The sequence below is a fragment of the Nelumbo lutea genome, chromosome 4 (genome assembly GCF_056320005.1).
Source record: "Nelumbo lutea isolate HS-2025 chromosome 4, American lotus-T2T, whole genome shotgun sequence".
Lineage (NCBI taxonomy): Eukaryota > Viridiplantae > Streptophyta > Magnoliopsida > Proteales > Nelumbonaceae > Nelumbo > Nelumbo lutea.
Genome location: NC_142687.1, coordinates 35,607,901 through 35,679,989, shown reverse-complemented (window position 1 = coordinate 35,679,989; position 72,089 = coordinate 35,607,901). Strand labels below are relative to the sequence as shown.

Here is a 72,089-nt window from a genome sequence, read left to right as displayed (position 1 = left end):
GGATTAGCCACTTCTTGAATGGGCATGGGCATAATCCAGCAAAGTAATCCCAATTATTGACTGCTTCAGACCAGATAATTGAAATTGTTGAGCAATAGGTTCATGGATTGCATTATTTAGTGCTTCATTCTGGTATTATATATGATCTGAACTTGGGTGGAGCAGAGCATGTGCAACCAGGCCAAGTTTCAATATGCCTAACGTTTTGGTTTCTAAGTTCTAAGTACCCTTGACAACATAAGGGGTAATACTCTCTCTCTCTCTCTCTCTCTCTCCAACAGTCTGTTTGTAATACCTTTCCTGCCCCATTAAACCCACTTTTAACCCTTTCATCAAACAAGGGTATAAATTATTGGTTGGATAAGGTTAAGGGCCAACCCTAAACAAAGACCTTGGCTTGGACCCAAACTAATCAATCTTCTATTCAACCCATGCATTGTATGGATTTATTACTTGCTAGTGTAATAGAAAACAAAATTATGAAGAAACATGAGATGGAATAGGCCTAATCTCACATCTAATCTCACGCATAAACTAAATTTTATAAATAAAAAAAAAATAACATTCTCGTTATGCAAAGTATCAACATCAGATGCTGCAGCAGTAAATAAATAAATAAGCTGACAAAAGAAATAAAGAGATACAGGCCATTTTAAATGTATTTATCATGAAAAGAAGATTGCAACGACACGCGGAGCCTCAAATAAAAGGACACATGCTCAATCACTCTCCTCTTATTTCTCTTATTTCAAGAAGACTAGCATATGTACGCGTAGCAATTTTAGATGACAATGATAGTAATAATATGTCAACAAAAATTTTCTACATTTTTGTATTTTTATGAATATAAACAATTCTTATTTATCACATTTATTTTTGCTGTATATGATGAATATGTAATATTAGAGATGTTCTATATGTTTTCCAAAAAAATTATGTATTTTTTTGTCAATTTTGTTATATTTTTTAGTTTTTCTATTTTATTATTTAATTATGACATCATTGGTTGACCCATTTGAATCATATGGTTGAATTGCTTACCCATCGCCTGAAGGTCGGTTTAGTTTTTGAGTTAATTATAAAAAACCTAGGTTTTATATTGTTAAAAATGTTTGATACTTGATATAGTTCGATCTAATTAAAAAAATTATTGATACAAAAAATACCTTAAATATATGATTTAATGAGAGATAATGGGAATTAATTCCTTAAACATAAGCTTAATGAGAGGGAATTGAACGGAGTGAACATGTAGTAGTTCAAATTATATTTTTACCCTCCCAATTAATGAGGGGCTAAATTCAAAAATAGGGATATTTTAGTAAAAAAAGTTTTACTACCTCATTTATATTTTTAATAAAAGTATGGATATAGATATAGATAAACATGGGAAATTTCTTGAACTAATTAGCATGGGTAATTTCATGGTCATTGTCTTAGCTGCTTACATGTGGAGAAATTCTCCTTCACATCTGGACAGATCACTAGAGGTTGACTAGGTTTGCCTACTAGTCCTCTTGTTTTGATTGCTATCATGCTATGCATTAAGGAGACCAAACTATAACATACCCTCTCCCTATCTTCTATAGTAGTTAGGATTTCCAACGTCCAATCTCCTTCATACAACATTCATGTAGCACCAGATATATAGTTGTGGTTCTAATTTGGTTGCATTATTGTGAATAAGTAATTAGTCGATTTTGAGTCAAATTGAGATGAGCCAATATCTAGAGGTGTAAACGGATCGAATTCGAATCAGATCAGTCAATATCCGAATTCGAATCCGATTAATTAGAAAATCAGATATCCGAATTTGATTCAATATCCAACAGATATTAAAAATTAATATCTAAATTCAAATTCGATTAAATATTTGAATATGCGATTCGATTCTAATTCGATTAATTAATTATTTTAGATCATTAATAAATATATAAAATAAATATTTTATCGATATAAAATATATAAATATATAAATTATTTATATAGCTTAATTATTATATATAAATTATATAAAATATTTTATATATTATATATAACAATTAAATAATTGGTCGAATTCGAATATTTATCAAATCAAATCAGGTCATATCCGAATTTGAATCCGATTAAATATTTGGTAAGAATAGGATATCCGAATTTGACTGATTAGATATTCGAATTATCTGAATTAGAGTTGATTATGTCGAATATCGAATTCAAAATCAGAATTTCGAATACCGTTGACACCCCTACCAATATCTGGTGGTACACCATGCTTGCTGTACAACGAGAACATCTTCCATGAATGACAACATACAAATACAAAAGATGTTCCCAATGTGCATCTTTAGCATCCTATGAGTAGGAGATCTAGGCATTAATTATAACAAGTCATATGGGAGTCTATATTGGCTCCCCACTCCATCCTCACAACACATTGCAGTTGCACATTAGGAACATCTCCTATGCTATATTGTCATTCATGAGGAGATGTTCCTAATGCACAATACAATGTGCTATGGGGTTAGTATTAGGAGCACTTTGTGGGAAGCCAATTTAAACTTGTCATATGATTACTACTTTTGAGCAAGGTAGGTCTAATAATTATTCCTTATTGTATTAAAAATATTCCTTACTCTCTCTTTATGATTTTCAAAACTAGATCGGACTGGATAGTCAGACCAAAAAAATCGGGAACCGATCACCTGACTGGTTTTGTTTTACCCCAGAACCGTTATTTTGGCAAAAAATCATTGATTTGGTTAGCAAATTGCTGATTCGGGTGGTCAAACTGTTTGAACTGTTCAACGGTTTTTTATCATTATTTATTTATTTTTTTAATTTTTTGTCAAAACGGGCCATCCATTTAATTCGAATAGTAGGACCATTCGACCCAAGAACCGGACCTTGAATAGTTCATTGTCTGGTTCAGTTTTAAAAACCTTGCTCTATTTGTCCCTGTTTGTTTGCTCTTAATGCCTCTTACCTTGTATCTCTTAATACCTCCAAGAGGTGTAAGAGTATTTGGTATATAATAATAATAATAATAATAATAATAATAATAATAATAATAATAATATCTACCAAATTCTCTAATTATATAATTATTAATGAAGTAATATATAAAAATTATTATTATATTAAGTATCTACGTATCATTTGATTACATATTTAATTATTTATTCAATTATTTAATAACTGATTGTTTTGATTAATGAATTGATTAATACGTAATTAAATAATAATATTAATTATTTATGAAAATCAATTATCATTCTAATTATTGATTAATAATATTAATTATTACTAATAATTAAATTAATTACTTAATCAATAATTATGCAATTTATTAATCTTAAGTACGAATTGACTAATAAATGCTTAATTCCTAAAAGTATTTAAAAATTATATTTTTATTAATTCCACTATTTATTAATTATTTTATATTCATTTAGTTAATTGTCAATTAGTTTGTTAAGTAGTTAAACAAAATATCTCATACCCATCTTTGGTTAAAAAGGTTAATTGTCATTGGGGGATGAGAGATGAGAGAACAAAGATGGTTGTACATTACTTTTCATATAGTTGGCCCAAGTACATACTCATAACCCAACCTTCCAATCTTTTTGTTTGAACCGTTGGGTGACTCAATCCATATCTTAAATAGGCTTTGACGAATTGAGTGGCTCAGTTGGTAAGTTCTTTGGCAAAGAAAAAACTACTTTACCTTGCAATGATCACTCAGTTAGAAAAATTACTGAGGTATTGTGCTAAATTGAAGAATAAGATGAATCCTACCAATCCCCAAACTCTTATATTGGTAGGATTCATCTTATTCTTCAATTTAGCACAATACTTCAGTAATTTTTCATAGGTGGAGGAATTAATCTTGGTAGGATTCATCTTATTCTTCATTTTAGCACAATACCTCAGCAATTTTTCATAGGTGGAGGAATTAATCTATCAAAATGCAAGGGGTACAATATCATATATAGGTGGGGTTTTGATAAATAAAACCAGAAAACCAATAAAATTTATAAGGTGGGGAAAACCATAAATTTCCTTTTTTTTTAGAATTGAAACTATCATTTAACTGAATAAAAAGATTAAACACACACATATATATATATATATATATATATATGATTCCACCCAATAATAAATATATAGCTGGGTTATTCATGATTGGAGTAACTTTCTAATAACAAACAAATACACTTTAATTTGGGTTGAAAGTTCAATTGGCTACTTCCTATTTTCTAGATAACCTCTAGAAATAGTATTCAGTTCAGAAGAACTACTACATCTTGAATTCTGACAAAAACTAAAGAAACAAAGACAGCAAGGAACCCAGGTCCACTGGAAAGAGAGATCCCAGATGCTGAACTTTCTGTTGCCGGAGTGGAACTGCTTGAAGAAGAATCTGAAAATGGAAAACATACACTGTAAGCATATTGTATGACATTTTCTTTTATCATTTGGATACAAAAAAAAAAAAAAAAAAAAAAAACAAATTACTTTTTTTTGCTGGGCTAGGAAAAGGAAACTTCAAATTTCTAATTCAACCATCCAAAATATATATCAAGAACATCACAACTAATAATGAAAAAGAAAAAAATGACTGGATGATAAAGACCCAAATTGTGAGATAAAGAAAAGAGGGAGAAAAAGCACCATATTCTATTGATTGCTAAAAGCATGTCAATAAAAAAAGATTAAAATAATCCAAAAAATAGAAGAAAGTTTTCGAAGTTCACCATGAGCTTCTGGTGTTGAAGTTGTTGCAGCAGGAAAATTTGTTGAAGATGTAGTTACTGCAGCACAAAAAATGAAAAAAAAAAGTAAATATCAGTAATGCATGATTTATTATCTAAACATAAATTTGTGAATTGAAAACTGATTTCATGCAGTTTGTAAGGACAAAGTAACTCTCAATCAATCTTCCGTTGCTGCCCCTCTGAATAGAAGATAATAATCGTTTATATACGTGGAACTATATGGCGTTGAGCTCCAGAAATCAGTTTTTTTCCCACCATGCTTATCTGCTATTGATTTATTTCTAACACAGAATTACCAATGGTCACAGGCCAAAAGAATCCTTGTCTGGACAAAATCAGTTTGCATGTGTCCAACCCTAGAATCCAAGTTCCTTCCAACAGAATCATGACCAAACTTGGAAAGAATTTTGCTAAAAGAAACCAGTCCATTATTCAAAATCCAATTCTGATCAAGTTCCTGTAAATATACTACCTCAATTAATTATATTTACATACCCACCTACACGATTATAATGGAACAAGAAGGTTTGCTTCAGAATGGATTGAGAAGGGCATGCAAGCTAGTCATCAAAGAAGATTGACAAAACCAGAAACTGAGAATTAAAACTCAGAATAAGAAAGAATAATCAATCATCACCTTTGCTGCATGCACTTGTGTCAACCTCGAGTTGGCATGCCGTCGGGAGCTTCAGAATATCACTCTGGTTCATATTGAGACTTTTCAAAAGCAGTACGTCGTTCAAGACAGAACACAGGCAGTGCTGCTGGTCACCGATGGCCTCCTTCAACGGAGCGCAACACGATTCCGGTGGTTTCTCTTCAGACGCCAAGTAGGTTTGACAAGGCAGGAGTTTCTCCACGCAAATCATTGAATTACCAGGAACAGGAAGACTTGCTCCGGCTCCTTGATCAGAGTAAACCACGACGACCCATGAAGAAGAGAGCAAGAGAATGAACGACAGAAAGAGCTTTGTTTGCATGGCTTCAAAGAAAACCACTAGTTTCAGACTTTGGAGAAGATTAAAGCTGAGAGGGAGAGGTGAGAGGAGAGAACCCAGAACACAATGAAGCTTCGAATCTCTTCTCTTCTTCTTTTAAATGGGGGGAAATGGTTGGTGATGGTTATGGTTTTCTATACATAGAGAGGTAATCTGGGGTGGAGTTTGGACTATGAGCCAACCGGGAAACCGTCTTCTCCGGCCAATATTTTCTTTTCTTCGAACAGGTGATTGGTTTTATCTCTGTTTGGAAGGGCCACCTTCAACTTTTTGGAATTACAAAAGAAGAGACGTTTAGGAAATTTATTACAACATAGAACATACCTCATTGACATTGACCCTTAACTCCCCACACGTTCACTTTCCTATATATATATATACTTCCTTGCTTCCGCAAGAAAACTTTCGGAGTTTCGGAAAACCCAACCCGATTAATCCACCCGAATTTGCCCACGTGGGTCTGGTTATGGGTTCCATTTAAGCTCGGGGGAGGCAATTGAGACCCGTTTTACTAAAACGAGTTTAATTAAAACCTGTTTGGGTTTAATCCAACCCATATGTGTTTGGTTTCATTTATATTTATTGAGTAAACATTTTGTACTTGTGTGGCTGCAAAAATGAGAAAAGCAATTAATGAGGATGTTTATAACACAGGCATCATTAGGCACCATATCAACAAAGGTGCCAATAAACACTTACCCGTTGGGAGAAGCTCCAAAATAAAGCTTTTTGAAATGAGAGAGGTGCACAGAAATCGACGTTTACTTTTGCAAACATTAATACGTACAGATGCACATAATGAGGCCTTTGCTGATGGGGCGCCTATGTGGCAGCATTTAATGAATAAACGTAAACGGAACCAAACACCCTCTATATAAGAGATGGTGTTGGGTATGGGAGGCAATTGAGACCTATTTTACTATTACGAGTTTAATTAAAACCAGTTATAGTATAATCCAATCCATTATATTATAAGTCCAGATTGGCTGGAGACAAAATCATGCACGTCAGGTATGTATTTGGTTCCGTTTACATATATTGAGTAAACGCTGTCACATAGGCGCCCCGTCAGTAAAGGCCTCATTAATTGCATCCGTACGTATCGATGTTTGCATTGCAAAAGCAAACATCGATTTCTATGCGCCTCTCCTGTTTCAGGAAGCTTCTTTTTGGAGCAGGGGCAAAACTAGGATTTTCTTTTGAGGAGGGCCAAAAAGTAATAAACATGGATAAGGGGGCCAAAAGTTAGTAAATATAGGTAGGGGGACCAAAATATAAGTAAGGTTAAAATGGGTATTGTATGGATTTTCAAGGCAAAGGGGGGGGGGGGGGGACGGCCCCCTCTACTACCCCTGGCTCCGCCCAGCCGCCCCTATTTTGGAGTTTCATGAAATGGGTAGACGTTTATTAGCACTTTGCTGATTGTGGTGTCTAATGGTGCCTATATATCATAAATGCCCTCATTAATTGCTTTTCTCAATTTTGTAGCCACATAAGTACAAAACATTTAATGAAAACAAACACCCTATCCAATCCCAAGACATGGATCTAGGCCCAGGCTTGGCCCAACCTTAGGTTAAAGTTTGTATTTGCTAATCTAAGCTAAACCTAACATTACTAAGGTTGAGTTGTGCAGGGTCCTATCACCTTAATTATTGCATGGACCTCTCTTTCTATCCAAGTAGTATAGTATTAATCTCTTTCAAAAAGTTAAAAGTATTAATCATGCATGACCTTATCTCTCTCTTCTCTCAACTAGACCTATTCATGGCCGGGTTCGGGCTGGACTTTTACTATTCATTAACATAAATATGTTAGGCTCGAGCCCGAGCCCGGCCCGACCAACGGGCCTACAACTTGGGCCCAAGCCCAGCCCTAATAAATAGTCTGAAGCTCGAGCCCGAGCTCGAAGTTTGACCTAATAAAAAAATTAGAAAATTTCCCTATTCAATAATCAATATAAATCAGAATTTATTTACATTAAAAAACATATAAATTCAAAATTTATTTATATTAAAAAAATATATAAAGAAGGGAAAGAGGATGTGGAGAAGAAGAATTTGGTTGGAAAAAGAAGGGAAAGAGGTAAAAAAAAGAGGGGTATTCAACTAGGTTTTCTAGGTTTGTTTATAGGTCGGGCCGGGCTATTTTGACAAATCCCGAGCCCGGCTTGAATTTATTGTGGGCCGGGCTTTTTGGCCCAAGGTTAAGCCTGCGGGCCTATATACCTGTTCAAGCCCGTCTAGGGACCGGGCCGGCCCGTTGGGCCATCCGGCCCATGAACAGGTCTGCTCTCAACCTTTTTATAATTAAACTTGGGATACAAGTTGGGTGGGTCAGGCTAGTTATAGGGAGAATCCAAGTCTAACCAATAAATATAAACTTGGTGCTGGGTCCAACCCAAAGTGAGATCCACGTTTGAGTATACCAACCCAGGCGTAGCCCAAAATAAACCTAATACAACTAGGAATTTGCTCAAACTTATGTGACTTGGTTGGCCCTAGCCCCTAGGAAGGTTGCTTGGTTTTGAAAGCTTTCTAATTCTCATTTTGCACTTTTATCTTTCATTTAATTTGAGCATTATAGTCCAATGTAAGGCAGTGGTGGTGATGGTCTTGGCTCTGAAGTTGAGAAAGAAATGAGAGTGATGAAGAGATTGGGGTTTGGTCAGGGAAACTTGGTGGAGAAGAAGGATCCTTAATTTATAGAGGAACAACAAGATTCATATGTGTATGGAACGAGGGATTCCTGGAATTTACTAAAATGATTGTTTATTCAGGTATTTGAGCTGATTTGATTAGGACACACATCAGATTGTAGAGTTGGATTGTTGTCAACTGCCCTTCTTCTAGGATCTTACCACATGTCGCACATAGAGCGCTTTTGCAGAATTCGCACGCTTGTATGATGCTTTTTCTTTTATCTGCACGCTTTGACAGTCATGCTTCTGTATATCACAGTCAAATCTTTATTTGCATGGCTACAGTCAGCCTTTGATATACGGGTCCATCCTTTTACTCATGAACTACCAGAGGTCTCAATCCAAGTGCAGTTAGAAAGCCCATTTGGGCGGGCTTTTGCGTTGATTGAGTAGCTTGAGAGAACCTTCCAAAACTAACTTCATTGGAAAGTCGATTTCTCGGCTCAATGATAGTATTTTTTGGCTTTTCAGGCTTTTCACCAATGACTTTTCTTATGGGGCCAACACCGGCCAGAAGCCACGTCAGGAAAGCCCTCCCGAACGGACACTGAGTTTATGCTAAGCCCGAGTTTTTAAACCCAGGTCCAACATTTTCAAACATTTTGGGATTGCTCAGTGAAGCTAGCTTGGACGTGGACCTTCCCAAATTGCAACCCTCCTATGGTTTATGATTAAAAATCAATAGGATTTTGGTTCCTATTGATCAAAATGTCCATGTTCTTTTTTCAGATTTATGTAGGGTATACGAAAAATTTATTCTTCCATGTAAGTGATATCTATCTCTTAGGTGAATAAATAATTTTTTCACCTGGCAACACTTGGATGAGACAAAATTGTCTCTTTTAATAATAAATTTTTATGGTTAAAACAGTGATTGTCTTATTTACCTGAGAAATAAAGGCTCAGTTTGAAAGGAGTACAAATACATAGAATGCAAAACCTTATATTTTGTATTATTTTGTATGTATTTATATTATACATATTTGTATTTATACTCTTTCCAAACCGAGCCAAAAAAACATAAAAGTGAACAGGGCCTTTTTGTTTTTCTTTCCATTCCAATCAAAATTCAGATACTACAATGACCAGCATTAGATGAAGCTCATGGTAGGATTCTTAGCTTCTTTTTTTTTTTTAATTCTAATTTGTTATAAAGGAAGACTCCTACCATAATTAACAAAGTAAAACTATCTGTATAAACTGTATAGTTGTTTTTATTTTCCTCAACATTATATATGGTAGTCCAACACTTCTTATTAGTTGATATTGGTAAGCACTTAAAAGTCATTGCTACAAAAAGGCAGCATAAACTTTGAACTCTGAATCTAAATCGTTTTCGTGATTAAAAGAAATCATATAAGTTTTAGTTTTTTTTTTTTTTTTTCTACTTTTCTGCAACTGTAATGGTCTTTAGGGAAGCTTGACTTGTCGTGAGGAAAGAAACATGGATCTTAGACTTCTTACTTATAATGCATCATTAGGCATCTTCTTTAATAAGCTAATTCAAAAACAAATTACCGCACATGTTATATGTATGATGTATCTATTGTGATGTGCACTAATATATATTGTAAAAGAAACTGATACACAACCCTGACTTGTCACCTCAGATTGATCACAAATCACAATCCTAGTGGAAATTTTTACAACAAATCCCTTGATATAAAGTTTAAACCATCTTTATCTGTACTACTAATAGAAGAATGAATTAGTTTGTAGAAATTTTTGTCTTAACTGAAATCCCTACAAACATGTTTAAAAGATGAATGCGGCAAAAATTAGAATGCTGAGATGGATGAGTGAAAAAAACTAGAAAGGAATCCAAAGATTGGGTCAGATGTGAAATCATTTTATGGAACTTAGGCCGTGTTTGGTTGCAGTACAGTTTTATTTGCACTATTACAAATGCATAGGAGTGCAAATGAATAGAATGCAAATTCTGGTTTAATTTTGTTTTAGTTTTTATTTTATTCTACATCATGTCTTATTTTACTTCAACTGTATCAGAATTAAACAATATAAGGTAAAATTTGAAACAAAAATAAATCAAAATTTGCATTCAAATCATTTGCACCGCCATAGTTTTGCATCAGTGCAAACACAGCCTTAGGAATAATTCTAATAGGTGATAAAATGAAAGAAAGTAAAATAAGATATTTTAGTCATATGTAAGGTTCAAAATTGAACACAAAAATTATTTCTAGTGTTCCTTTTCCTATGTATATTAATACAACTATACAAGTCCCCTTCTCTCTCATTAATTTCATTAAATTATATTTAGGGCCGAATTACCTCTCATTAATTTTATATTTACTCCTATATTTAAGTGCAATTTCTCTCTCATTAATTAGTTATTTACTCCTATAATTTTAAATTTTAATTTCAATTTTAGTGCCTAATTAGAATTCTCTTCTCATTAATTTCGTTAATTAATAACCCTCTTTCTCGTTAAATTTGTTTTGTTAGTATAAAACTACAAACTTAGCAATAGAAAGATTTTAACCCTAGCCATTAGGCTTTAACAACTAGAGGTTCACCACTAAGACATGTCCATTTGCTTGCTATAGGTTTATGAATTTTATTGTTAAGTAAATTCACTTAGTGTATGCTTATCAATAAATGTTAGAATTAATTATTAAAGTTTATGTATTAATAAATAGTTACTATGTGTCCCGATATCTCAAATTTTATATAGAGCATTAAATTATAGTTTTTTTACTTTTAAATAACTTATTTATAACCATATAAAACTTGTAATTATCGTTATTAATATATTTTTTTAGGATTTATTTGAGTTTTTTAGCATATTTATGTATATCTTATTTTTTTGTCCGTATCCATATATATCCAAAGTATATCCCGATACGTCTCTTAAAATTATCATTCCGATACATCTTATGTTTCCAATACTTTAAACCTTGGTCATATGAATAACAACCATTTTCATTCATCAAAAAAATAAAGAGACCATTTTCCATGATTGTAATAAAAAACAATCAGTTGCAAGTTGAAGGGAATGGTGAAACCGGATTCATGTATGAAGGTGCAACAAGATTCGGTAGGTGAAGCCATATGGTTGAGATAAGGATTAGCGTGTCCATGCGATCATCATCATCTAAACCTTATCCCAATCATATATGGTTAGCTACATTCATGAATCATGATTATGACAGTATAAGTTGTATAACAAAATTTTTAGTGCGGACGCTGTAAGACCCAATAGCCATTCGTATCAAAAAGGTTTTGATAAGAAACTTTTAGGTTATGCTTGATTTGATGGAAAATAACAAGAAAGATTTAAAGACAGCAATGAGTCATAAGATTAGAAGAATTCTTGGTAAATAAGTTTGGGGTTTGCTACAGGTTCAACCAAAAAAATAATTAATTGGGACAGCCAGAATTTATGGCATATTTTGGATGTAGCCAACGCAAAACCTTTAACAGGGTTGAGCAGCGGATCGGGTCAAGAATCAACACCCCATATTCCTGCATCTGAAATAAACTTACTAGTTAGGATTTGAATCAATACTAGTCTATGCTCCTCATCCTATACACAGAAATACAGGATAGATTGATGGCCTTGAACATCTCGTAAGAGGAAAATATCAAACATCCACATCACAAGAAAATACAAAATGTGCATATGCATATCCTTCCTTGATTAGCGAATGGCTCATATATACATGATGTAAATTATAATGATTTGTACAGAGAAAATATGGCCTTTTAAGCTTAAACAGAAGCTAGTTTGAGCAGCAACTAAAACTTTGTAGCGACTGCAATCAGATCCGAGAAGCCTGTCAACCCTGAAGGCCAATTTGTGGTCAACTGCTCAAGCATATTGTTACCCACAAATTCCAATTTCAGAAAAAAAATCAGGTGGCACAAACTGGCACCTCATAAGTACAGTTAGATGGGACAAGTTCAAGAAGGATTCACATTCAACTCAACCACTGACTCCCCAACTCGATAACACCTGCTCGTATCCAAATTTGAAAGGCCAATTGAAAGCCTCCTCAAGCAAGGGGAATATTACTTGTCAGCGGGTATTTACAAGCTAGGAAGAGAGAATGCAAGTTAATGCTCCAATTTACTCATCAAAAAAATTAAAGCTCCAATTTGATTTGTGGGTATTCAATAGTTTGTGTGCTTTGTGCGTCACTGTATCCTATCATTTGTGTATTTTGAATGCCCTTGTACCCTATGACCTTTTTGGGGAGATTAGTCAACACAATGTTCCCCCCATTATAGCCATTCATCAGCAATTTCCCAATTTTTGACCTCCATTCTGAACCATCTTTCTCATTTTTCCTGTCATGATAGACTCGGTCACAGTAGTTGAGCATAGAACCTAATCCAGTGTTTGGTGTCCAACCGTATTCTTCTAAAACCTTTGCTTCATTCTCAGCCAGATCTTCTCCAACCTTAAACCAAAGAAATGAAACAGAAATAAAATGAAATGTTTAACAAAAAAATGACAGTTTGATAGATATTTGTAATATCTAAGGAAAGCAGTAGCTAAACAGGGTAATCTACAAGGTACTAAAGTGGCAGATATCATACATGTACAAGGAACAAACATACAAAGCACACAATGCATGCTTGCAAACATTTTTTTTTTTTTGGGGAAAATGCAAATCTCAGTTTTCAATGATGACATTACAACAGGATAACCAAAAACAGATTAACTGGTGAAAGAAATCCTTAATCTTGCAATGAAGGTATTTGGAAAACAATAGTAAAAGAATGATTGCAAAGAGATTGAGCTGCAAGGGCATTTTTGTACTACTCACATTTTATTAATAAATGAGCATTTTTTCATTCATGTCTTTTGATAAAGGTGGTTTTAAAAACCGACCTGGAACTGGAACCGTTCTGGCCACCAGTTTCCGGGTCAGCGGTTAAACTGTCCAGTTCAAATGGGCAACCCATTCCAACGAAAAAAAGAAAAAAACCGGCCAAAACCGTTGAACACAAATGTGTGGGTGCTTGTTAGAGAACATTAATAGAACGTGTTTAAAGTTGTCTTTTGTCAATAATTGATTCTATCATCACAGTTGTGTAGATAATCCTTCGGCTTGAGGCATCATGGATACCTTGTGCATGGGCCTCCATAGTTTGGCAGTGTAAGCACCTATACCCTAATCAGGGGTATAAGCATGCACAGGCTCTGGTAACTTATACATGGAGGGATGTGAATGCACAATGTTGGATCTATCACCCTCCATAAGGATAGAGAATGTTTGTGGAAAGAGATTATCACCATATGAGTCATCATCAATCCAGTGGGACATATAATTGAGCCAATAGGATTTGACATAATCACCATGACTCTCTGCTCTTTTGGGACATTGTATGACAATGGATTTTACTGCATGGTAACTATAGATGGAAAGGTTCAATCTGCTGAATTCAAGCTATAAGGGTAGTCATGACATACTGTTCCCTTGTGAATAGTGGCCTATTATTCACATTCAAGGGAGAATTAAAAGAGTTTTAATTCAGTTCAGCTAGAAGTTGTTCCATTTGGGATGCTAAAGGAGTTTGGCATCATTTGCCACCACTTAATAGTGTTGAACCTAAGAGGTTGCACACATAGGAATAAAACACAAACAAAGAATGAGGAAAGGGTGTAATCACTAAGAGGGGTCTAATTGCAATAATGAGAAACCTTATGAGACAAGTACTCCTAATTGCAAATGGGAGCTTAAATCTATTTAAACAATACATGGGGCAGCTCTAGGGTTTAGCTAAGACTCTCCCATTTCTCCCTAAACCCTAATCACTGTAGGATTGCTAGCACAACTCCTAGTGTGCCCCAACCCTTTTCTCTTTTGGATTGCCATCTACTTTGTGAAAGGAAGATTTTGTCTATTGCAGCTTCGTGTGGACTGATTTAGGGGCCAAACACTTGTGAGGTTGCAGATTTGAATCAAGACAATCTTCCAGACCATCATTAGCACAACTACAGAACTGCCACCATCATAAGAAAATTCAGTAACTCCTAAACTATTTAACCAATGACTATGAAATCTTAAACACAGCTAATGACTAGACAAATCAAACTACTAGACTAAACCCCATAGACATGTAAGATTACCATAATACCTCTGTTGACCAAAAAAATGTAGAAAAACCCAGAAATTCCAATTTTTAAATCATTAGCTCTTTCATCACTGCCTTTTTCACCTTGCACTTTTTTCTTGCATTTACCATATACAAGATTAATTGACTTCACCCAGATGCTTTTGCCACCTTGACCTTGTACACATGCTATTTTTTGCTTATAATTACTTGTATAAAGAAAATCAATAAAATTAGCATTATAGTACTTGCATGATATTACACAAAAGGTTATAAAAGGAAAGATGTTAAGAAAGTATTACCAGCAGTGATTTGTTCTCAATAAGGGTAATCCTGCTAAAGTTAGCAAGCTTCATGGTAGTCACCAACCGTTTAATCTGCCAGTCAATGGGCAATGACTTTACTAGCTCAAAGAAATATGTTGCATAACCATATTCAGGGCGCTCCAGAACTATTCTGTAATCGAAGGAGAAAAAAAGTAATGAAAAATCTCTTACACATCCAAAGAAGAAACAATGAACAAGGAGCAATCTTAACAACTAATTCTATAAAAAACAAAATATACCTGTTGTGTCTTTCAAAAACAAAAATAAAAGATTGGAGGTCCCTGCACCATCCCCATTCAACAGGCCATTTTCTGAACTGTAAATAACGTGTCTATTGATAAAACAGACACAGAAGATGAAAACATTCTGTTGGTAATGGTGAAGGAAATGTTAAATAGTTGGAAGTAAAAAGACTGATTGAGCATAATGAACAAATATTTCATGAAATTAATAGAAAGATCAGTGACATTTAATGTGGTCAGTTTGAACACATCAATATGTCTGAAGAAACCTCTTGCCTGCTCCACGAGTGATACTAAACAGGCCAAACAATAACTAACTTTGGATCCCTTTGTGCAACGCATTGGAGCAAACTTCAATAGAGAGGAGCGCTCAGAAAAAATCTGAAAGATCCAGAATGTATGAAGATTACCAAAGGCCAAGATATATCACAACAATTAAGTCTAGAACATAAAAACCGCAGATGGTTCACTTGCAGAATGCACCAAGGAACTGAGTGGAAACAGAAAAGGTTCTTACTTTAAATTCACTACATCAAACAAGGAAAATAGGGAAAAAGAAAAAAGAAAATAGACATTCATATTCACTACCTCAAAAATATACAGTTTTAGTGCATTTTGTCTGCCAAAAATGCTTCAACTGAGTGAAAAAATTAGATATTTTATCGGTTATGAAATTACACTTACAATCAAACATATACAAGGATAAAAAGGAGAAGAATATAGAGTAACAAGAATCCAAATAAAAGAAGTGAGGAATTATTCAGTTCTAGGAAGATGAAGAGAGAATCACACCCCACCCCCAATTTAGAGCAAGTATACAGACAATCTTACTCCGGTAGGAAAGAAACCAAGAGGAGAAAGAAAACTTTGGCTTAGAATCAAAAGCCCAGAAGCAACACCACCACTACATCCAAAACACAAATACTGGATCACATCCTCTGCTCAAGCAACCACAGACACCACACGACAACAACCTACCTTGCATAATGAATATAAAATATCTTTTCCCAATTCTATCCATTTACAAGAGGAAGGGAAGCCAGAACAAAAGAGAATAAATCAAATGCCATAGTATGACTATGAACATGAATTGTATAAAACAAATTAATAGTATCGCTATGAACATTAACATGATTGTATAATTTATCATATAATCCTACCCATGAAGAGAATTTCTCCAAAATTATAACAAAAAAAGAGTTTCGTTGTAAAATGCAAATGCAAAAAACACTTGAAAGTTCAATAAGTCAAGATTGCAAGCTGCACATAAGAGTAGGGGTGTCAATTGGATTGGATTTGGTCCAATCTGATCCAGTCCAACATGGATCCATTAATAAATGGATTGGACCCAATCCAGTCCAAATCTCATACAAATCAAGTCCAAACCGGTCCAGTTGAAATACAAATGGACCGGATGGGGTCCAACCGTCTGGTTTTGGGTTGGACCCCATCCAAATCAAAATCATTTTGGACAGATTGGACGAATCAATACAACATATTGAATTGGACCAGTCCAAACTTAACGGTCCAAAGTATTTATTGGATTGGATTGGACATGGTCAATCGGTAATGGATTTATATTGGACTGGACCGGATTGAACCAATATCTTGTCCATTGATAGAAGAAAGAATACAGGTGTCAATGGACCAAGTTTGGGTTGGAACTGATCTAAATAAAAAATCAATTTGAACAGATTGGACAGTTCAGACAATGATTTGGACCAATCCAAAATGGTCCAAAATGACTCATATCGGACCAGATCGGGTTGGACCAAATCAGATCCAATTGACACTATTAACAAATAATAGAAAATACACAAAATAAGAGAGATCAGTACAGAAATAAGAGCATTCGAATTGGAGAGATTCAAAATTCAAAATCAATGTTGAGCTATCAACTGTACGATTGGAATCCAAGTTGATGATTCGTGCTTGTTGAGATGCAAGGCAGTCTTGGTGTCAGGTGGATGGATCCCAATAGAGCTGTAAGTTGGGTCGTGCCGGCACGACATGGGGCATGTTGGGCCCAGCCTGTCATCATAGCACATGGGTTGTATCATGCACAACCCAGAGGTATGGGTCGTGTCGTGCTTGGGTTTTCAGGCCCATAGGCCAGAGTGGCAAAACATGACAAAGCAGACCGTGCTGGCACGGGCATGCGGCCTGACATGCCCCCCCCCCCCCAATATTATACTATTTATTCCAATTGTATTGTAACTTTTCAATCACATTTTATTATTTCATATATAAACAATTGTATACATCAAAATTCATATAAAATAACAATTTAATATTCTTTTCAAATTTTTGTCTATTTTGTTAATTTATCTTATAATTTCACTATTTTTTTCGATTATTTTAATGCCTCTCATGGCTTGGCCCAAGGCTCGGCCCGCAACCTAACCTAACCCCCAACCCAGCCCACCTAGGCTCGTGCCATGGGTCGTGTCAGGCCTGACCTCTGAACCTAGAGAAGGCAAGCACAACCCATCACAGCCCACAGGCCGGGCCGGGCCGGCCTGATTTACCCCTCTAGATTCTAGTCTCACTGTTGACTTTGCTCTAAACTTTTATGTTGAATTAAATAAAAGTAATGATGAAGTTGGTATTGAGAGAGAGAGAGAGAGAGCTGGAGGAAAAATCAAAGGGGAGAATCGAGGCAAGGTAAGGTGGGATTTGGACGGACCATTGGAAATATGGATTATGTCCACTCCAATCCAAAATACTCATTGGACATTTGATTCTGGGCCAGCTCATTCCCATATGTTTTGTTGGACCATCCAACCCATCCAAATGGGATTTGAATCGGATGGGGTCCAATCCAATCCTGGTCCATTGACACCCTTATATACGAGTTCCCTACATTCTTTTACCCTACAACATGCACAGGAATGTAGTTGAACCAAACCAAGTTCAGATGACAGCAAGCCGGCTCAGCCAAAACTGGTCAAAAGCAGGAATAGAGAAAATTTATTGAGTTTATATAAGGCCGAAGAGAGCTGAGCTTCAAATGCCCAAAATCATTTTTCAAGTGCTTAACTCAATATACCTCAAATGTTCTCTAAAAATAGACCAATGTATATTTGAATATATGACTAATCTTTAGAACCAGCCACCTGGCTAATTTGAAGTGATTATACATTTCTTTTGGAGGGTTAATTATGAAAAATAACTTTTCTAATCAGTAGATTATAGTAGAAGATAAAGAAAATATAGGAAAAACATAAACACATTGACAAAAGATAACATGAATGCCTGGAAAAGAGATGCCAAAGTAACAAAACAATTGTGCTGAACCTTAGAAATCACAGCTTCAAGCTCCACAAAGCTGTCTTCACTCAGTGAATCATCCAAGGCATCTTCCTCGTCCATGTTCCCATACAGCTTAATTTCATCAACCGTTACCCCTCTGTCAACTAACACCTGTTCAGACAACAATATCTCAGTCTCATTCCAATATTGCATCAGAAAAAATAAATACCTGCTGTAATAATATTCAGCCTCTAGAGTGAGAAGTGTGCAGAAGCCCCCTCCCCCGATGGTTAAAAATGTCCACAACTCCACATGTTTCTTAATATTTCCATGACATATATCTATTTCCATGGGTACTAACATTAAACATTACTGGATAGCCATTATCCCCAGTGAAAATCATTGGCATTTCAGTACATGAGATTGTACCATAACATAAGTTGGAAACAATGTTGTAGACGTGGAGTAGCAGCACAATTGCCCACCTGATGACATAATTACCACTTTGAGCCAACTCAAAATTTCTTTTCGGACATGAAGTAAAATCTTTTTTTTTTTTATTGAATAGATTATTTGGTTGATCACTTGATCTATTAGAATCATTTGCACTTCCTCCAAAATAGCCACACACCATTCTTGCTAAACCCATTTCCTCCGAACAAGAAAGAGAGAAAAGAGGTCACCCCAACACACACACACACACACACACCCCACCATCAGTATAGCATCTCTCGCACCCCATCCTTGCTTCCCTCCTTTCTCTCTTCGTTTTCTACTCTCTGCACCCTCTTAAGCCCTGGGTTTACATTGATGCTACAACATAGTAGTTTCTACCCTTTTAGACATGAGAACACTCCCCCTCTCTCACACCATTGACACTACAACATAGTAGTTTCCACCCTTTCAAATATGAGAAAACCTCCCTCCTCATTCACTTGAAAGTAACATCTAGAAGCACCTTAAGCTCCCATTTTCACTATTTCTTGCATCTTATATAACATTGTGGGTGTTCATTTGAGCCATGACAACAAGGGGAGGTTGTAAGAATGCTTTGGAGCCCACCCCCCTTCAATTCTTTGGTATGGTTTGGGGTCTAATAGGTTTCGAAGGGGGGAGGGGGTAAGCACCATATCCCTGACGACTCCAAACTGAAAACAGAGTTGGAGTGGGATGGTGGGTAGGAGATCTCACTCCTATGCTTGAGCTCATTCTAATTGCCATTTTTTTTTGATAAATAAGCTCATTCTTAGTGTCCTTCTTGATTAGATTAATATTACATACTACTGCACCTTGCAACCGAGGGAGAGGTCCTCTCTTGTCGGACAGTGTTTGATCATTATGGGCTGAGAGGTTAAGTGTAAGACCATTGAGGGTTATACCTGATGGGCTAATCTTACATCTGCCCACAGTCCTTGGGCCTTCATAAGATGGCTAGACCCAAGGACCACTTAGTGTAAATGTTGGGCCCATTAACAACCCATAGTGATGGACTCAGGGGTTCACTGTATTTAGCATTGAATTCAGTCAGGCCTTGTAACAGAGGCTAGGCATAACCTATGTGGCTGATGTGTAGATCAATGATAAGGTCCCACGCCATACGAAGAAAGCCAAGCTAGCCAACATTAAAGTGGAAGTGAGCCTGAAAGCTTAATGGGCCTAAAAACCCATTTCAAACTGGGTTAATTAGATTAATTAAATAGGGGCGGATCTGGGATTTGGATCAACAGATAAGATAAGGGATTATCCTTATCCACTTAAAGAGTCCAGATCCAAATAAAGATTTGGATCAAAGGAACTCCTAATTTGACTAGGAAGGTTGATCTTTATTTGTAGATAAGATAAGGGATTATCCTTATCACTTAAAGAGTCTAGATCCAAATAAAAGATTTGGATTAGGAAACTCCTAATGAGATTAGGAAATTTTCTCTTTAAGGTTATAAATAAGAGAGCAGGGCGAACCTCCAAAGACACATTTGCTGAATACAGAGAGAAGACAACACAGTTAGACTGCTCTTGCCTTTTGCTCTTTTTCTTCCTTCTCTTGCCACCCCACCCTGTTCGATCTCCAGTTCTTGGATTCGATCAAGATTGGATCTTGATATTGTTTCTTGTGAGAAGAAACAATCTAGAGGCTGTGCTCACTGTCCCATTTGATTCTTGCTGAAGAATCACTAGTTCATGGTGAAGAACTACCTATTGATCCTACCTCACCCTAAGTTGTATCATCTTCAGTGGAGGGAGGATTTGGTACTCTCTTTGGGCGTGAACACCTACGTTGGGAGAAGCATTCTTGCGTCGATTCCGTATCAAGTATATCCCTCATTTTGGTTTCAGATTTGGTCTGGTTTGGTTACAAGAATGAACCTTGAAAATGCAGTTTTCTAAATTGGGAATAGGATTCCCGGATGGGAGTCAAGAAATTTTTGAAATTTTGCCCAACCTTCCTGCAGGGTTCGGCCATCCATATGATGGATCTCCCATCCCTTCATCACCCCCCCAATGAGTTATATCAAATTAAATTTCAATGGATACTATTTAAAGAATCTCAATGATGGATACTATCAAATTATTGATAAAAAAAATGGATACTATCAAATTAAATTTCGCCCAACCTTCATGTTTGTCTTGTTTGGCTATTTATAAATATATTTCCTATAACTAATAAATGCACTGATATTATTACTAATCAAATAATAGTAATAATAAAAACAATGGAAATAATAAGAAAAAAAATTAAAATAACCTGAAACTAAAAATTTAAAACAAAAAGAAAAGAAATAATAGTAATAATAAGAACAACAATAACCTGAAGAAGCCCAGGAGCATCTTCTTCTAGTGCTGTTTCAACCGAGTCCCTGTGATTCATTTCAAGACAAGTCAAGCATCAGATAATGTACTAGAGACTCCAAAAATAGAAAGTGAGAAGGAATATCTTAATAGAATAGAAAACTACGTGGCAGTCTTTTTCCTTTTTCGTCGACGGTTGATGCTTCCAGATTCAATATTTTCCGAAGCAGGAGGTTGATTTCCTAGATTAGGCATATCTTTCCGTGAGTGTTTCAAGTTTCTGGGGCAATCTAACTTAGGAAACTTTCTTGAGACGAGGAACTCCATCCGTTCTCGAAGTGGCATATGGTCTAACTGATCATAAATTCCATCATACATTTCCAATTCACTCTTCACTGCTAGCATGTTAACATTTGAATGACTACCAGAAACATTCTTGCATGAGATTTGTAAGTTACTCCCCAACTCCTCAACCTTTACTTTGCCTAGAGGGATCGGAGAGGTTGAACTAAGCACCCTGTTGTTAACAGGCACAAGCTCCTTTTCTCCAACAAGTGATTTGAACTCTGTGGAAGACATTTGAGTTGAGCATACATTGTCACTTTCATGAACCCCCAGAACATGGGTAGGTTTATTTGGATGGCTCTCTCTGCAGTTGCTGGCCTTTGGTGAACATTGAGGGATTGTGCAAGATACCCCAATGATAGAACCACCTGAAGGATTAAATCTTGAAATTGCATGAATTTTGGAAGCTTTTGTTTGAGGAATGCTATCAGAATAATTTCCACCTACTGAAGATTGTCTGTCAACAGAACCACTCTTGTCACTTCCAACTCCAACACCAAGCTGGTTATTATTCTTCATAAGGTAAAAGCTCCCCAGAGGTACACTCTGCATAACATAAACTCAAACAGCAGTGTTAATTACAACACATAAACAATGTAGAAAATAATAGGGTATAATAACGAAGAGCATTGCTAGCAGTGATCTCAAGCCTTGCAATCATGAAAATTTATATGACAAAAAGAAAAATATTAATGTTTTGGTAACTACAAGGTGTTTAAGGATGTTTAGGGACCAAAACACCCCTTCTTTTTTCTTTTCTTGATTTATGATCTCCAATCCAATAAGCTTGTGGTCCCTTTGGAGTAGCATTTCTCTTGGAGAAAACTGAATAACAGAATAACTAATACAATTTTTCTAATAGTACTTAGAAATACACTGCATTAAACATGCAAGAAAGAAAAAGGAAAACAACAAAAGCAACAGATTGCAATAGTAACACGTCAAATTACAATTGGGAAGAAAAGTTACGGCTATTTTGTCACATCATAGCAACAAAGAAATGCAATAGACAAAAAAACTAAGGGTGCAAATCAGGTGCCCAATTTGAAGAATTTCCACTAATACTCTACCCAGGCCCACCCAAGTTGCACCATTGTAGTAAATCAGATACTCTACCCAGGCCCACTAATACTCTTTTTATCATTTCCCAACCATGTTGTCAAACACCCTCTAAATCTTCAATATGGTCCCTCTAGGACTCCATAGTTTGTACAATGTGGTAGTTAGGAAGGCAAAAATGAGTATACACCAAAAGCTTAGACTATATTTGGTAATTAATATCAGACCAAGCACATAGTTTGTATACTTTAGAGGTAGTACCGTAGTGCCCACTTTCTAGAATCTGACTCTCCATCAGAACTAGTAAACTATAAATTTCCCCATTTTCTACACGTTTCTAGCTTATAACACATAGAATAATCATCAAACAGAAAAGGAAAAGTGCTATGTAACATGCCTACCTTTAAATGAAACAATAGCTTGGTTTAATTAACTTTATCTTGTTATTTTCAATTACAAAGAATTCCATATTGCAAGAGAACATTTCATTTAGTTCATATAAAAAAGGAACAAAAGATGCAACTTGCAACAAAAGTGTTCATGCAAGGTATACTTTTTAATATGTGCCACAGAATACATGCTTTACACTCATGTGCCCTCAAGAAATCATAGGGAGAGGTTAATAAAAAAGGAGCCTACAAGAATAATCAGATAGATGGTCAAAATTAAGTCCCAAGGCATTAAGGCTAATTTTTCAACCAAAAATCAGATCACTCGACCTGCTGGATTTGAACCAGCAACCTAGAGGATTAGTCCCCTGCTCTGCCTGCTGAGCTAAGGTCAAGCTAACATAAATTCCCTTGCCTTCATCAGTATAGAAATCTCAATGGGATAAGGTATTGGACACAAAATGGAGAATGCCTTATCTTTGTGTACGTGCACCCTGTCATGTATCTGTGCTTGTTAGTCAATGAAAAGTTGTAGGGAAATAATATATTTATTTATGTTAACTGTTAGCATGTTAGTAGTGCCAGTAAGTTAGTTATTTCTGTTATTCTTTAGTTGCTGATAAGTTATGTTAGTAGGGGCAATATTGTAAGTTTGATATCTTTTAAATCTTTAATAGCTGAGTGGGGCGGCAATGTGCATTTCAATCCAGACTCTTCTCTGAATTCTTTTTGTAGAAATGTAGAGCAATAATTAATGCTATTATATTGTTGTTATTTTATTTATTGTGGTCCCCACTACTGCTATTTGTTAGTTCACTTTATATTTTTTGTTAGGCTGCTGTTAGCAATGCTAATTTATTAGTTATTTGCTTATGTAAGCAGTAGGGGCATTAATGTAATTGTCACCTTATTTTCTGATGTTATTATAAATAGATAAGTGGGGCGGCAGCTAAGGTCTATCACTCTTTTCTCTCATCTTTCTCTTCTCTCTTCTCTCTTCCTTTCTTCTTCTTCTCCAGTATTTTTTTTTCTTTTAAACTGCATCAAGAATTGGACTGATTACAGTCCAGATTTGCCTACTTGGTATCAAAGCCAATCTAGGGTTTCTCATGTGTGTCTAATCCAGCTGAGCACATGAGAATTGTCTAGGCTGGAAGATTAAAAAGAACTATCCATCGGCTGATTCTTGGAGGTTACTATAAGGGTTAAGCAGCTGTCCAGAGACTTGGAGAGTGTTTTGGTAATCAAGAAGAATCAGAGAAGGTTAAAAGGATCAAGATTAGGGTTCAAACCAAGATTGGAAGTGGCGATCAGAACTTTCTGGGTTTCTATCTTTTCCTGAGACCAGCATCAGTCAGAGATAGATTGGACTTATCTAGAAGGAGCGACTGAACTTTCCCTTATTTTCTCAGAGGTTTTTCTAGGGTTTCCTCTTAACCCCACAATCAGACTTGACTGTGACCTATTTGGAAGGTGCGGCTGAGAATTGTTTCTATTCTCACAAAGATTTCTCTAGGTTTTTTCTTAACCCTACGATCGGACCTGACAATTAACACCTTTTGGGTGATTCCTAAATCAGTTTCAGCATTCTAGATTGTTTTCTAAGTGAATTCTAGACTTGTTTCAGCTTCCAAACCTGCTTATTTTGGGTGTGAACTTTTTTTGGGGGAATCCCTTTGCTGAGAACTGGTTTCTCTTGATAAGCCTATTACAGAAATGGCAGGAGCTGGATTTAAGACTCAAGGAGAAGGTGTTTTGGGGGCCGGAAACATGGGAGAAAACAATTTTCAGATTACTACTGTTAAATTTGATGGTTCTAATTACTTGGAATGGCTCAGTCAGCCATGATGGCTATTGGGGGCAGAGAGAAGTTAGGTTATGTGAATGGAGATGTAAAGACACCAGCCAAGGAAGATTCATCATATGCCAAATGGGTTCAAGAGTACTATTTGGTCATGACTTGGCTGTGTAACTCTATGCAGTCTCATATTAGCCGCAATTATTTGTTGGCAAAATCAGCTAAGGAAATTTGGGAAGTGATGAAAGAAACCTACTCTCAGCCACTCAATGTTGCTAGGGCCTATGAACGGAAATATGAAGTAAATAATCTCAAACAAGGGGAGAAGCCAGTTTCAGTTTACTTTTCCACTTTGAAATCCTTATGGCATGAAATTGATCATCTGTAAACTATTGAGTGGGAAAGTCAGAAGGATGCAAAAACCTATAGAAAACAAGTTGAGACCAATAGGGTTTTTGAATTCCTAGCTGGTCTGAATTCAGAGTATGATATTGTGAGACAACAATCACTCACAAGGGAGAGTATGACCTTATCTCAGGCCTATTCTTTAGTGCATAGTGAGGAAAGTAGGAGAAAGGTTATATTGCAGTTGTTTCTACAAAGTGAAGAAAGTCAAACGAATGGAACTGAATCCATCTGTATGTTCAGAAAATTCAGTGCTGTCTGGGAAGATAATCGACTCCTAAAGTAGATGAGGCTGTAAGACAAATGGATAAGGTGGCACACGAAGGATCAGGGGATTTTGCAGAGATAGGTAGATGGAGAAGATCGATCAAGGTGGAGTCAAAAGAACTGCTGTTGGAAGAGGTCTTACCAAAAAGAGTTAACAGTGAAGTTCAAGGAAGGTAGAAGAGGAACAGTTTACCTTGTTGGGGAGTGATTGCTTGGTTTCAATGTTTTCTTGATGGAGCAGCTAATGGAAGTTGGTTAGCAGAATGGAAACAAACCTTCATACTATCATATAAAACCTACATGGCAAACAGAAAAAGAAACTCAAAGGGTCTGTTCATACCATTGGAAGAGAGGTTTGAGAAAGGGAGAAAACAAATAGTTATCATACCAGAAGGCAAAAACCTGGAAGAATGGACTGGATAGCCAATGAACTGTATCAAATGGTGACCAAGATTTGGATGACAGAGAGACTGAAACAACAGGAGTTTCAGAAACAAACCTAGGAAAGAATGAAGGTCCAGGAGGAGGTAGGTACGATGGAGACTACTGGGAGTGTAGAAATGCAAGATTCGGTGACCCCTAGTCTGGTGGTCGCATGCTTCTCCAATCACAGGAGGATTTTGGTGGGAGCAAGGACGGATGAATGGAAAAAAAGGATGGTGCTAGTGGCTGATAAGGGAGTAAAAGACTGGAAGGAAGTATTGAAGGCAGTTGCAGGGGAGATAGGCATTTATAAGTAGGCAAGTCTATTTCCGTTTGCAGAGACAAAGACCATTCTTGATACAGGCGACCAGGAGATAAGCTTCAAAGCAGTGGTCATTGATGGAAGCCTCATACAGGTCCAGAACTGGAGCCCAAACTGTAACAAAGTCGCAGTCCAAGATGGGTGCACTCGGCTGAAGCTAGTAGGGCTTCCTTTCAACCTATGGTGGGACTCTGTTCTTGAACAAATTGTTCAGAGTCTAGGAGGCGTGCTGGTGGAAGCAAATAAGAGTAATCTGGGTGTTTTTGAGATTCAGGCAGCTGGAATCAAACATGAAAACTCGCCTAGATTTTTTGAAATCTGGTCAGATGGTGTTTGGTATAGGGTCTCGGTGGAATCAGAAGTTGAACAGGCATGGTGGGGAAGAACTCTCAAGGTTGAAGACGAAGGTGAGCTGGCAGGGTGGTGGACACGTGGACGTAAGAAAGCATTTAATCTTTCAGCTGAGGAATACCAAGCGACAAGGCTGGCCTTTAAGGAAGCTAATTAGAATTGTTTTGAATTAAACAAAGATAAGGCGGGGCCGCATTTCCTTTGCTGACATGGCAAAGAACTCAAGTGGACCAAACCACCGAAAGGCCTGGTCTGAACCGGTTGAGTTTCTGGGCGGATCAACCACTAAACCAGGGTGTAATTTAAGTGACCCATGTGACAACTTAAAATATCACATGGGTCGGGGCAAAGGGAAGGGAAAAAGCCCGATGGTAGACAGACCATATGGTCTATCTTCTTCCACAGTCGTGAGATCTTAGGGCAAAAAGCTGCAGCAGCAGAGAGAAACCGAACAAGGTGACCTACAGTGGGTGCTATGCTAAGTCATGAGGACTTTAGCAATGTCCTCAGAGAAACTGAACCCAAGGTATGTAAGAGAGAGAATGGAAGAAAGGGAGGAGTTGGACGAAGGATGAGTGGACTGCACAGTAAACAATGAAGAATCAGAGGCCAGTTCGGGTGAGGGTACCAGCATTGGAAGCGTCAATGATGATGGTGAGTGCAATATAGTGATTTGGGCCTGCTAAACATTGCAAATCTATTCCAGGGGGGGAATAGAGGAGAAACGGAGATTTAATCCACACGGCCAAAGAAGTCTGATAGATGATGGAAGAAGACCTGGGTCTGTTGAAGTAAATGAGGTTGAAGATGATAGTCGGAATAACCCTTCCCCAAGACTTCTAGTTATGCAAGGTGTAAAAGAAGGGGTAAATCAAAAGAACTTGAGGCTTAGCAGGAACACACCAATAAAAAATAAACAAAGGGTAGAGAGGACTGATTGCCATGTTGCCCAAAAGGACAAAAATGATTACCAACCAACTCAGGGAGACAGATTTTTACCAACCTTAAGGGAGGCTGGGAACAGTTTCACGTGTCCTCTTCCATCTTTCCAGTCAAACCCAAGTAACCAAGTGAATTCAGTTTGTGCTACTAATGTGTTTTTTATGTCCTATGCTCTAGATTATGTTCCCATTCCAAGTCCTGTCTTCAATGTTTAGGGAGAGGGGATTGAAGGATTGTGGGTAGGTGCTAGAAGGAAATGTAGAAATCTGCTGAATTAAAAAAAAAAAAATATATATATATATATATATATATATATATATATATATATATATATATATATATATATGAAAGAAAGTATTTTCTTGAAGAGAGAAGGAGAAGAAGAGAAGTTGAAAGAAAATAGAGCAATAATCTGGCTGCCTCATTCACTTATTATTTATACTAAAATATTAAAACAGTACAAAGACAACTATGCCCTTATAGGGTGGCAAAACATAAAACAACATATATAACACTCAGAAAACATAATAAAAATTGGACACACATAACTTTTGTGGTTCCCACCTCCTATCTAACAACTAACATAAAACATCTACTCAAAAAAACATCATAACTAATTAATCTTCAACACTCCCTCTCAAGTTGGGAGTAAATATCACACATTCCCAACTTGCGTAGATCATGTTCAAACTTGTTCCTTGCCACCCCTTTAGTGAGAGCATCAGCCAGCTGTAACACTAAAGAGACATAAGGCAAACAAACTTCTCTGGTTGTTACCCTTTCTCTTATAAAGCGTCTATCAAATTCAATGAGTTTTGTCCTATCATGCTGAATTGGATTGTGGGCAATATTGATTGCAGCCTGATTGTTATAGTATAACTTCATAGGTTCCTCTACTTTCACCCCAATCTCACTCAAAAGAGATCTAACCCAAAGAAGTTCTGAGACACCATGAGCCATGGATCTATACTCAGCCTCTGCACTTGACCTTGCCACAACCGCTTGCTTCTTACTCTTCCATGAGATCACCCCAATCACACTCCTGATGTAGACCTCCTGTCATCCAAGCATCCTGTCTAGTCTGCATCTGTATAGGATTCTAGCTTCAGATTCTCATGATTTAAGAAAAGATTGCCTCTGTCAGGGTGCTTTTTCAGATATGCAAGTATTCTCTCAATAGCTTCCTAGTGTTGAACCCGAGGTGCATGCATGTACTGACTCACAACAATGACAGCATAATAAATATCTAGTCGTGTCATACACAAATACAGCAGTCAGCCCACCATTCTTTGATATCTCCCAAATGCTTTACCAATTCACCATCCACACCATTAATTTTGTGATTTGGATCAATAAGAGTGTCTGCTGGTTTGGTCCCCAGCTTCCCAATCTCTCGCAGTAGGTCAAGTGCATACTTTCTCTGTGAAATGAAGATCCCATGCTCGGAACTTGCAACTTCAATCCCTAAGAAGTATTTGAGCTCACCAAGATCTTTAATCTCAAATTCTTGCTGCAATGATTTTTTGAGATCATCAATCTCCTGCAGATCATTTCCTGTCACTACTATATCATCCACATACATAATCAGAATTGACACCAAAGCATCTCTCCTCTTCACAAAGAGGGTGTGATCAGACTGTGTCTGTGTGTATTCAAAACGGATAAGTGCCCCTCTGAATCTGTTAAACCAAGCCCTAGGTGATTGTTTCAGTTCATAAAGAGATTTTCTGAGTTTGCATACATTTCCTTTACCAACATTTTCATAAAAGCCTATTGGAATGTCCATATATACCTCATCCTGTAAATCACCATTGAGGAAAGCATTTTTGACATCAAGCTGGAACAAGGGCCATGAATAGGTGGCTGCTAGAGATAAAAGGATACGAACTGAACTCATCTTAGCTACTGGTGCAAAGGTTTCCAGATAATCAACAACATAGGTCTGAGTATACCCTTTTACTACCAACATTGCCTTGTACCTCTCTATCTTGCCATCGGCTTTATACTTCACTATGAATACCCATCGACATCCGACTGTCTTCCTATTTGAGGGGAGATCAACTATTTCCCAAGTTTGGTTTTTTACCAAAGCATCCATCTCATCTTGCATGGTTGTTTTCCACTCAGGTTTGGAGAGAGCCTCAGTAACATTCCTGGGTATAGATACATAATCTAGGGAAGAAAGAAAAGCATGGTAGGAGGGTGATAAGGCACTTTAGGAAAGATGGTGTGAAACGCAATGGGTTGTACACTTTCTCTTCCCCTTACGAAGTGCAATGGGAAGATCAAGGTCAGTGGGATCAGCTGCAACAATGGTGTTAGGGACAAAAACATTGTCATCAGAAAACATAACAGGCTCAGGCTCAAGAGGAATACCTAGAACTGTATCTGCCAAATCTGGAGTTTCAGAAGGACTAACAGAGAGTGGTGTGGGTCGAGGATGTGTGGAATCAACCACCATCTGCCGGTGTTGATATTGCTGTGAGGCTACCCGTAGTGGCTCAGGTAATGAAACTGAAGGTGTAGGTGTTGGCTGAACCGATGCTTACTGAACTAATGGTACAGGTGGTGGCTGAACTGATGTAGATGCTGGCTGAACTGATGGAGGCACCACAGAAAGAGGAAGATGAACAGATTGTGAGTTCTCCTCCCCAAAATTCTCCCCATGAGGAGAACCACTTGAGAAGAAGAATGTGGATTCAAAAAAGGTAACATCCATAGTGACAAATCTGCTCCTCGACACTGGGTCATAATAGCAATACCCCTTTTGGTTCTGAGCATACCCAAGAAAAACACATTTCTTGGCCTTAGGATCCAATTTCTTGCGATGAGGGCCAAGAATGTGAACAAAAGAAACACAGCCAAAAACCCTCAGAGGTATATGAAATATCTTGTTCTGGAAAAAGGAGGCTAAATGGCACCTTAAACCCCAAAGTCTGTGAAGGAACACGGTTAATCACATGTACGACTATAAGAACTACATCTCCCCATAACTGCACAGGAACTGAAACACACACCATAAGACTCATTGCCACCTCCACAATGTGTATGTTTTTCCTCTCAGCAAGTCCATTCTGTTGCGGTGTATATGCAAAACTACTCTGATAAATTACACCATATTCTAAGAGATACGTGGTTAGGTCCTTCTCAAAGTACTCTCTGGCATTATCTGATCTAAAAACCTTAGTTCTCACTCCAAATTGTGTGAGAACCATCTGGTAGAATTGTCGTACTAAGTTAGGGACCTCATCATGTGATCTCATCAAATATATCTAAGAATAGCGTGTATAATCATCCACAAACAAGAGAAAGTAGCGGAATACTCCCATGGAAGGGATTTGATATGGCCCCCATACATCAGCGTAAACAATATTAAAAGCAGAAGTACTTTTATTACTTGGTTTAAAAGACTGTGTACAATGCTTTCCTAACTGACAAATCTCACACTCCAAAGTAGATAATTGAACAGACTCAAACAACTTCGGGAAAAGACATTTCAAAGAACTAAAAGAAAGATGTCCCAAGCGATTGTGCCAAAGCATAATCTGGTTTACTGATTCTGACCCACTACTACTACTATTGCTAACATGATGGCCCTGATGTCTCGGAATCTCATCGAGAAGGTAGATTCCATTCACCTCACCACTCCCAATCATCTTCTTTGACTCCAGAGCTTGCAAAACACAATTACCAGGAAGAAAGGCCACATAACAATTCAATTTTTTTGCCACAGAAAAATTCAAGTCTAGGGACATGTAAAACAGATGACAAAGTTATATCATTGGTCACTCTAACTGTCCCCTTCCCAGCAATGAGCATATGTGAACAATCTGTTGTAGAGACTCTATCTCTACCACAACACAAGTAATAAGAACTAAAAATGATAGGGGCATTAGTCATATGCTCAGATGCTCCTGAGTCTATAATCCAGGGAGGTCCCTCCTTACCTGAAGTGGATGCAAGATTCGCAGTTGCATATGAACCACCTGTATGTGCAAAGGAAGTGGTGTAGTTGGCTCCTGCATTCTGTTGTCCATCTGGAAGGCTAGAGCTGGGTGAATCTTTCTTATTCATAAGCTGTCCAAACCTCTCCAATTTTGTTTTCATTGCTGCTATTGCAATGGATTCCAATCAATTTGGGAGAAAGGGGCTGAAGAGTCTCATGTAGTGGCTACATTTGCATTTCCCTTCTTGTTTTTTATCCGAGCAGGCATGAGATTTGGATGAAACCTCCAACAAGTGTCCCTGGTATGCTTAGGCTTCTTGCAATAATCACACACCAAGTCCTTCTTATTTTCCCTTCTAGTCTCACTACTCCCCCTGTCTCCATTCGACTTAAGTTTTGTTGTACCAACCATAGCCGACTGGTCAATCCCAGGTTGTCTCAGCATTACACTCCTCCTACTCCCCTCTCCAGAGACAAAAGCATAGGCTTGAAAGAGTGCCACACCCTCCCTAGAAAGAATATGTTGTCTAGCAATGTCTCTCTACCAGTTTGTGATAAGTTGTTGCATCATTTACACTTTCCCATACCACAGTTTTGAAATGATCTATTTCCTGCCATAGTGTTTTCAGCATGGAGAAATACACCGCAAGAGGTTTTTCTCCCTGTTTCATACTTATCACCTGATTTCTTAACTGATAGGCTCTGCCTTCATTTTGCTTCCGAGAGTATATTTATGTCACTCCATCCCAAATCTCCTTAGCAGTATTAGCCCATAGGAATTTTTTTGCAATATGAGGTAAAATAGAATTACATAGCCAAGACATTACCATGTAATTCTCTTGCACCCATCGGGGGAAGAGTTTGTATCAGGTTTTTTCTCCTCCCCAGTGAGATACCCTAATTTTCCACAGGCACCAATAGCCATCTTAGCTGATTGTGCCCACTCCAAATAATTTGTACCATCAAGTTTTACTATAATAATGATCCCAAACCCAAAAATATCACTACTACCTCCAACACCCAGTCCCACAATACCGGTAGATTTCATCTCGGCATTCCAACTCTCCATTTTACTTCAAACAGTTCAGCAGTAAGAAAAATATAGATTGGAGACCAAAAAATAATTTAATACCACACACACAAAAACCAATCCTTCCGGAAGAAGAAAACCCTAGATGGAGGGAAATCTCTCTCCTCCCAACGCCTCCCAACAGAGAAAAAAATGAATCGATCACTCCGGGAGGCCTAAAAAATTTGAGAAACCAAACCGCCATCTTTAGAAAATCAAAAGAAAACTATCAATACCTAGGCGCCCAAGATTAGATAAAAAACAAAGAGTCCAACTTTTCTAGGACTCTTCTCCGTACTCCAGTTCTTCCTGATTTTGATGTCGAACAGTAGATCACCTTCCTGATGTCTAGATCCCACCCAAAACTCCAAGAACTGGGCAATCTATAGCAAATCGATCAACCCTTTACTACTTCATGCAATCGGTTGATCTAGGGCTGCATGAGAATGCTTCAAGAAACCCTAGCCAATGCTCTGATACCAAGTAGAAATCTGTTGAATTAAAAAAAATGAAAAAAAGTAGTTTCTTGAAGAGAGAAGGAAGAGAGAAGGAAGAGAGAAGGAGAAGAAGAGAAGAAGTTGAAAAAAAAGAGAGCAATAATCTGGCCGCCCCCTTCACTTATTATTTAAACTAAAATAATAAAATAGTACAAAGACAACTATGCCCTTATAAAATAATAAAATAATAAAATTTGGACTCGCATAACTACTGTGGTCCCCACCTCCTATCTAACAACTAACTTAAAACATCTACTCAGAAAAACATCATAACTAATTAATCTTCAACATAAGGTATAGGAATGAGAAGATGTGGTAAATTATTGAGAAAATATTTAGTGAAGTTGAACAAAATATGATGTGGAGGAAGGATATAGAGAGAAGAGGGGAGGGATTAGTTGGGAGGGGTGAAGAAGAGGAGGGGAATATTTAGAGAGGATAGGGGTGGAGTGATCTAATAGAGAGGACTTGATAGTAGAATTTGTGAGGAAGTTGGGATATGGAATGGAAGACTTGAATGCTTTGAAAGGTGGCCTACAGAAGAAGAAGAAGAAGAAGAAGAAGGAAATTAAAATAAAGAAAAGGAAACTGAGCAAAGTTGAGAGACCGAAAAGAGATGTGGAAAGTGACAAGAAATTTGGGGTAAAGGGAGGTAGAAGGAAAGGGGGGGTAGTGGTTTTTGAAGAAGGGAGTTAAAATAGAAGTGACCATGAAGATAATGAGTTGGAATGTGAGGGGTATAGGAAGTGCGAGGAAAAGAGCAACGATCAAAGAGGTAATAAGGAGGTATGACCCAAGCATTGTACTAATGCAAGAGTCCAAGAGAATGGAGTTTAGCAATAGATGGGCAAGGAGTATTTGTAAAGCCAGGGGGATTAGCTGGGCGGCTGTTCCCTTTTGGAGTGCTTCAGGGGGGATAGTGACAAAGTGGAAGAGGGATGTGGTGGAAAGTTTGGAGGAACTGATTGGAAAATACTCAATCTCAATGAAGTTTAAGCAACAAGAGGATAATTTTGTGCCGGTGCTCGCAAATGTTTATGGACCAAATGATTACAGAGAAAGAAAGGATTTGTGGGCGGAACTAACAGATGTTAGAGGGCTAATGGGATGGACCTTGGTGCATAGGTGGGAACTTCAATGTGATTAGATTCACGAAAGAAACCAACAATGCTAATCAAAGGGTGACAAGTAGTATGAGGAAGTTTAACTAGTTTGTGGATGCCTTTGAACTCAAAGAGTTACCTTTAGCCCATAAGACATTCACTTGGTCAAATCTCTAATCGAGTCTCATATGCTCCGAGTTGGATAGGTTTTTGTTCTCTTTGGATTGGGAAGAACACTGGGGAAATTTAGACCCTAGGGCTCTTCCTAAATTGACTTCTGACCATTGGCCTATAGTTATTTGCAAGGAGAGGAGTGGCGGACTTGCCCCCTTTACGTTTGAAAATATGTGGTTGTTCCACCCTGGGTTCACTAAAAGAGTAAGGGAGTGGTGGAATGAGTGTAACCTAGTAGTGGAATGGGAAGGGATGAGGTTCCATAAGAAGCTACAATTTATGAAAGCAAAGAGCAGGGAGTGGAATCAATTGGAGTTTGGAAGGTTAGAAGAAAGAAAGAGAACATTAATGGACCAAATTGAGAGCCTTGACTTGAAAGAAGAAAGGGGAGATTTTGGAGAGTCAGACAAGGAACAAAGAAGAGGTTTGAGAAGTCAACTTAAGGACTGCCTACATAAGGAGGAAATTAGTTGGAAGCAAAAATCTCGATGTAAATGGTTGCAAGAGGGAAATAGGAATACCAGCTTCTTTCACTCTTTGGCAAATGAGAGGAGAAGGAGAAATTTTATTTCCAAACTAGAAGTGAATGGAGTTGATTTAACACAACAAGATGAGATTGCAGGAGCATTTGTGAGACACTTTATATCCACTCTTCAGAAGACCTGTAAGTAAAGGGGTGTGGTTAGAAGGATTGGACTGGCCAGAAATAGGGTTTGATAACAGGAGAAGGTTGGAAAGAAGGTTGGAGTTGGAAGAGATTAAGGATGTTGTGTTCTCTATGGATAGAACAAAAGCTTTAGGTTCGAATGGCTTCACAATGTCTTTCTACCAAGACTGTTGGGATACGGTGAAAGGTGACATTCTTTTGGTGTTTGATGAATTTCATAGAAGAGGAGTGGTTAACCCAGGTCTAAATTCCACATTTTTAGCTTTGGTCCCAAAAAAGAAAGATGCATTGCATCCAAAGAACTTCAGACTAATCAGTCTGGTAAATAGCTTGTATAAGATCCTTGCAAAGGTATTGCCTCTGAGACTGAAGGAAGTATTGCCAACTATCATTACACCAAATCAATGAGCCTTTGTGAGTGGAAGACAAATTACAAATCAAATTCTAATTGCTAATGAGAGTGTGGAGAATTTCAAGAAGGATAGGAAGAAGGGAGTGGTATGTAAGTTGGATTTGGAAAAGGCTTATGACTTGGTGGACTGGGATTTTTTGAGGAAAGTTATGACCGAATTTGGATTTGGAACTAGATGGTGCAAAAGGATTATGGGGTGTGTTCGGAATTGTCATTATTCTATACTAGTGAACGGGAGAGTGGTTGACTTCTTTCCAACCATTAAGGGTGTAAGACAAGGAGACCCCCTATCTCCCTTCTTGTTCACATTGATTGTTGATGTTTTAGGGAGACTAACTCATAGAGAAAATTCTAGGGGTCTTATTAGAGGTTGGAGAGTTGGAAGGGAGGAAACCCCCCTCACCCATCTACAGTTTGCAAATGATACGATTTTGTTCTGTGAAGGGGGAAATATAGGGTATATAAGGAACATGAAATTGGTGATACAACTCTTTGAACGAATGTCAAACTTGAAGGTGAATTTTGAGAAAAGTTGTGTAGTGGGTGTGAATTTGGAAGATGGAGAGATCATGGAGAATGTAGAAGTGCTAGGATGTGAAGCCTCAGAGTTGCCTATGAATTATCAGGGGTTGCCATTGGGTGACAATCCAAAGAGAGAGAGTTTCTGGAATCCAATGGTGGAAAGATTTGAAAAGAGACTTGCCTCTTGGAAAAGGAATTACCTTTCTCTGGGAGGGAGGATGACACTGATTAAGGCTACACTTGCAAATTTACCTATTTATTTCCTTTCAGTGTTCAAAATCCTAGTAAAGATTTCTAACATATTGGAAAAGATGACGAGATACTTCCTTTGGGAGCCAGGAGAAGAGAAGAGGGACCATAGAGTAAGATGGGAAGTGGTGACTAGGAATAAAGACAGTAGTGGTTTGGGACTCGGGAACATTAGAAAAAAGAATTTGGCCCTTCTAGGGAAATGGTTGTGGAGATTCCCACTAGAGGAAGAGAAATTATGGGTCAAGATAGTGGCAAGCATACATGGGCTGGAGCTGAATGGATGGGATGCGGGAATCCAAGATAGGACCACAAGTGCTTCGCCTTGGAAAGCCATTCATGAGTTGTTACGAAATTTTCCCTCTTATCAGGTATGATTTGAATTCAAGTAATTCCATAAAATTTTGGGAACACACTTGGGTGGGGGATGCCCCCCTAAAGGACCAGTTTCCTTCTTTGTATGCCCTATCTGACTTTAAAAATGAGCCAATTTCCTCTTTCATCACCCCTTCCTCCTCCATCTTTGGGTTTGGGTGGAATTTGAGCTTGAGAAGGGCTGTGAGAGACTCAAACCTTGACAGTATTTCGAATCTCCTCCAGCTTCTTGACAATATTTTCTTAGACCCTACCAAGGTGGACTCTAGAATCTAGACCCCCACCCCCACTGGTTCTTTCTCCTGTGCCTCCTTCTTCAAAGATTTAAACCAGTCCACCAGTCCTGTAGCCCTCCATTTTCCTGTTAATGAGGTTTGGTGCAGACCAATTCCTCCTAGGGTTGATAGTTTATGCTGGGAAGCCTTTCTGGAAAGATTCAATACTAGTGATCTGCTCCAAAAGAAAATACCCAATACTTGTTTGTCCCTTCACTGGTGTGTTCTTTGTAAAGCTAATGGGGAGACTACTTTTCACCTATTGGTGTCTTGCCAATTGGCAAAGTCTATTTGGGAATGGGCTTTCTCCCTCTTTGGGTGTAGTTGGAACCCTCCATCAAATTTGCAAAATATGTTTTCCCCTTCTTTTTTCAGGTGGCGTATGAAAAGGGGAAGGACTATGTGGAGAGGACTAAGGGTTGCGGTATGTTGGTCCTTATGAGAAGAAAGAAACTCCAAGATATTCTCTGAAATAGAGAGAGGTGCTGAAGAACTGAGGGCTCTGATCCTTATAGGAGTCGTATAGTGGATGAAAACCCTAGAGCTATTCACAGATTATACAATGGATGACATGTTAAGGAAATGGGGTAAGATTGCTAACTGGTTCCAGACCAAAACAGTGATGAGTGTGTCTTGGACCCCCCCCTCCCCCACCTGCAAGTTACATATAACTAAACTTTGATGGGAGTTGCAGAGGGAATCCTAGACAATCAGGGATTGGGGGTGTTTTTAAAGATGAGAATGAGGTTGTTTTAGCCATGTTTTCAAGCCCAATTGGAGTGGGTGGCTCTCTCGCCGAGATCCATGCAGTTAGAGAAGGAATGCAAAATGCTAGGGAGATGAATATCAACAAACTCATAATTGAGGAGGATTCGGAGGTGGTGGTAGGATGGCTGAATAAAGACAATAGTGGTTTATGACATTATAGTAATGTGAGGAGGAAATTTAGATGGCTGGTTCGAGGAATGGAAGTTGAAATCATTTGGGTAAAAAGATCAGCTAATTCTTTTGCGTATAGTTGTAATTTTATTCTTTTTTTTCCTTCTCTTTCTCTTTTTCCTTTCTTGGGGTTCAAACTGTATTTGGAAGATAAGAAAGTTTGTCTTCCTCTTTGTAATTTTTACTGAGATTACGTAATGAATTGTGCTATTGATAAAAGAAAAAGGTTATGTTGCAATTTTAGTCCGTGGGATCATCCCTGACAGTTGTGAAACCAAAATTTGGGGGTGAGAAGGAAATGAACATAAAGGAGGAGGATAAAAATGACCTAGTTTGTGACCATTGTAAATAGTTGAAGCACACCAAGGACAATTGTTGGAAGTTATATCCACATTTAATGCCAGCAGAGTCAAAAATAAAATGGGGAATGCCAATGTGGCTATTACTACTGATGGTACATCATCTTCCAGCACAAGAGCCACATCCCTAGACACTTTTAGCTGCTGTCCGAGCTGCTCTGACTCAGTTAGAAAGTGAAGTTGGTACTTCAGCTCCCTCATCTCAGCCACTAATTACATGTACTACTCCTTCGGCATTTGCTCATTCGGGTACACGGGCATCAACAAATCATGTTTTAGACCCAAGTAATAATGGACCTTATTTGTCATGGATTCAGGTGCAATTCAGGTGCATCTAACCACATGACATGCTTATCTTCTCTGTTTACTACTTATTGCTTATCCTCTGGCAGATATGAAGTATCCATTGTTGATGAATCTCTTGTTCCCATCTCTGGGAAGGGAAATATTAGATTATTGGATGCCATCTCCTTGTCCTTAGTTTTGCATGCTCCTAAACTTAGTACTAACATGTTGTCAGTTAGTAGCATCACTAAAAATCAATTACTTTTTCCTTGACCAATGTGTTTTTCAGGATCTGGAGACAATGAAGGTGATTGGGATTGGTCGTGAGACGAATGGAATCTACCTGATTGGAGGGTGTCTACATGAGGAAGATAAAAAAGTTGGAAGGTATTCTGTTTCTCAGTCTATGAGTCAGATTATGCTTTGGCACAATCGATTGGGTCATTTGTCTTTTAAGTTTTTAAGGAGTTTATTTCCCAGTTTGTTTGAGTCAGTCCAAATGTCTAGTTTAAAATGTGAAAGTTGTGAACTTGCAAAGCTTTGTAGAACAACCTATTCTTTGAGCAATAAAAGTACTATTCCTTTTGAAATTGTGCATACTGGTGTTTGGAGACTATATCATGTCATTGCTATGGGGGGATACCAATACTTTCTATTGTTTGTTGATGACTATTCTCATTTTTCGTGGGTTTATCTTATGCACTCTTGAGATGAAATCCCTACTCTGACTCGGAACTTTTATCAAATGGTCATAATCCAGTTTGGAGTCAAAATCAAAGTTTTCAGATCAGATAATGCCAAAGAGTATTTTGCAAAACCCTTGACCTCATATTTCCTTGACCATGGGATCATTCATCAAAGCACTTGTCCCCGTACACCTCAGCAAAATAGAGTTGCTGAGAGGAAGAATATGCATATACTGAAGGTAGCTAGAAGCATTACGCTAAACTCCAATGTTCATATACATTTCTAAAGGGATGCTATCCATATAGTTGTGTACCTCATCAATAGGGTTGCTTCTCGGGTCCTAGACATGAAAATTCCATTCAGCATCTTATACCTCGATAAGGATTTGTTCACTATTCCCCTTAAAACCTTTGGATGTACTTGTTTTGTTCAGATTCTTGGACCTCATCGTTCTAAGTTTGACCCTAAAGCTTCCAAATGCATATTTCTTGGGTATGCACAAAATCAAAAGGGATATTGCTACCACGAACCTATTTCTAGGAAACAGTTTGTTTCTATGGATGTGACATTTTTTGAGGATGTTCCCTACTATCATAGAGTTTCTTCTCAAAGGGAGAGTAGTGAGATGGGTTAATCCACATCAAAAATTCCTTTACATGTCCCAATCACTGAAGGGGAGTATAATGAGGAGGGTTGTCATAAGTGTAGGGACTTGAGGGTGTTTCATAGGCAGTGGAGACAAGTTGATTTCGGTCCTCAGCAATCCAGGCCAACTCCATTTTCCTCTGTGGCTCCAAATCCAGGAACTACAACTCCCTCACATCCTACTACAGATGAGATACCTCCCATCATTGAGCCTAATGAGATGCCTCCCATTACTGAGCCTTCACCTCCTTTGGATGATCTTGATCTTCCAATTGCCATCCGCAAAGGGAAACACTGTTGTAGTTCATCTACAACACATTGTATTTTTAAGTATCTGACTTATGACCATTTGTCTCCATCCTATAAGTCTTTTTTGGCATCTATCTCTGCTATTCCCATTCCTAGGATAGTGCAAGAAGCCTTGTCAATACTAGAGTGGAAGGATGCCATGAAGGTAGAAATGGATGCTCTTCTCAAAAACAACACATGGTAATTGGTTGATCATCCAAAAGGGAAGAAACCGGTTGGGTGTAGATGGGTGTTTACAGTAAAACAAAATGTTGATGGTTTTGTTGAGAGGTATAAGGCCACTTTAGTTGTAAAGGGGTTTACATAGGCTTATGGCATAGACTACTTGGAGACTTTTGCACCGGTAGCCAAGATGACCACTATCAAAGTGTTATTGTCCATTGCAGCAAATTTCTCATGGCCATTGTTCCAAATGGATGTTAAAAATGCATTCCTCAATGGTGATCTATCTGCAAGAGAAGGTATACATGGAGTTACCTCCCGGATTTGACAGTATAAAAGCAGGGAAGGTCTGCTAGTTGAATAAAGCCTTATATGGACTGAAACAATCACCAAGAGCATGGTTTGATAGATTTAGACTACCTCTTGGAATTTTTGGCTATGCCCAAGCCCAATCAGATCACACCCTTTTCATTAAGAAAATAGACTCCTCCTTGACTCTACTGGCTATTTATGTGGATGATATTGTGGTGGCAGGGAGCGAAACCCATGAGATTGACTCTCTTAAACAACTATTTCACAAAGAATTTGAAATTAAAGAATTGGGAGAACTACGTTATTTCTTGGGTATTGAAGTAGCCCGATCCAAACATGGCATTTTTGTCTCCCAAAGGAAGTATGTTCTTGATCTTCTAAATGAAACTAGAAAGCTAAGTGTTAAACCAGCTGACACACCCATTGAACAAAATCACAAGATTGGAACTGGAGGTGAAGAGCCCCTTGAAGACAAGGCTATGTTTCAAAGGTTTGTTCGGAATCTGCTTTATCTGTGCCTCACCCGACCAGACATTTCTTATGCAGTCAGTGTAGTTAGCCAGTATATGCATTCTACCAAAACCACTCATCTTCTTGCAGTTGAGGAGATCCTTGCTTACCTGAAGAGATGTCCAACCAAAGGCATACTCTTCAAAAATAATAGTCACATGAAGATAGAAGTCTACACAGATGTTGGTTGAGCGAGGTGTGTTGATGACATGAGATCTACTTCTGGGTATTGTGCCTTTATAAGAGGCAACCTTGTCTCTTGGAGGAGTAAGAAACAAAATGTTGTAGCACATTCCAGTGCTGAAGTAGAATACAGATCTATGGCACATGGTGTGACTAAAGTATTATGGTTGAGGTCCTTGTTTGAGGAATTGGGAATTGCTTATGAGAAACCTCTGATGCTATATTGTGATAATCAGGCTGCTATTAACATTGCCCACAATCCAGTATAGCATGATAGAACTAAACATATTGAGGTGGATCAACACTTTATCAGAGAGAGAGTTGCTTCTCAAGAAGTGTGTCTTCCATATATTGCCTCTGATATGTAACTTGCTGATCTCTTCACCAGGACAGTTACAAAGGCCAAGTTGGAAACAGATTTACACAAGTTGGGAATGATAAATATCTATTCCCAGCTTGAGGGAGAGTGTAGAAATGTAGAGTAATAACTAATGCTATTATATTGTTGTTATTTTATTTATTGCGGTCCCCACTACTACTGTTAGTTAGTTCACTTTATATTTGTTGTTAGGCTGTTGTTAGCAATGTTAGTTTATTAGTTATTTTCTTATGTAAGCAATAGGGGCATTAATGTAATTGCCATCTTATTTTTTGATGTTATTATAAATAGATGAGTGGAGTGGCAGTTAAAGCCTATCACTCTTTTCTCTCATCTTCTTTCTTCTTCTTCAATATTTTTTTTCTTTTAAATTGCATCAAGAATTGGATTGATTATAGTCCAAATTTGCCTACTCTTTTCCCTTTGATCTCTCTCTCTCTCTCATAGGGGTGGCAACAAGCCGAGCTTTTCGCAAGCTGCTCGAGCTCGGCTCAATTTCAACCGAGCTCGAACTTGAGCCCAATTCATTAATTCTTAATTTTTTAAATATCAAATAAAAATATTATTTTTATAAAATATTTTTCTCAAAATCGAGCTCGAGCCGAGCCGAACTCGAGCTTATGAATTTTTTACTCGAGTCGAGCTCGAACCGAGCTCAAGCTCAAGCCTTGTAGAACAGTCTCGAGCCAAGCTCGAGCTGAGTACTATTCGATTCGGCTCGACTCGAATCTACCCCTACTCTCTCTCTCTCTCTCTCTCTCCCCTTCCTCTTTTATTCTTTGTTTTTCTTTGTTGAATTCTCATCTAGAGTAGGATTGATCACAGTCTCTACTAGACAAGTGTCGATAATCTCCAGGCTACTTAGGAAAACACAAAATGTGTCATGCAAATTTTCTAGGAAGGGAAAAGTAGCAAATCCTTTCAAAAAGAGCTTTCATACTATAACGTATAACCCTTCTTAGAGAACAACATGAAACCGGCACCTAAGCATTTTTGAAGCCAGATAATCGTGTGTTTTTGTTTCTAGAACAGATTTTCCATTTCAGGAATACTTCTTTAGGACTTGATGGCTCATATCTGAATTTTCTTACCAGACTCACAAAAAAACCTCCATACAAAATCTGTTACAACACTGATTTTTTGATAAGTAAACAGAACAATTTTATTGAGAATATCATAAACCACAAACATTACAAGAGGCCCAAGGAGAGGTGTAAGGTGGAGCCTCTCACAGAGAAAAAATTCAAATTGAAAATGAGCTGAGAACAATTGATCCCTGATAACCCTTTGTTTAGCTAAAGTATTGGTTGTTCCATTAGTGGATCTTCTTTCCCATTGAATTCTTAAAGTCATATTGCTAGTAATCCATTTAAACCCCTTTATTTTATTCCTATAAGCCCATATTACTGCATCCAGGTCCTTTCACCATCCTATCACCAACTTAGAATCTGCTACAACACTGATTTTCCATAGAAAACCTCCTCCCTTTTAGTTCCAGTTTCCTTAAATGATGGATATATTCCTCTATCTCCCATTCCAACAAAGACCACCTGAAAGTTGGGCACCAAAATAGTTACCAACCCCTTATTTGAAAACATTTTTAACAGTTATATTCTTAACCTTTGGCTGGCAATATTTTAGGGCACACCTCACTAACTTTTTTATAGGTATAGGCATACAGACCTGACTATACTTTCCACACCACACCATTCATCCTCTCAAAAGTCGAAACCTCACCCTACTCCCCTATTCCACCTTAAATTTTGTCAAAGCTACAAACTCCTGATGAAACTTCACAATGCCCTTCCAGACACTTACCGACCCCATAGGTTGCTAAAACTCCCATTCAAATTGAGCCAGCCTATATAGACCTCCTCCTCCATAATGCTTCTTTTTCTATCCTAAACCTCTTTAACCATTTTCTCAAAAGTGGTTATGGAAGTTTAATAATAATCAGCTAACAGCTTAGTTGATTAGCTTGCAAAACAAGGTGTAAACAGAAATTGGATGTTTTTCTGTTAATTCCCCAAAGGAGGAACTTATAAAAGGAAAATAGAAATGGCAGATAGCCAATGTGTTTAATAGTCAATTTCACCTTTTGCAAGGCTCATTTTAGCATCCGAGATGGAGGAAGCACTGCTCAAGCATTAGTGAAAGCCAAAAAATAAAAGAAAGAGTCCAACTTGTTGAAGTTACCTGAACAGTCTCCAATGGTCTTCTTTTTCTAGTTTTTTTTTTTTTGATAGTTAATTGGTGTAACAAAGAATTCATCAAAATTAGGAAAGGATTCTGGGGGGAATAAAGAAAGAGCACTTGGTAAAATAGAAAATCATGTTCAAGAACAGTAAGGATGGAGGATTAGAAATTGTGGGTCATGATAGGAATAATTCTGTATATAGGAGAATGAGAATGGAGAATCCACGAGAGGCATATAAAAAAAGGCCATTACCCAATGTAGGCCCTAGCTATCTAGGGTCTCGGGATGGGTACGCTGGGCATGGTAATCCTTTACTTCTTTTCAAACAAAGTGGCTGCCCAAAGATTCAAACTTGCGTTCTCACGCTTGCCAGCCCAAGGTTTTACCATTACAGAAAGTAATGGCCCCTACAAGGAAGGGAATATATGGGCCAAAAAAATAACTAGGATGCCGGACCTGAAAGAGAGGCAATTTTCATATCCTAGAAAAGCAACTTAAGTAATCCATTCTCAACTCATCAGGAGAAACGCCATGAAGTAGGGTAAGGTTTCTTAGAGGACATGTGGTGGAAGTGCCCCACCCACAAATTTTTAACAACATACTCTATTTCCTCGTATAGATTTCTTCCCATATCTTATAATGGATCACTCTCCACCACTGGGTTGTCTTCAGACTTGGGCATTAGGAAAGGCCCTATAAAAACCCATAAGAATGAGGAAGTGGCTTCTTTGCTTCATTACCTTAGAGAGTGCCTTCTTACAACCTCTATGTCATAGAGTGTCTTCTGTTTTATTAGAAAAAGGTAACTTTCATTGCAAAAGGAAAGGAGAAGGATGCGCATGCAGAGATGTACAAGCAATACATAAAGAAAACAAATCAGACCAGGAATACCCATAGGCAGAGTATTTCCACACACACACATGCACCAAAAAAAAATACACCAGCTTTGGCTAAGTCATCTACCAAAAATTTTCATTTCCCTAGGAATCCATCTGAAGCAACAGTTCAAAGAAGCTGAGATCTCCCTGATTTCTCCAAGGAAATAAGCAAGCCTCCATGGACCTTTCTAAACATTGTTTGCCCAGTCAATTGCATTTCTAGAGATACCTACAAACATAAGCCCAGTCAAAGAGTGTCTCCTTTAAGTGTATGGTTGGGGAGGCATCTCTTCAAATAATCAACATGAATGATATTTCAGCAATAAAGACAAAAGTTTCTAGATGTTTATCCTTATATATATATATATATATACAGTAAGAATGTCAATCACATTCATTTCTTGTTACTTATCCTAGGGCTGACAATGGACTCCAAAAGTCCAATACCCAATTCGACTTTAAATCCAATTATCACAGATTTGAATGTTAGAACTTGCATCTGATTAAAAATCAGATCAGATGTGGATTTAACCTCATCCAATCCAATTAGAATCTGAGTCCAATAAAAAAACTCTTATATATGCCTGTGTAGTATTGGGTGTATATATGCATAATTATGTCAAGTTTATAACTGATAAATTTAATTTTTTATATTTATATACATTATTATATATGTATTAAGTTAAAAATAATTAGTTTTTTTTTTAATTTTTGTCATTTTAAACACAATAAGATGGATGTGGATGAAATCCACTATTTTGGGGTAAGATGACCCAAGGTTTGATAATCGGATGCAGATGCTGACGTAGCTAGATCTGATCCGGTTGCAACCCTAACTTATCCCCATGGAGCTCAAACTGGATCCTAAAGTAGCTTTCAAGTCCTGTATTGTTAATATCTCTCAACCCTTTCAATCTGTTGTATGCAATTGGAAACCAACAAAATTTTCCCTCACAAAAAGCTCCTACAGAGATTAGAGGAGCAAGCCAATGACTGAACCACAATCGAAAGTCTAGACAAAGGAAACTATCACCCATGCACTTAAAGAAGCATTTCTTAAGAGATAACAAGCTCATAACAATCACCACCTGAGGGACATTTTTGCCATGTTCCGATAAGGGTGACAGTTTCTGACACCCACCCCCTTATAACCCATCCAAACCCACCTATCTACTTGGTTGTATGAGTTAACAAACAACAACCCATTTGGTTTGATTTTAGGTAGGTGGACTGGGTTGGGTGATGGATAGACAATTTGATGTCAGGTGCCCTCCCAAATCCTGATTCTCTGCAGGTATGGATGGTTCATGGGTCAGTTGGTCGGTCTTCAAAGTTCAAACTGCCCCCAATTCAACAAATTGCCAACCCTATGTTCTGGAATAAGAACAAGGTCTAAAAAAAGACATATAATAACTAGCAATAACAAGGAAGAGATATTTCAACACCAAATTCTGAAAACAGCATGAAACACAACGTGAGACAATTTACTAGATCCTCAAACTTCACATGAACTGAACCGATCAACCATAACTGCAAAAGCTTCTCCAAATCAATTGCGTGATCAGAGAACTATAGAGCTGAATTTACTTTATTTTCCAGAAAAATACATGAAAACTGCATATCAGACCCAATCTGATTACTAGCACCATGAAAATAACCCTATATTCAAGTTTTATCAGAATCTAGGGTTAACTCTTCAAGGAGTAGCCATTTATACAACTGCTGACATCATTTATGCATCTTGATGACATCAGCAAGTATCATATGTGCAGCAGTCAGCAGAAATCAGTCAAACAGCTCCACTAACAACTTGTCATATCAGATTAAGTAAAAGAACAGTAGAACAGAAACAAGTGAAAAAGAAATACTGAGAGACAAAATGTGATTGGCCTATGAGACCTTTCTAATGACAAATGCATAAGATGAAACAGCAAAAATTACCACTATGGACAAAACAAAACAGTGCCACAATATTCTACAAAATTGATGACAGTATGCCTTGTTCTCAGAAAAAAAGAAACAACTAATTGTTGAATATAAATAAGTTTCCATTTTCTTTTACACCAAAAAAACTAAAAAAAAAAATCTTGATAAGTCAATGAGCTAAAAGCTGAAAACTTTGAATAAAACAGTCATAGCATAAAATTTTTCTTCCATTACCTTAACTCTAATCCATAACAAGAAGAGAGATTTAGGATGGTGAAGACCAATGAATTAGAGCAGGATGGACAAAATGGAGAGGTTTTGCATCTGGAGTTTTATTTGATAGAACCACTTGAGCTAAATTGAAAATTGTATAAGACAGTTATAAGGCCAGCAATATTGTATGGAACTAAGTGTTGGGTAGTCAAGAAATAGCATCCAAAACGAGTCTGGTAAAAATTCAAATTTTGACAGATGATTGGGAAGACTAGAAAGATAGGATTGGAAATGAACTTATTTGAACAAACCTAGGAATAGCATAGGAAATAGAATGAGGGAAAGTAGACTATGATGGTCTTGCAGGGAGGACCACATACAGCACCACTAAGAACTAAGAAGTGATCTGTTACAAGTTAAAGGGGCTAGAACAGCCAAGGAAAAACAAAACAAAAAAAAAAAAAAAAAACACGTTGAAATAGTTAGATATGATTTAAGGCCTGGTATTTAATAATGGATATAGCACTGAATAGAACCAAATGGCAGAACAGGATTCATGTAGATGACCCCATGTAGTTGGGAGAAGACTTAGGTAATGATGAAAAGTTACAACTTATATGTACTTCCCATAATTTTTTTTATCAATAAACTTCCCATAATATTTAACCAAACATAACATCAGTCAAACAAAAGTAACAAGCCTATATACCTCTGAAAGGTTTAAAGCATCCATTTCTGCAGCCATTCCAACAGGGTTCCTAAAATAGTAAAAACAATTATCTCAATCCTTTGTTAAATTTAAAAGAATAGAGGACAAATGAAACTCAAATATTTACAGCATAATATCAATATTATCTCTTTTAGTACCCAATATTTATGCCACTTGGCTTAAGACCGTAATGAGTTATGCATAAACATTTATTAGCACAAGAACTGCTAATTTTTGGGTATTCCAAATCATTAAGAAGAGAATGATACCTTGATAGGAGCATCCTTTGCTTCTCTTTCAACCCAATGTGATCATAATCATCAGTTCCAAATTCCCCATGAATTTCACTATTGACCTTAGCTAATTGCTTATCTTCATCAGCAGAACCATGTATACAATTGCTTTGTGAACTTACTAGGTTGTTATCCAAATGTTCAATCTTTACTTTGACAGGAAAAGTTGACAGTTGAGGGTGCTGAGGTAGATTGTGGGCATGAACAGTCACTGAATTTGGACCAACAACCTTGCCTTCAAGTGTCATCTGTTCTGAGCAGATAAGCTTGTTTGTTCGAGTTTCTTGCCTATTGCAACCTCCAGGCAAGTCTATTGTATCTTTATTTATTGGAACTTCAGCAGTGTTAACTTCAGGAATACTACCAGCATAGAAATTTATGTCATCCCCAAAGGGATATTCTCCAAAGTTATCAGGATATTCAACTTTTACTTTGACAGGAAAGGTTGATAAAGGGAGATTCTGGGACAGATTATGAGCATGGAAGTTCATTTTTTCAGGCTCAAAAGTACTGCCTCTAACTACAGGTGCAGTCACCCTACGTGAGCAAAAATAATCATTTGCCCATGTTCCTTGGATATTGCAATTCCCAGGCAGATCTTCATATTGGTAACAATTTGCGTTTTGGGAATATTTAGCAACTATTCCAGAATCCACCACAGTTCCACTTTTTGGAACTTCAGCATCATCTTTTCCAGGAAGCCCTCCAGCATAGCCATTTATATAATCTCTGTGTTGAGTCTGTTGACTTGTTAGGGGCTCATCAGAACATTCAACCTTAACTTTGACAGAAGAATTTAATAAAGTTGGATGTGGAAGCAGATTACGAACATGGAAATCTACATTTTTCTGAACAACAAGAGCATTGGCTTCAGAGATCATCTTATTTGAGCATTTAAGGGAATTATCTTGATCTCCTTGACTATTACAGTCACTAGGCAAATTTTCATTCTTGCAGCCACCAGCATTTTGTACTTTACCAGAACCTACTGTAGTAAAAACATCAATAGCATTTGGTTTAGGAACATGATCATGGCAATTTATATCATCTTTGTATGGACTTAGCAAGTCACCATCGGAGCATTCAGTTTTTACATTGATAGGTTTAGTTGACAAAGTTGGACATTTGACCAGATTATTAGCATGGGCATCCAATTCTTTTATCCCAACAACATCATTTTTAACTTCAGAAACCATCTTATTTGAGCAAATACAATCATTTTGTTGAGTTCCTTGCCCACTGTATTCTCTAAGAAAATACTCATATTGGAATCTAGTGGCATCCCCTGAACAGAATGAAACTGCACCAGTACCTGGTGTAATTCCATCATTTGAAACTTCATCAGTACTTTGTTTAGGAACTCTATCAGCGTCTCTTTGTTCTTGCAAAGATAATGCACAGTTGATGTGACAGTCATCCCTCCCTTTTCTGGGAGAGCACAAAGCAAAATGATCCATGAAACTATCCTGCAAGACAGCCCATTTTCATTATTTAACTATAATTAGAGAATGAATGATGGCCATAAGCATTTATAACATTTAAGAGTAGAAAATAATAGAAAGAAACAGCATACCTTTTTTTTTTTTGATAAATAAAGAAACAGCATACCTTGTTAACCCCAAGTATGAAGGTTGCACATGAAAAATGAAAACAAAAAAGATTTTTTCTTTTGGCCCCAGACTGAAACAATATTTTTGGGGTCGAAAGTAAAGGGATAAATAAAATATGACAAAATTATTTTGAAAAAAGAAAAATTATGAATAACAAATACCAAAAAAAAAAAAAACACCTAATGAAAGGGGAAGTAAAACAAAAAATAAATAAAGCATGAAAAAAATGATGAAAGAACAAAAAATATCATTTCAGCCTGGGGCTAATAGAGAGTCTTATATTAAACCACATTAAATATTAAAAAGTTAACACTAAACAGGAAAATACGTCTCTAAGCAATCTTAGAAAAATAAATGGAAACCATGTACACTTAAAAAGAAAAAAAAATAAAGAGAAAAACTCAATTCTTTTAAAGTATTTTTGAAATTTTTGTCCTACACTAATCAAAGAATCAGCAACCTCATTTTCCGGTTCTTTGTTGATTGAATGCAAGGATTATTAGTATCAGCATTCTATAGGGTGCTTACTTTTCTTTCTCTGTTGCCTGCAGCATTGACAGACTCCAGAAACAAGTTTTCTTTTTCCCTTGCTTCTGCAATGGCATCAGCAGCAGTTTCTTTTATTGCCTGAACCCGATCAACTGAAGCCTGTTCTTTAGCAGCAACGGCCACTTCTCTCTCTGCAAGAAATAATTGGACCACAGATTCCTTTTCCTTAAATTCGTTTTCCTTTGCTTCTAATTCAACAGATCTCTCCTTCAACATCCTCTCAAGATTGTAGAAATGTTCTTCAATTTCCTTCCACTGAACTGTAATGCCAGCAACATCCTTGTGGAAATCTAGTTCATGGAATGACCTGCCAAGCTGTTCTATCAGAGATGTTGCCGATTCAATCCCCATAAATAACAGGTTCTGTATCAACCATAGCTATGCCAGATTGGAGCCAATGTATCTGCAACAGAAGTTCTGCTCAATGAAGTGTTCCTACTACCAAGCAATGATTATACTACTAGAGATGAAAATTGACAAAGCAGAAGTATGAGATAAAAGACATACAATGATTAGGTAATATGGAGGCTGACCACATTGTGCAAAGACTGTTTTACGCACCAAGGATATCAGGTAACGTAAAAAGCTACCAAAAAGGACGACAAAAAGGTCCACTACAGCAGAAATAAAGTGACTAAATAAATTAATAAAACTAAGGCCCACTCGGCCCAATCTCTCTACACTCCCCCTCAAGCTGATCATAGACGTCAATCATGCCCAGCTTGCTTACATAATGTTTGAGCTTCGCCTTAGGAGCTCCCTTGGTCAAGATATCTACTAGTTGTTCCTCTGAAGAGATAAAAGGAAGACACACTTCCCTTGAGGCCACTCTCTCTTGTATGAAGTGTCTATCTACCTCAATGTGTTTAGTTTTGTCATGCTGAATTGGGTTATGAGCAATGTTAATGGCAGCCTGATTGTCACAATACAACATCAATGGCCTATCATAAACAATACCCATCTCTTCTAGGAGAGATATAAGCCATAACAACTCTAAAATCTCATGGGCCATAGCCCTGTACTCTACCTCAGCTGAAGATTGAGCAACTAAAAAGTACAAACTGCTTCTTACTCCTCCAGGAGACAATATGTCCAACTACCACATCATAGTAACTCAATGTGGATCAGTAGATCTTCTATCATCTATACTATCTACCCAATCAGCATTTGTATAGGCCTCTAACTTCAAATGACCATGCTTAGCAAGCAAAGAGGACACCCTTCCTGGGAGTTCCCTTAGGATAACATAGCACTCTTTCTATAACAGCCATATGTGTTCTCTGGGTGCATACATAAACTGGCTAATCACACTCACAGCATAAGATGGATGTTTCATACAAAGGTAATAGAAGCTTCCCCAACAATCTCTGAAACAACCCTTGAAGTGGTAGATTCCAAATGACTACTAGCATGGTCATACTCTCATATTCAGCCCTGATGGCTACAATTTATTCCCCCACAAACTTCTCACCACATTACCCCTTTTCACCATAAGTGGAGGTGGCTACATTAGCCTTGCCCCTTTCCATTCCCACTCTTTCTGTCATTACTGTTATTCTTAAATCTAGAAGGTAGGAGCTCTGGATGCAACTTCCAACAGATGTCTTTTGTGTGCTTCAGATTCTTGCAACATTTATGTATTCACACACAACCTCCTTCCTCTCAACACTCACATTCTGCTTTGTCCCAGCATTAGCAAAATGACCTACTAGGACTTCCACAATTTGAACTTGTCTTCTACTTTCCTCACTACTAACCATAGCATAAGCCTGAGAAAGGGTCACATCATCTTTAGCTAAAGCATTCCAACTATATCATATTCAGGATTGAGTCCAATGAGGAACTCAATAACTCGATTCCTCTCCACTAGTTTCCTATGAGTTTTAAGATCTTTTGTGCACCCCATTGAACCATCTCCATCAAATTAATTTCCTGCTAGGGAGACTTTAGCATTAAGAAATACACGGCTAAAAGCTTCTCCCCTGTCTCAAATTATTCACATCATTCTTTAATTTATAAAACCTAGCAGCATTCAACTTTAGTAAGTAGGTCTCTTTAACATTATCCCATACCTCCTCGATAGTTTCTACCCACAAGTAGTGTTAACGAATATGATGTTGTATAGAATTCACTAACCAGCCTACAATAGTGCAGTTCTCCTGCATCCACTTCTCATAGGTAGGATTATCTTCCTTAGTTTTTTTGTTTTTTTTGAAGGATAAAGAAGAATTGTTTTCATTAAAATGAAATAAAGATACATTTTAGAGAAGTTGGTTGTCAAACTGGCACACCAAAACAAAAAAAGAACAACTCATACTAAAAATAAATCCACATTACAAGGTTGGAGATCATGAACACTCCAGAAATTCTTTAACAAATCAGATCTATTGGCTTAGTCAAAATCTGGAAGGGCTAAAAGCCAATCAGATCTATTGGCTTAGTCAATGTTCTTGCTTCCTCTGATGTAACCCCATTTTCCTCTACCACAGACATGAACTTTTATTGATTGAGATCATGCCAAATAGTTAGTCCCATGACTCCCATCTAGCTTCACAACAGTCACTGCCCCAAACAAAGTCCCCACAGACCCCCTGGCTCCATCCAGAGTTTGTAGGATATTTTGTCTCAACTCCAATTTGCTCCAATGACTAAATAGAAACAAACAAAAATAAAAATAAGATTTTAATAATAAAAAAACACTAACTTGAAGCAAAACTTGCTTCTCTGAAGCCAAAAACAAGGGTTTCATAGTACCTGGAAGAACGAGAGAAAGAGAACTTATGGCTCCTGCCAAGGACTCAAAAGCTTCTCCAACCAAAGCTGATCTCCAAATAGGTCAATAAACTTCGCCCCAAATGCCAGCTTCAAACTATCTCTAGACCCCCTTAATCTGATTTCTCTAATCAACTAGGGTTTCCGGGAAAAATCTCCAAGAACATGTCTTGGTCCTCAATCTAAATGTTTAATCTTCTCCAGAAATCTCCCCCAATTGGGCAACATCAATTTTCAATTGACCAGCAACTTAATTCTCCATACATACTATGTATGGGCCAAAAAGAAAAAAAAAAAAAGAAAAAAAGAGTAGGAAGTGGGAGCTTATACTAATACCAAGAAGAAATATAATCCAGCAATAATCCTGATTGTAAAGTAGAAAAATAAGGAGAAGAAGAAGAAGAAGAAGAAGATAAATGTTTAGGAGAAAGAGGAAGAAAGAGGGAGTAGAAGAGAGCTGAATCAAACCCCTCTCTCTATCCCTTAATCAATTTATATATGCTGAATAAAAAGAAAGAAAATTATGTGCACACTTCAAGTTTGCATGTAGATGTTAGGTTTTCTAATATTGCAGAAGATGAATCTATATCATTATGGCACTTCATAAAGATCTATCAACCTTGACCAGCTGTGCTGGAAAATCTAATTCTTTAGACCCATTACTTGCAGCATCTCCTTCAATTTAGATGGCATGACTTGATCATAAATGCAATGTTGAGAAAATTCTGCAATATCACTTTCATTCTCCCATTGCCCTTTTATTTATCAGTCTGTCCTACCACCTCTGTTTAATAAATTAGATCTGATAAATCCATTTCAAAACAATAATATTCAGTTTTCCCTTGCTAATTTTTGTCTTTAGAGATTCTCCGCTTCAGGACAATATAACAAGTTGTAATTTTCCCTTATTGAAGGGATGTGAGATCCATCATATGGATAGCCGAACCCTGTAGGTAGGTAGGGCGAAATTTCAAAAATTTCTCTCTCCCATACGAGAATCACATTCCCTATTTTAGAAAATTGTTTTTTCAATGATCAATCTTAAACCCTAAATCGAACCAGATCTAAAACCAAAAGGTAGGAGAGAGATATACCTGATACAAAGTAACAGTAACTCCCAACGAAGGTGTTCACGCCCAAGGAAAACGCCAAAGATTGCTCCCACTGAAGATGGCACAGTGTAGGGTGGAGCAAAATTAGCAGGTGGTTCTTCCCAAGAACCGAACTCTTCAGCAAGAATTCGATGGAGGGTGAGTGAGCACGATTTCAGATCATTTTTCACCAAAAACTGATATCAATAACGCTTCTTGATCACTCCTACAGGTGGAGAACGAACTGGCAATGGCGGCAACAGGAGGAGAGGGCAAGAGCGGAAGATGGCGTCAGTCTCACTGGAGTTGTCTTTTCTCTTGTTTCTGTAATCTGAAATTGTGTGACTGGGGTTTGCCCCCTTCCTCCTTTATAGCCTAAAGTGAGCTTCTCCTAATCTCATTAGGAGTTTCCTAATTCAAATCCTTATTTGAATCTGGACTCTCCTTAGAAGATAAAGATAAATCATTATCTTATCTGCAGATTAAGATCAGCCCTCCTAATCTAATTAGGAGTTTCCTAATCCAAATCATTATTTGGATCTGGACTCTCTGAGTGGATAGGAATAACTCCCTATCATATCTGCAAATCCAAATCCCAGAACCGCCCCTTTTTAATTAATCTAATTAAACAAGTTCGATTTAGGCTTTAGGCCCATTAAGTTCATATGCTCATTCAGCCTCTAAACTGTTGCCCAGTCGAGTATCCTTGTATGGCGTGGGACCCAAACATTGATCTACACATCAGTCACATGGGTTTAGCTCAGCCTCTGTTATAATGCATTGTCAAATTCACTGTAGGAAACAGTGAACCCTTGAGCCCATCACCATGGGCTCTTAATGGGCCCAACACTTACACTAAGTAGTCCTGGGTCAAGTCACCTTATAAAAAACCCAAGGACTGTGGGCAGATGCAAGATTAGCCCATCAAGTATTACTCTCAATGATCTTACACTTAACCTCTCAGCCCATAATGATTAAACACTGCCCGACAAGAGAGGACATCTCCCTCGGCTACAAGGAACAACGTTGCACTCTCTATTCACATAGATCCCGGGAATTAAAACCTTTTGCAAACATTTTGAAACAATAATATATATGTATATATTTATATAAATATACTTTGCAAAAACAAATTTCAACGATTGAAATCGACTGCCGGCAGCTTTGGTTTCCATTAGAGAGAGTGCATCCCTAATCATTACCTTTGTCCGGCAAAAGGGCTGATCATGTCACTATGATTACCCACTCAGATGAATTCTCAGACTGTCCCAACATACCTAGGTTTTGACCCCCTCTAAGGATCTCACTAATTGGCATATCAAAGACAGTCCAATCCGACACGTAGTGCAGTATCATAATGGAGTCTAGGGGTCAGGTGTAACATTATAGTTTTGCCCATCAATCTCCAAGGTCCAGGGCAATATTGAAATTCTGGTCCGGTTCAGGGTTTTAAGAAAACCCACACTGCATGTACCTCAGGTCTCACCCTAGCAGCTGAGACAAGCTCCCCAACCAACTTGGTGGCACACCAGTGTCAGCCTTGGCAGGATAAATCTCCCCAGATCTATCCAACGGCTATGAAGATTATAAACTAACACGAGTCTCATATATGTCTAGTTTAAGAGTATTACACAGAAACACACCATAATAAAATGAATCAAATATGTACTATATTCATTTACAATAAATGTCATAATGTACATCATTCTGATTGGAGCTAAGGGCATACACCATTTAACACTTATCCCTGAATTAGTTCTTTGAAATTTGCTCATTTTCTTCTATAAAATTTCAAAATGCTGACAAAAAAATATATTCATGCTATATATAACATTGATGATTTCCTTTTGTTTTATCAATGTGGTTTCTCATGTCATTTGATATACATTCTAAATTATTGTAAAGCAATCAATACATGCTTCAATACTGAATAATCATTTATTTAATAGAAGCATGTTCATGTTATGTAGCATAGCATTAAACTTTTTTCTTATTTAATGTGCCCTTTTGTGTCAATTGATATACATAAAATCATCTCATATGATAATTTTCAAGCAGAATAAGTTTCAGAGCTATCAACAGATGCTCCAGTAATTTTACTATCATTTATTTCTGAAAAGTGAATTTCTTGAAACTAAAATATACACAGTTAAGGATGCAGTTGAACACAGTAGACAAAACATCCTCCTATGCATACATATTAGAAAGAGAAAACAACAACATAAGGACAATAATCACTAAAACTACTACAATATTCACAGATAGCCATCATTCAACAGTATGATATTAAATACCTGCAGGAAAATACCAGTGCAGGACAGTGAAGATTGTTATTTTCAATAAACATATCACGTAGATGCCTGGAAATAATCCAAGAAAAAAAAAGTCATAAAATTAGCTCTCATTATTAAACATAAAAAAAACAACTAAAAACCAAAAAAAGAAAAACGAATAAACAAACAAAAAATAAAAGTTCAATAGAAACCAGTCTACTTCTGAGCTCTTCTATCTTCTCTTTTTTATTTTTCGATATGTAAAAAGGAAAATTTTATTAAAAGGAAAGAAAAGCTTATTACAACCAAATGACAGGTGTTAAGATAACACCCCACAGTCACAACATAAAACCTCCCACCCACTGTAGAATGATCTTCAGAAAAAAGAAACTAAAACTAAGCCATTCTTGCACAAATACAGCAGCACCTACATAACTCCAACGGAGCTCAAATTAATCCTCAACCTCTCCAAACTCTTCCAAAACTCCTTCCTCATCCCATATTTCTCCTCCTACCACTTTTGAAGCTTTCTGTTGTGGATGCATTCGTGGGAAGAATTATCGCCGCTAGCAGCAATAGTGAGGGGGGCCCACACAACAGCTTATCTTGCCACATCAGCTCTTCTTGCCAGCTCGCCAATAGTTTACTTATTCTAGTTCTATTCTTACTTATCTAGTTTTGTTATTACTTATCTATTAGAGATAGGAACTGAGTTCTATTAGAAGTTTGTTAGAAGTAGGAGTTTTGTTCTTACTTATCTAGTTCTGTTCTTATCTATTAGAGATAAGAACCGAGTTCTATTAGAAGTCTGTTAGAAGTAGGAGTTTGATTTAAAGTTGGATTGTCCTAGCTTAGCCGAATGGAGTAAGGAGTCTCCTCTTGTAATCTCCTATTTAAGGAGCTGTGATTTGGGAAAAAAGAATTCAGTTTCCAATCAAGAGAAAAGTGAGGAGAGTTCGGGTGGTCTCTTGGACAAGTCACTTATTCGGTTTTCCACAATAGGGTATGCACGCAAGGGAATGAGCAAGGGGAAGCAAGAGGTTCTCCCCATGGACTGACCTGTGACGAGATCCTACGCCCGGGCCCGTAACACTTTCCTTCCTCATCCTCTTGAATGCTTCAAAGGCTCTCCTAGCAAAGCTCTTACCTCCCATAAAGAACAAGCCCAAATTCTTGCCAACTTCCACCTCTTTGACAACTAATTTCTTCAAATCTAAGCTTCCCTTCTTTATCTCCTCCTCTGGCACCACATCCAAAGATAACTCAAAGCTTTCATTTTAATCCCTGCTAGCCTTCTCCTCTAACACATCAATCTTTTTCAGCTCCTCACCTTGAGGATCCACCGGATGATTCTCCATCCTACCTCCTCCTTGTAAAGGTTGATTCTCCAATATGAGGTTTCTCAGAACTAATATTTATATGTTTTGCACCTCTTCTTTTATAAACTCTTTTGTATTTGTTGATCGACCCTGCCTCCACCAGGCCATCTTTCAGTCTCTAAAAAACTTAAAAACCTTTGTAACATGAACAATGTTGAACTTTCTTGAAGCTCTGGGTTTCTTTGCACCTTCCAAAGCATCACAGCTTTCAGCCAAAATAGCCTCCTTCCCCCCTGCAACCAAAATCAACTCCCAATCTTCCAATACCACTTCAGAGTTCAGAGACCAAAGAGTCAGATTCGACCCCCAACTCAAGAACTTGAATCAAATTTTTTATAGAGCTCACCTTCTTACCCTCCTCTCCTCCTTTTATGTTGTCTTCTTCTTCCTTGTCGCCCGCCTCCCTCCTCCCTGTTCTTGAATTCATTGCTTACCCCCTCTTCCACCGCCTCCACCCTAGCTCAACTCACCTCCCCATCTCCCAACTCCCCTCCCTCTGAAAATCCTTCATTCGAACTATCACCTAAATCCCTACTCTCCTGGCTCAACGCGGAAAAAAGCTAAAGAGCCCGTACCTTGCTTTTCTTTTGCAGAGTCAGAAATAACCGGGACCTGAACTCTATCAGCTAGCATTGAAGAAAATCCTCAGGCCTCGGTGAGGCCTCACGATTCACAGGGCCATTAAACCCTACAGATACGCCAAAAGCTACGACCTCCAATAAACCAGCACTCGCTCCTACCTGTCGCCATGAAGAGCTCACCGTTCTGGAAGCCGCCCATCGCCTACTTTCTCTTTGAAGAAGATGGTAATCTGATTTAAGGTCACCTAAGCAACTCCATAGCAACATTTCCATCTGTTGTCTCAACGGAATGTGAACAGCATCGTCCTCTCCAAACCCATCATCTAGACCCACAAGATTAGCCAATCCGCAGCACAGACTAAGGTTCTCCAAGGTGAGATTTTTTATGTTTTCCAAGGTAATTTATCAGGGGTTCTAAACTATTTAATTCCCATTAAAAATAAACACACAAACATTGATTGAATCCACTAAATCTTAAATCTCGAAATTGGTAGCAAAGGCCCTGGCGTTCAATGCAATGGAACTATCTTCCATACAAACAAACCAGAGAGACAGGAAGTTAATCAAAATCCTTTTTCTTCTGCCTAACATTAGTGTTTAATCGTTAATTGCTAGAGAAAAAAAAAATCAAAGAGAAACGGTGTGAATAAAGATACCAGCTGTGAGTTGTGATTGGATGAGAGGTAGACTGACTTGCTCTACGAACTTTTTACTACTTGCGTGAATATGGCGCGCGTTTTTTCTTCTTCTTCGTTGCTGGAATTCAAGATCATCTCTATATATATAGAAATTTGGGATAAGAACAGCCATAATTGGTGCCTGGAAAACCTGCAAGTGTAAGACTGAAGGTTGTATGCGGTAACAGGCTACTAGAACAACAATAATAGTGTGACGAGTAACGTTTCATTTCCGCTGAGACAGTAGGTTAGATGGTCAATCTAGCATGCCTTTTGAATAAGAGGCGCGGGATCAAACCCGTGAAAAGGCAGTCCGTACTCTGCTCTGGAAGAAATGAGTAAAAAAGGGAATTCACAACGTCTGTCTATAGTGTGTGCAGTTCTGTACCCAAACCAATGGCAACCTGCTGCCTCACCGCTATATTTTCTCATTTCAGAATAAGACTTCAACCTTCCCTAAGATTTCTCTTAAATACTGAAACATCCCATCATTCTTGTGTAACAAAAGAATTAAAATGACTAATCATCAAATTTGAATTGAATGGGTCTACTTAATTTAGAGAAAAAAACCTCATTGCCTTGGAATTGGTGAAAAAATTGGAATGAGGGGATGTTTATATTGAAATAGTATGGGTTCATTACCAATTCTTTTATAAGGAAGTCGTATGGGGAAATCGAAATAATCTTTTTAGTTTTCCACAAAAGAAATATATATATATATATATATATATATAGTTTTTTATCTATAGGGAAATTATAATATGTTGTGGGTTTGATTAGATTTTTATAGTTTTTGTAAATTTTGCCTAAAAGAAAATTGGGGAATTAGCTGCATATATCCATACAATGTTAATCAGCTTGATCATGGATGATGTCAAACGACATCTTTTTTTCACTAACTCGTTTGTCTTATTACATTTTCTATGGAAGAAGGTCAAGAAAGGGGAGGTTTTTGTCCACATTAGACAAGTCACACAATATTTTCTCCAAGGGCAAAATTGGATTCTTCAGAAAACATAAACTACACATGATGTCATGTGCTGACATAAATGAATGGAGAGCCAAATGGATGGGAGGGTTTTGTTTGTTAACATCACTCATAGGGGAGGTCTTAGTCCATTTTAAAAAATGGGGGATGTTTTAGTATTTAGGTGAAACATTATGAGAGGTTTAACTCTTTTACCCTTTTTTTAATGACTAGTGATTAAGCACATGCATTGCACGTGAGAATTTTTTTTCATATTAATTATTTGAATTTTAGATATATCATAATTAAGATAAAAAATGAAAATTAACAAAAGTAACAATATGATTAAAAATAAACTTAAATGCTTGTAGCAAATAACAATTATTATTATTGTTGTTGTTGTTGTTGTTGTTATTAGTAGTAGTAGTAGATTTTGTATTCCATTTCTGTCATAAATAAAAATAACTTTTATTTAAATAATTATTTTTATTTAATATGACAAATACATAACATTAGAAGTGTTTTCAAATGTTTTCAACAAAATTATGTGCATTTTCATTATTGGTGTTCTATCTTTTTTTAAATATTTTATATTCAATTATGACATCATGAGCTTCTTTGAAAAGTTGGATCATTGACCCACCATCTAGATAAAAAATTAGCTTTGTTTTTAGTTAGGGAAAATTATAATCAAAGTTGGTTGTACATTTAAGATTAGGCTATAGGTTGGTCCAAAAACCAACAAAAGTCTAACAACTAGCTCTATGGTTCAAATTATAAAAAACCCTGCCATGTCATTGAAGGCTTATGTGGTTGTTGCCAATATGGGACTTAATCCATGTTGAACACAATAAAAAATTTATATTGAAATTGCCCTTTAATGTTGGGTGATTGGAAAAAAAAAGGTTTTTAGTCTCTCTCTCTCTCTCTCTCTCTCTCTCTCTCTCTATCTCTCTCTCTCTATCTCTCTCCCCCACTCTCTCATTCTTAGAGTCGTCTCTCTTTGCTCAACAACTATGTGATTTGAAAATAAATCAAAATAGTTTTTTGGTTTCTGTATTTATGTTATTTCTATCAATTTCTCTTATTCTCTCTCTCTACCTAGCGTTCTCCCTCAATCTCTCTCATTCTCTTTTTCTCCCACTCACTCTTTCATTCTTTTTTTGTTTTTATTTTCTTATACACTTATATGGTATTAATCAGATCGCATAAAAAGAACATGAGACCAATTTGGTATGGTTCAAAAACCATTACACCAATTTGATAAAAATTCACAAGAAAACTCTTTGTTATGAAATTTACACCAACTTGATATAAATTTATAAATTGATTATACAAGTGGTTAGTCCCTTTAGTTATTTTATGCAGTCTTATTAATATTGTATAAGTTTGTAAAAAAAAAAAAAGAACGAAAGAGGGAATGAGAGAAAGACTAAGGGAGAACGATATATGTATATATATATATATATATATATATATATATATATATATATATACAGAGAGAGAGAGAGAGAGAGAGAGTGAGATAGATAGATAGATAGAGAGAGAGAGGTTTTGATTTGGCTATAGACCAAAACTGACAAAGTGGGAGAGATAGAGGGAGAAAGAGATCAAGAGATGACTATGAGAGTGAGAGAGAAGGGAGAGAGATCAAGAGACAGACGGAGTGTGAGAAAAACTGAAAACTTATTTTTAGTATAGGCTTTTTGTTGTGTCCAACATATATTAAGAGTCCCATGTTGGCAATAACTATATAAGCTTCGATGACATGGTAGGGGTTTTTATAATTTGAAATGTAGAGCTGGTTGTCAAAGTTTTGTTAGTTTCTGGACAAACTTGCAACCTAATTAAAAATGTACAAGTGACTTTGATTATAATTTTCCCTTTAATTTATATATTTCATTTACATTATATAAAATAATTTTTACTTATTACACTTAATTTTTGTTTGTATATGATATCATTAAACCCAAACCACTAACCCACCACCCAAAAAGAAAATTAGTTTGATTTTTAGGTTAACATTAAATTTTGTATTACATTTTCATCATTGATAAAATTATTTTTTATATACAATACTTATTTTTGTTCAATATAATGAATGCATAATATTAGAAATGTACCCAATATTTTATTTATTATGAACATATAACATTAGATATGTGCCAAAATTTTTCTCTAACTTTTTTTGTGATTCTTTGTATTTTCTATTTTTACAAATGTTATTACTTGACTATGGCACCATTTCATTTTTAGATTGATTTTAAATTTGGCATTCCATTTTCATCATTAATAAAAATACTTCTTACATTTTATACTTATTTATTTTATTATTTAATTATGATATTATTTATTAATCCATTTGATCCCAAATGGTCGAATTGCTTGCCCACCACCAAGAGGGAAGAAAATGGTTTTATTTTCAAATTACTTTTCAAAATATTTATTATTTTTATACTATTAGAATTAATATCGTGGATTTAATTACAAGAATTTAACAATGAGAAAAATATATTTTAAATATAGGTTTTAATGAAAGAGAATAAGAAAATATTTTTATTTCCAATTGGTTTTAAATTTTACATTCCATTTCCATCATTAATAAAAATATTTCTTATTTATCATACTTATTATTATTATTTAATATGTATTTTAAAAATATCCCCATTTTTTTAATTTTTAATTTTTCATTTTATCCATTTTTTTCATTTTATTATTTAATCATGGCAACAACATTCCATTTCCATCATTAATAAAAATATTTATTATTTATTATGCTTATTATTGTTTAATATGTATGTTAAAAATGTTTCCAATTTTTTTCATTTTATCTATTTTTGAATTTCATTATTTAATCATGACAACATGGATTGACCCATTTGACCCAAAATGGTTTAATTTCTTACCACCACCTAGATGAAAACACTCTTTTTTCTAGGTAGATTTTAAAAGTATAAGCTTTATTGTAATTATTAATTTATTAAGTATGGATTTAATTAATAGAAATTAATGATGAAAAAAAACAAAAATGAGTTAAATATATGATTCAATGAACATGAATACAAGTTAATAACTCAAATGTTAGATTTAATGAGAGGGAATTGAATGCATTGAATATCTTAAAATTATATCTTTTCAACTCATTTAATATCAATAACCAATTATCATATTTGCCCTCATTCTATCAATAAATTTAAATATAGAGGGGTAAATTTTGTACTAAAAAAATCCAAAAATATTTTTGAGGCCATTTGTGCTTTTTAAAGTAGTATATATATGGAAGATGAATTGGGATTTTTGCCAACAAAATGAGCCCCAACCCTAGGACCCATCATAAAAATGGGACTCACCATGTATTAGATGTGTGGTGTGAGTTCATGTTGGTAGAGGATTGGAACATGATTTGTTGGCAAGTGATTCATACTCATGGTAAATTGCTATTGTTTGGTACAAAGAATTTTTTGTACCAAGGGGACAGAAGATGTAAACTCAAGTAAAGGGCAATGGGCATTGAATTCACATTGTCTGTACATTATTCATACCAGGCCAATAGCAATTTGCCACACCAGAAAGTTTCTCCCATTTCAAAATTAAAGTGATTTTTTAAATGATGTGGCAGATTGCTATTGGTCTAGTACAAAAAAAATTTTTGTAAGACATGGGGACAGAAAATGTGAACTCATGGGCGTCATCCCTTACCATATTGGCATGTTTTGTCCCCACCCTTAATTCTCTTTAGGGGGCGTTCTTTTTTCAGATTTTGAGAAGGGGGGGGGGGGAGTTAGTCAATGGGATTTTGGTTTCCATTGACCAAGAATCCCATGTTTTCTTTTTTTATTTTTTCATATTTATATGGGGACCAGGGAAAGTTTATTTTCCTAGGTATCACTTACTTGAGTGGGACAAAAATGCCAGCACTTGAATGGGATTTTTCCTCCTAGGTGAGTAAATAACTTTCCCACTTAGGAGGAAAGTTGTCAACACTTGAATGGGACAAAAATGCCCTTTTTTAATAATTGATTTTGATGGATAAAATGGTCATTGCCTTATTTACATGAGAAATAAAAGCACATGAAACACTTACCCAGGTAAGTACATTTACCTAGGTAAGTAACTTACCGAAAAGCGAATGGGGCCTTAATGCAACATAAAGGGATGAGATTTGCATATCATCTTATAATTTTTTAGATCCGTCCTAATAACAATCATAAATTATTAAAATACTTTTAGGATAAAATATTAATTTCTAAAATATTCCTACATTTTTACAAATTCCTAAAATCTTTAAGATCTTATTTTCCAAAAAAATACTTTAATATCTCCTAACCAATTTTAAAATATTCCCAAATTCCTACAATCTTATTTTTGAAATAACACCAAATATAATATATAATTAGTAATTGCCTTGGGTTAGTAAATTTTCAATGATTCCCTATCCCCATTGGAAAAGAGGTGTTCTGCCTTGCCATTGGAGACAAGATAGGAGATTTTGGCTATAAAACGGTGAGGGATAGGGGGTGCCCTGCCATGAGCCCACCCTTTTGCCATTCCTAAAAGCTTTAATTGTGGAGGGTGGTAAAGGAAAATAAAATGATGAAAGATGCATTTCTCACTCCCCATGTTTAAATAGAGATTGGATTAAACTGAATGAATTTGATAGTTGTTTTGTTCTTTACAATCTAATAATTTACTGAAGCTGAATTAAATTGGGGTGTATACGATACCCTTCAATATTTTATTATTTAATTATTTTGTTTCATGAACATCATCCAATTCTTATTCCATTACATATAGGGCTGGTTATGCGAATAGTTTATTTAACGCCATATCCGTTGGGTGTGCATCGATTAAAGATACATATTTAATCTATCTCAGTAATTACAAAAACACCTCCATGTGAAATGACATCATCATCCTTGGTATGGACACGGGTAAAAGCTTTGACTCTATCTCAAACTAGAAGTAGTGGAAAGAATGATTTCATATGGTTCTAACAAAAAAAAACCTGGATGATGATTATGATGGCTTACATTTTAACAAAAGAAGAATGCTACCATTACTAAATTATAGCCTCGTAGAATGTTATGAAAAGTATATTGTTATTTAAAAAGTTGCAATAGGGGAGGTTCAAGGAGGGGTTTTGTAAATTTTAGTCTTCTAATCCATATCTTGCTCAAATCTCCCAATTCATTCCCTCCCCAAAATTCAAAGGGGGAGAGGTGTATTTTTAGAGTCCAAAACCCTTTCTGTACATGATAATGCAAAAGCCTCTTTGACCCTATCCTCTTTATATTTGAGGGTAGGGTGAGTGGTATTGGGTTCGGATGTAGTAGTAACATTAGGTAAGCATAATGAATGAGCATGTAATTGCTGTGTGACACATGTTCTAATTAATGTGTCTTTCATCTAAACGTTTTTGTTCCATTAAATAGAAATTATCTATTATTTTATTATCTTTGTCAAAATAATTAAAAATAAAATATAATAAAAAAGAAAATTGTAAATGAATCTCAATTGTCAACATGTTTAGGTTTTCTTTTTTCATTATTTTTTATTTTTAATTATTTTGACAAAAATAATAAAATAATAGATAATTTATATCTAATGGATCAAAAACACTTAGATGAAAGATGCATTAATTAGGACATCTATCACACAACTATTACGTGTTCACTCATTGTAATTACGTAACGTACTTAGTACATCTAGACCCGGGGCGAATTAAGATTGGCAATGCACTAAAACACAAAACACCACTTTAAGTCTGAAGAATTGATGTATCAAAAAGACAGAATGACAACTATGCTATAAGTGTGGTAGCTCAGGACTAGGAAGCAAAGATGCTATAAAATGTTTGGTCAACATGGCAGAAGGATGGACAGCACTTGAGGCGGTTCATGTAGCAACAAAGATTTCTTGTCATAGGATCGTAGTTGAAGGAGACTTAAAACGTACGGAAGATCCTCCTTGCATGTGTTTCAAGAAACCTTGGTGGGCATTGGAGAAGTGTTTGGAACACCACTCTCCTTTCTTCTGATTTCTTTTATGTTTGTTTAAGTGATGCTTGGGGAAGATCCACCCTTGGTGCTTGTAACCATTCTTCCAAAATAAGTAAAAACCATAAACTATCCATTTTCCTTCGTATAAGATTCAAAACACCAATAAACTCAACATTATAATATATAAGTTCATGTGCGTTACAATAACAAAATATCAAGTAAGGATTAGAGGTGTAAAGTGGGCCGTGCGAGGCTAGTATGGCATGGCATGGCCTGTGGGTGGCCCGTGCAAAGTGTAGGCCATGTCGTATTAGGCCACGAGTTGTTATGGCCGTGTCGCCCTCCTTGGTGAAAAGTTTGGGGGTTAGCTCGGCACGGCCCACAACCCAAGTGTTATATCATGTCATGCCACAGGCTGGGCTGACCCGTGGGCCAAGCCTTGGCCCAAGCCGGGCCATGGACCGGGCCAAAGTTATTTTACCTATTTATATAAAAAAGTTAAAAAAAACTTAAAATTTTAATTTTATATGAATTTTGATGTATACAATTGCTTATATATACAATAATTAAATAAATTAATATAATAAAATTGAAAACAATTTTTTATTTTATTAATATATTATTATATAATTATAACTTATATAATATATAATATACAATATAAATAGTATATATGGGCCATGTTGGGCCGAGCCACGGGTTAGGCCATGTCAATATGCGTGCCATAAGCAACACAACCCGCTTGGTCATGCCATATTGGCCCAGCCTACAAACCTAAAACCCTAAGCCCAATACAACATGGACTATCCTTCCGGAACGTGCTAAGCTAGGGGCGGCATGACCTGATTTATACCTCTAATAAAAATAGTTAAACTTAGCCTAATACTATATTTTACCCATACATTGTAAAATCCAATTGTCAAACAAAAATACCTAACCTAACCTATCAATGTAGGTAGGAGCAGGTACCCCGTATCGGTACTCAAGGTGGAAATTACATGTCCTATCACGAAGTTGATGGAATTGCTTGAAAAAATATAAGAGTTCAGGTGATAAACTCACAACCATATGCTATTTCTACCAAAAAAATGTAATACTTAGCTTTTGCAAGTATAGAATCCTCGTGCTCCTTGATATTTTTTTAAAGGTTATATGATAAAACCATTGCACCTGCAAACCTCACATAGAAATAATGTGAATGTATAGAAAACGTTCCTTAATCTCGTACATTCTATGGTTAAATTCTACACTAACTTTGATGAGGGATGATTTGGCCGTCTAATGATATGGGGACATGCGACACTGTGACATAGTTAGGTGACGCCCTAGCACCACGCAAGTAAGCCACGAAAGCACCGTGGACACCTTGAACTCGCTTGACAACCTTGGCACTACTTGGCATCCAAACTAAGAATCGAATATTTAATCAGATTCGAATTCGGATATTAGTTTTCAATATCCGTCGAATATCGATTTTTTTTAATCGAATTTGAATTCAGATATTGTTTGATCCGATTTGAATTCGATCTGTTTATACCCCTAGTTATCACCCCGTCCACTTCAGGCATGGTTGGATAAACACTACCAGCTTACGCGTAGTCCACCTACGGGCGTGAAACCACCTCCGAACTAGGTGGGCTGAAGATTTTGGATGCGCTTTGTGAGCCTCATGGTAGCTTGCCCATATAAAGTTGTCCCCTTCCTTAAAAAGGTACACACGATTTAACTTTCAAACACTCTAGCTCTCTTGCATTCTAACAATCACATCTCTAGTTCGCTAACTTAAGCATCGGAGTGCCCACCCCGACTAAAGCAATCCAAACACTCTGATCTCTTTCTTGCAACTCGACTAGGTGGCCTACTCAGTCTGGCGTCCAAAGTATCTGCCAGTAGAGAGCACCAGACCGGCACCATTAAACCTGATTAAAGGTCCACTACTAATGTACCATGGTAGTGTTTAACATTTATTATTTGATTCTCTAGTTTCTTTAACCTATTTTGCGTTTGTTTGATTTGTAGGAATAGAGGTCCAAAATTGGAATCTGAATGGTCTAACTGTTTGGTTAGGTGAAATCAGAATCCCATTAATCCCATTGAGGGAATGACTATTCCCCCAGCAGAATGAGAATCCATTATGTCCAATTCTGATGAGACTATGATTCCAATTTGAACCAAACAAGTGAAGGAAATAGACCATTTCAATTCCGATGCCAGTCTGAACCAAACAGGTGAAAGGAGATCATTCTGATTCGGACTGTAAACCAAATCAACCCTTCATGTTTCTCCAACCCAAAATAATTCAATGAAACTGAGAAAGCTACTGTACAAACATCATCTATCTAAAATTATATTTATTATCGATTAATAAAATAAGTTTACTGCCATAGTTACACTTTTGTCATTTCGTCACAATGCTCTTGAATAAAGAAGCATACATCACATACAATAAGCAGGTATAGCAGTGGTTACTACCTACCTCAAGCTGAAGACCTAAATAAGTTAAAGGGCTTACAACCATTTTAAGGATTTTGGGATAGTGATGGTAAGGTGATGATGAAATACATCTTCCGTTTTCACCTGTTGCATTGAAGCTCTTTCATAAGTGTTAATTCTCCGGTAGGTTTCACCCTTCCTTAATATTAGCCTTTGTAAATATGAAACTGATTATAGGGTACAATTTATTTAAAACATAAGACCATGGTTTTCGAACTTCCGTTAACTCAAACAATCAGACTATTTGGCTCAAGAACTGTTCAGGCAATTGGTTTTGTTTTATCTTAAATCTGATTTATGGTAAAAAATTATTGAATCAGTCAACAATTTGTTAACTCAAGTGGTCAAATTGTTGATCCGTTCAATAATTTTTGACCGTTTTTTATTTTTTTGTCAAAATGGACCATTCGTTCGAATTGGACAATCAAACCATCCCAAAAACCAGTGGCCAGAATGGTTCAGTTTCTAGGTTGTTTTTAAAACCATGCATAATACCATTAATTTTGTTTTCCATGACCAAACAATTCAACATGGATGAAAATACATCTAAACACGATACAAACAAATATAGATATATGGAATTTGCCTGCCTAAGGCCTCTTTAAACTTATCCACAGAAATTGGAAGGTAAAATGGAGGGGTGCATTTAGACTATGATGTGATAAGCAAGTATCGCTTGAAAAGGAAAGTTCTATAAAATAGTTATAATACCAATTATGTTATATAGAATATAATTTTGGGCAGTAAATAACAATATGCCTAAAACTGCATATGCTATGATGAATAAACAATGTTTTTAATCTATTATTGACCCAGTTGGTTGAACCATTTGGACCATCATCTGATTCGTTCGATTCAATGATTGAGTTACAGGTTGCATACTTAATGTATATATAAACTTTTGGAATTCATAATTTTACGCTCTGATGTCCAATTAGAATAGTTTTTTTTTTAATAACTTTTTAAGATCTATACATCCCAAAGTGTTGATGTAAAACAATTTAACCCGTTCGACCCAAATGGTTAAACCAGTGACCCATGACTCAGAAAAAAAAAAAAAACGGTTGGCCTTCGAATCGATTTTTAAAACATTATGAATAAGTGGGAAAACTAGATAGGATACTGGCAGACAGAACAACAATAACATACGAATGGCTCTATGAAGTGATAAAATGAGAGAAATTACACTATGAGGATAGTCAAGTGGATAGAAGAACTTTGACAGGACCTAAAAGAAGTGATTTTTTTTTGGTAAGGGGATAGAAAGGGCAGGGATAGACTAAAAAGCACATGGATCAAAGTAATAATTTAACAATGTTACCCCTTTTAAGTTATACCTGCTTAACAATAAAGACTCCACGGTCCGCACATACTTTTCTAACAAATTGGATACGCCACGTGGCAAATTAAAGAGTGGAGCCAATGTGCAGATGGGGCACAAAAAGGTGAGGATAATTGGATAAACCATCTCTAGATGTTAATTTTGAGTGCAATTCCAATAATGAACCACCAGCAGACAATCACTTCATGCAACTTTTCTGATTGACCAATTGACATGTTGACGTGCCCAAGGAGAGAAGAGGAAGCTGTTAGCGAGCGTTTAGCAGCATGACTCATGCGCTGCACATACAACGCGCTATATATTCACCATCCGCTAAAGTACACCGTTAAGTGTGTAGGTGCAGCCCACCCTCCTCTGCGCCTTTGGTGGGTGATTTGGTGGCAATAGATCGCAGCAACATATTCGACCTCGTGGGTAACGAAAGAGGACGGAGCGACAGACAAAGCGACAAGGGAAACTGACGAACGATAGAGAGAGGGAGAGGGAGAGAAGAGAGTGTGTTTTTGTGTTCTGTATTTACCACCTTCTCTTCTCCGTCTTCTTTGTCCTGGTGAATTCTTCAATGGCGTCAATTCTATCTTCCTTCAAGTACTCGGACAGTCTTGTGGTCGTAGGCATCTCAATCTGCACAGCTTTTCTGTGCGAAGGCATTTCATGGCTTCTAATCTACCGCACCTCCTCCTACAAGTCACTCCGTTCATCGATCGACAAAGCCTCCAAGAAGCTCGAGACCATGAAGACCGGCGAAAACAAGGGACCCAACAAGAAATCCAAGACCAAGAAGATCGATCGAGTAGAGACAAGTCTAAAGGAATCCAGCCGTGATCTCTCCCTCTCCAAATTCAAGTCCGGTGCCGTCGTTGCTCTCGTCCTCTTCGTTGTCTTTGGGTTGTTGAATTCTCTCTTCGAAGGGAAACCTGTCGCCAAGTTGCCCTTCTCTCCGGCTGGTTTTGTTCAGAAGATGAGCCACCGGGGTTTGCCTGGCAATGACCCAACTGATTGTTCGATGGCGTTTCTGTATTTCTTATGCTCGATTAGTATCAGGACCAATTTGCAGAAGTTTCTAGGGTTTTCGCCCCCCAGAGGGTCTGCCAACGCTGGGTTGTTCCCGATGCCTGATCCGAAGACCAACTGATTTGGTTTAACAGTTGGTGAGTCATGTAGTATTAGGTTATCCTTAATTCTGCAGTTACTGTTGTTTTTCCTTTTCAGTAGTACTAAAGGTTGTGCCTTTCTGATTGTGATCGCCGGGATCATTGCTCTTTTTCAGTTTCTAAGCTTCTTTATTCGTTGTAAACGCTTTATTAGCAATTTTGATTTAGTGTGCTTCTCTGAGATTGAATCCAATGTGCTTCTGTAAGATTGAACCTTTGATTACTTTGCGTTGATTGTTTACGAGTTTTGCGTGTGGTTTATTCCTATTTAATTGACATTGTTGGAAATCAAGACCATCATCGTTTACGTCATAATTGTGCTAAATAAGGGCCAAAAGGATAGTCAAGGAAAGAACGGATTCATCTTACTTCAGAGTATTTAGTGACGAGGCCGTGCTGTCGACTTGTTTTATGGACATTGAGTTCTACACTTTATCCTACCTGTGTGTTGGTTGTCAAGTTCTAGATTCAGTGGAGTGTTAGTCTCATAGATTTTAAATCCATGTTGGGAAAAATATCAGTTGCATTTGGAATAGTACCTATGACCCGGGGCCGGGGGGGAGGGGGGGTGGGGGATCTATGATGCCAGAAAGGTATGATACCGGAATAGCTTTGATCAACCAAACCCCCGTGAATTTTGATGAAAACCACCTGATTGGTTACCACTTTATGGTACCGGTTGATTGGGTATAAGTTTTTCCGGTGTCATAGTTGAACCCATGACTGAGATGGTAGAAATAATGAACAAATCTGGTGAAGTAAAAAACCTTAAATAAGAAATTATTTCTTTTCTGTTTATATTAAATTCCTTTTCCTTGTTTTTCTCCTTTCCCTATTTGATATCTACCCTTCTTGTCTCCTCTCCATTCTTGTTCCTCTTCTTCCTTTTTTCTTTGTATTACTCTAAAACTGAATCGAAGGTGTTGCATTTTATCCTTCATATATCTCATTCTGGTCAAACTAGAAATGAAAAAAAATCTCAAAGTTTCCGAAACTTCTCTTGGAATTTAAAACACCAGATTGTGAAACTATTTTTATTGGTTGAATATTTGAATACTCTCTCTCTCTCTCTCTCTCTCTCTCTCCTATATACTTATTACTTACCTTTATTTGTAAATGCATCCATCTGATGTTTGATAGATGCTCTTGAAATGCAGGAAAAGTTCTAAAGATGATACAAGTCTGTCTAATGTTTTTTTTTTTAATGAGTATAAATCTGTCTAAATCCATATGAGAGAATTCTTTTATGCCATCTCAACGAGAATGGCTACATCATTTCAATGTGTCAAATCCTATTGTTCCGTGAATTTTGCTCTTGCCTTGGCCTCGTGTCAAGACGTAAGCATCCCAAAACTTAGTCCGTTCATTTTTCCTCTTTCCATTCTTTTCATCTTTCTCTCTCCCCTCTTGCACATGCCCCCAAGGTTCAAAGTATCGATACAATACGCATTTCGGCCGTATCGTATCGGTACTTAG

At 36.9% G+C, this 72,089-nt stretch overlaps 3 protein-coding genes across 5 annotated transcripts in view; 1 reads left to right on the top strand and 2 right to left on the bottom strand.

Annotated features, from left to right (window-relative positions):
* Nucleotides 1-3,918: 3,918 nt before the first annotated feature.
* Nucleotides 3,919-6,040, bottom strand: LOC148855183 (non-specific lipid transfer protein GPI-anchored 9-like). The gene is made up of 3 exons (XM_088985649.1): nt 5,398-6,040; nt 4,740-4,796; nt 3,919-4,405 (listed from the first exon to the last, which is right to left on the bottom strand). The coding sequence occupies exons 1-3, from the start codon at nt 5,738-5,740 to the stop codon at nt 4,266-4,268; spliced, it is 540 nt and encodes a 179-aa protein (XP_088841775.1). The 5' UTR covers nt 5,741-6,040; the 3' UTR covers nt 3,919-4,265.
* Nucleotides 6,041-12,009: 5,969 nt separating this feature from the next.
* LOC148855182 (uncharacterized) lies at nt 12,010-59,103 on the bottom strand. 3 transcript variants are annotated; one of them, XM_088982834.1, is made up of 12 exons: nt 58,638-59,103; nt 56,043-56,108; nt 49,865-50,288; nt 47,703-49,192; nt 47,434-47,482; nt 21,317-22,041; nt 21,170-21,218; nt 18,409-18,534; nt 15,388-15,492; nt 15,109-15,200; nt 14,846-14,999; nt 12,010-12,883 (listed from the first exon to the last, which is right to left on the bottom strand). In XM_088982834.1, the coding sequence occupies exons 3-12, from the start codon at nt 50,234-50,236 to the stop codon at nt 12,566-12,568; spliced, it is 3,480 nt and encodes a 1,159-aa protein (XP_088838960.1). In that variant the 5' UTR covers nt 50,237-50,288; nt 56,043-56,108; nt 58,638-59,103; the 3' UTR covers nt 12,010-12,565. The 3 variants fall into 3 exon arrangements, with proteins under 3 accessions (XP_088838960.1, XP_088838961.1, XP_088838962.1); XM_088982835.1 differs by lacking the exon at nt 56,043-56,108 and having other exon boundaries at nt 58,638-58,775; XM_088982836.1 differs by lacking the exons at nt 56,043-56,108; nt 58,638-59,103 and adding an exon at nt 53,752-53,992.
* Nucleotides 59,104-69,792: 10,689 nt separating this feature from the next.
* LOC148855181 (uncharacterized) overlaps nt 69,793-72,089 on the top strand; it is a 7,146-nt gene continuing 4,849 nt past the window's right edge. The window contains exon 1 of the mRNA XM_088982833.1: nt 69,793-70,610. Within this exon, the coding sequence (XP_088838959.1) occupies nt 70,022-70,594 (573 nt within the window). The 5' untranslated portion in view covers nt 69,793-70,021 and the 3' untranslated portion in view covers nt 70,595-70,610. The remainder of the gene's footprint in view (nt 70,611-72,089) is intronic.

Excerpts from the sequence above, each read along its gene's own strand:
- LOC148855183 (XM_088985649.1), bottom strand. The coding sequence starts at position 5,740 with ATGCAAACAAAGCTCTTTCTGTCGTTCATTCTCTTGCTCTCTTCTTCA. Across the intron at positions 4,797-5,397 it reads CACAAGTGCATGCAGCAAAG|TAACTACATCTTCAACAAAT; the intron begins GTGATGATTGAT and ends TTTGTGCTGCAG. Across the intron at positions 4,406-4,739 it reads TTCAACACCAGAAGCTCATG|ATTCTTCTTCAAGCAGTTCC; the intron begins GTGAACTTCGAA and ends TTCCATTTTCAG.
- LOC148855182 (XM_088982834.1), bottom strand. The coding sequence starts at position 50,236 with ATGGGGATTGAATCGGCAACATCTCTGATAGAACAGCTTGGCAGGTCA. Across the intron at positions 15,493-18,408 it reads TTGAAGCTGTGATTTCTAAG|ATTTTTTCTGAGCGCTCCTC; the intron begins GTTCAGCACAAT and ends TGGATCTTTCAG. Across the intron at positions 15,201-15,387 it reads TAGTATCACTCGTGGAGCAG|ACACGTTATTTACAGTTCAG; the intron begins GCAAGAGGTTTC and ends TTTTATCAATAG.